The 72,089-nt window shown below is 39.5% G+C and overlaps 1 protein-coding gene and 1 pseudogene across 3 annotated transcripts; both read right to left on the bottom strand.

Annotated features, from left to right (window-relative positions):
* Positions 1-25,543: 25,543 nt before the first annotated feature.
* On the bottom strand, positions 25,544-45,947 carry LOC122916303. Of its 3 annotated transcripts, XR_006386162.1 has the most exons (6): positions 45,382-45,947; positions 44,361-44,513; positions 31,141-31,266; positions 30,103-30,255; positions 26,565-26,724; positions 25,544-25,559 (listed from the first exon to the last, which is right to left on the bottom strand). XR_006386162.1 is itself a non-coding variant. In XM_044263541.1 (5 exons), exons 1-5 carry the CDS (start codon positions 45,725-45,727, stop codon positions 26,690-26,692), a joined length of 813 nt encoding a protein of 270 aa, XP_044119476.1. In that variant the 5' UTR covers positions 45,728-45,947; the 3' UTR covers positions 25,975-26,689. The 3 variants fall into 3 exon arrangements, 2 of the variants coding, with proteins under 2 accessions (XP_044119476.1, XP_044119469.1); XM_044263541.1 differs by lacking the exon at positions 25,544-25,559 and having other exon boundaries at positions 25,975-26,724; XM_044263534.1 differs by lacking the exons at positions 25,544-25,559; positions 26,565-26,724 and adding an exon at positions 27,746-28,879.
* Positions 45,948-54,185: 8,238 nt separating this feature from the next.
* On the bottom strand, positions 54,186-54,467 carry LOC122916328 (annotated as a pseudogene).
* Between the last annotated feature and the right edge of the window lie 17,622 nt (positions 54,468-72,089).

The following is a 72,089-nucleotide window of genomic DNA, read 5'->3' as shown; positions in this document are numbered from 1 at the left end:
CTTATTTGACAGAGAGAGATCACAAGTAGGCAGAGAGGCAGGCAGAGAGAGAGAGGAGGAAGCAGGCTCCCTGCCGAGCAGAGAGCCCAATGCGGGACTCGATCCCAGGACCCTGAGATCATGACCTGAGCCGAAGGCAGCGGCTTAACCCACTGAGCCACCCAGGCGCCCCAATTTTTTTTTTTTTTTCTTCTAGAATTTACTTGATTCTTCCCCAGTGAGTTGTCCTTAAGGCTACCTATATAATGTGTTTACTTATACTGGCTTACCAGGAATGGGGGGAAGGTAAGAATTTACAACATGTTTCATGACCCAAATCTCCAAAAGTCTTTGAAATGCTGCTCCAGGGAGACATAACCATTTTTGTTTTTGTGGTAAAATGGAAGCATGTGCTGCTTTCCTTCACACAGAGCAAATGAATCCATGCTCTTTATTTTCTTTTCCTAAGATATTAAAATTGACTCTCAAAAACTCTCCACCAGTTACTTGTAACACACAAAATAATTCCACAGCTGTCTTAGGATCAACTCATAATTTCGTTCTGTTAGGATTAAGGATCTGTTATTTAGAATGTTAATTTAGAAGTATGCACAGCAAAGAACCTATGGGATTCTAACAAAAAGTCACATAAATAAATAAGGTGAAAAGCTGAAAGCAACGTAAGCGTCCACTGATGGATGAATGGAAAACAAAATGTGGTATACACAACTATGAATACTAAATTTCAAAAAGGAAGGAAATTCTGACATATGCTGTAAGATGTATGACCCTTGAAGACATTACACTAAGTGAAATAAACCAGTTTTAAGAAGACAAATACTGTTATGATTCTATTTATATGACATTTATATGTACATTTATATATATTTATATATTCCATTTATATTTACGTATTTATATATACGAGAGTAGTTGAAACCAGAGAGAGAGAGTAGGATGGTAGTTGCCAGGGCCTGGAGTTACGGAAGATGAGGAGTTATTGTTTAATGGGTAGAGTTTCAGTTTTGCAAGATGTAAGGACTTTTACGGATGGATGATAGCGATAGCAGCCTAACAATGTTAATGTACTTAATGGCACTGAAGTGTATACTTAACAGTGGTTAAGATGGCACATTTTATGTGGTATTTCACTAAATATTTTTTTTCATTCAAGGAGCACCAAAAACAAAGACATAATAATGGTATTTAGCTCATGAATGGATTTAAGACTGATCTTTGGAGTCAAATAGGGTTGAGTTTGAATCCGTTTCATTACTTACTGACTATATCCTTTGCCTCTCTAGCCTTCAGTGGCAAGGAAATGTGTGTGTGTGTGTGTGTGTGTACTCATTCATTCATTACTGGGTTGTTCTGATATATACATGAGAAAACATTTAACCATTTCTCTTGCCAGGTATATATGTACAAGGGTAAACTCATTGTAATGTGGCCTACTAGGTGACAAGGGAACAACATTCACCATATGCAGACCATTCTTGCTTTGAGTCAATTCTGATCAATCATCTCCAGCCAAGATGAATAACTGTGGCTGCAACACAGATGCTGTGCTAAAGTGTTTTTCACTTTATTTACCTCAACAATGGACTATTTACCTATCTCTATCTATCTATCTACCTATGTCTACATCTTTGAATTAAGTAAGAAACCTGTGCTTAACTCCTAAGGATGAAAAGAGAGAGTCCCATTATTCTTGAGCTAAAGCTAGATTAAAGCAATGCCAGATTTGCTCACTGATATTTAAGTTTTATAGCTATACATATATAACTATAAAAATATGTTTGTTATTAAAATCTGTTGAAGAGGGAGAAATAAAGCCTTTATTATAGTGAGTCATGGACTCTAGGACTCTTAAGAAATCTTTTCACAGGAAAGAAAATAAATATATTGTGACATTTTAGGAATACAATAAGTAAATACATGAGATTATCAGATGGACAGAATCTAACAAGGGGATTCCCCAGCAGAAAGCTCAATAAATATTTCTTTCCTTCCACCCTTTCTCTTCAGTGTACACAGTATATTAAACAGGAAGAAGAATAAAACTCAGAAAAGGAAATAAGAGTATGAAATTGATGAGGCACCTGAATAAAACCAGGGAATACAGAACATCACAGAGAGCCTAGCTAAAACTCTGTGACTCAATATGTTAAGATCAGGAGACTTGGGGTGCCTGGGTGGGTTAAGCCTCTGCCTTTGGCTCAGGTCATGATCTCAGGGTCCTGGGACGGAGCCCCGCATCAGGCTCCCCGCCCCAACCCCACCTGCCTCTCTCTGCCTACTGGTGATCTCTGCCTGTCAAATAAATAAACAAACTCTTAAGAAAAAAAAAAAAAAAAGATCAGGAGACTCCTCCCATGGTGAGATCCTTCTGAGGAAACCATTGGTTATTTGCTAATCTATGTTACATATCCAGGAGAATGTTATCTGAACTATACACTGTATCTCATCTACTTAATTCTCACAATTTGAATATTTTAGTTGCAAGACATTCTGACTAAAATATTATCAATACTATATGATATTATTGCCACATGTCTCTTCTCTGGAGCTAAAACTGCCTTGCATACAGAAATTGCCTGTCATTCTCTCCATACACTGTCAGAGAAGAGATCAACAGCCAAAGGAAGGGCCAAGAACGTGATGGGTGAGAGACTCCCAAGCTACAAAATCCAAAGAGGTGCTTCCTTTGGGAATTCTGGCAAGTCCAACTCTTCTTGACTTGTGTGTCTGAGGTGCCTCACTCTAATTCTAGCCATGAAAAAGGTGTGGAGAGAAAAGCGTGTCCATATGAGGGGACACCAAAAAGAGCAACCAAGATATGAAAATATAACACCAGACTATGGACTCTGAAAAACAATCTGAGGGGTTTGAAGTGGCGGGGGGGTGGGGGGTGGGAGGTTGGGGTACCAGGTGGTGGGTATTATAGAGGGCACGGCTTGCATGGAACACTGGGTGTGGTGAAAAAATAATGAATAATGTTTTTCTGAAAATAAATAAATTGAAAAAAAAAAAAGAAAATATAACACCATCTACTTCAACTGAGTGTTTTAACATTAACAGGCCGCCTGCCAAACATCTACTCACCCATTCAACTATAAATCAAGATGGTTTCCAGGAAATCCAACTCACCTGAGATTTTGGTCCTAGACATTTTAACCTATCTAGCCTACTGAGTTAAAGAAATTAAAACTAAGTTAGGAAGTTATAAGTGGAAATACCAACTTTCTAATCTCATGAAACTAGCTATGCACGAAACATTGCAAACACTCACTGCAAGTGTCTGAATTCTGACCCTGGGACTTTTGTTTTCATACAACTGCATGGTTTCAACTTGCGATCATATGTGACCATGTCTAATGGTGGATGACACCGAGAGCAGAGCCCACGGATAAAAGAGACCAGAATACTAATGGTGAATCTGGCAATATACTGTGTGTAACCTTTAGTAAAATCTCATATTCTCTGGGAATCAGCTTGTTCTCTAATTAAAGGGTTGAGAAAATAAATTCTGAGGTTTATTCTGACTTGAAAGTTCTTTGAAATCTTGGCCATTCCATGTGATTTCAGTCATGTGACTGACACAATCACTTTTCCTCAAATTCTTCAGGGGAATCACTAATTTTCCTGTCCTTACCCAAGATGTAACGGTTAGGGTTACCCAAAGGCCTTCCAAAGGCACGGCCATGATAATACTTCAGAGCCCTAGTAATTTAAATTCAAATATGCATCATTCCTACAATAATCTTTAGAAAAGCAAGCCATCAGCATTCTAGTATTTCATCCTGTTTTATGAAACCTGTCTCCATATGATAAAGCTTGCAAAGAAAAAGATAGTTTGCATTGATTATTAAATACTTTTCCTGCTCTTCATTTATAATATCTGACTGGAAATAACTGGAATCAACAGCAAAGACTGTTAAGTGCATAAAGCAAAGTGCTATCTCTTTCATAAGAGCTTTCCCAAACATGAAGACTGATTTTAAAAATGTGTCATTTCAGCACCATTTTAAGCTCTGTCTCTACAGCGATAATAAATTCTCCTTAAATTGGGAAGATGACTTACTACAAGTGAAAAACAAATATCTAGTTAGCCAACTTTCCACATTAGGCCACCTCGATTCTGTGGTTTTAGCTAATTCACTGACCCATTAAGAAGCATTTATTACAGCCAATAAAACAAACTGTCCTCATGTAGAAATGTCCTTAAGCTTCATGGTCTTCAGTAAAGTATCAAATTTTCAGGACATTTTAAGAGTTTTTAAGAGGGAAAAATATGGCAAAACAGAGTTAGCATATCTACCTAAAATGAACATCTGACATTAAATAATCTTGCTGGATACAGAATGCTAAGAGATAAGATTAGGTACAGATACACTAACTGTTCCAAAGTCTTATGAAGGTTCATTTGTGTCTAGATAATGGCTTGGACACTCAGCTCAATAAATGACAGGACTCCTTTATGGCCCACTGTTGTAGATAACCTAGTTTAGAGTTTTCAATAAAGTATGTAGAAGGTTCTAACACAAGGGTAGGCAAACTCTGGTCTTTAGACCAAACCCAGCCCAGTGCCTATTCTTGTAAATAAAGTTTTATTGGAACATGCCCACTTGTTTGCTGTTGCCTGTGGCTCCTTTCCTATGGCAATGGCAGGACTCAGTAGTTGCAACAGACATTACATAGCCTGAAAAGTTGAAAATATGTACTATCTGGCCCTTTACAAAAAGTTTGCCAACCTGATATAAACATTAATTCATGCTACCATAGTAGTAGTCCCTATAAATTGCACAAGAGTTATTTGAACTGTTACAGTTTTGTAAAGGTCCCCCCTAAGCCAATAGAAATATTGTATTTCTCTTCTCTCATTCACTTACTTTGCTTTTAAAATTTGAATCCTGTGCATTTCAACTACACATGTGATGACTATGAACTTAACAGAAAAAGAAAGGATTCTTTAAATAAGTAACATATATATGCTTTAATTTGTTGCTAGGTACCCAACTAAGTAAACAGTGAGAGATTTAAAAACCTAAACCTACAGCACCTTGAATTTACATTTTTAGATCACGCTTGGGTACACTTTCTCTTCAGAATGTCAATAAATCCTCTCTTTAGAAGACTACAGATAGTTAGATAGGTTTCGAAGACTTACAAACCTAACACGATGATGAAATTGTAGCATTAGAATCACATACACTGTCTCTTAATCAACAGTTTATCCCTTTAACATTCCCTGTTGATGACTTTAAATTATGTGCTTTGAATTACCTGTACATTCTCAGAGACATTTCTCTTTATCAAACTTCCCTCATGACAAAAGTCCTCCCAACCTGAGTGTCCTTGAGTGACCTGTGGGGAAATGAAGAATGCTCTTTTTAACTACACCAATGTTATTCTCTGTTAGCACACATGAAGATAAGCACTGCTTTAGTGATACTTTCTAGACTTACTCTACCCAACTAGAAAGACTGAAAATAAACTCTAAATCTAGAGGGAAAGTACCATTTCTTTTTCCTCTAGCTGGGTAAGGATAGGCTGACACAGTGAAGCATGTATGTTGGCTGGAAAATTTAAGAGTATGCCAAAAAGTTTGGCAAACAGGGGTGCCTGCATGGCTCAGTTGGTTAAGCAGCTGCCTTCAACTCAGGCCATGGTTCCAGGGTCCTGGGATCGAGCCCCACATCGGGCTTCCTGCTCAGCAGAGAGCCTGCTTCTCTCTCTCCCTCTGCCTGCTGCTCTGCTTACTTGTGCTCTCTATCTCTCTGTCAAATAAATAAATAAAATCTTTAAAAAAAAAAGTTTGGCAAACAATATAAAATGTTGGAGGTGGTATTTTAAAAAAAAAAACAAAATGAATGCAAAAATACATGGGAAACAAAATATCACAATTTTCAACAAAGGCAAGCTCACTCACGTGCCTTTTATAGAGCCATACTAGACCCTGAGCCAAAACAAAAATCAGTAATCTCAATCCCACTTTGAATTAATTTTGTTTTTTTGTGTGTGTCCTTTTAAATTTTGTACCCAGAACCACGTGACCCCCTCACCTCATTCCAGTCCCATCCCTGCTCTTTATCTGGTTAACTAGAGTTCATCAAATGGTAAGTAAGTTGAAAAGCCCCTTTGTGAGCAGCTGACTTGCAACAGAGGGAGAACACCTGGAAGTTTGCCAACAACAGCACCCAGAGTTGATACTAATAATACCAACTCAAGAAAACCTTCCCTCTGTTGTGGGTTTTTTTTTTTTTCCCTTTTCCTACTTTGGTCCTCTCTTTTTATATTCCCTTGAGCCTGTTTCCACTCAAAACACAGATATACAATGTGGTCTTGCCCCTTATATTCAAAGATAAATAGAGAGTGGACCTCTGCTTTTATATCTGGGTGCTTAGTCCTACCCTATTATTTTATTTATACACACACACACACACACACACACACACACGAAATGGATAATTGGCCTAAGGACAACAAAATCCTTAGAGACACAAAGAATTTATTATTAAACAAAGATCCCACTTCTATCCCCCTGTGGCTAACAAGCAGCAACATAATCTGAAAATACTAATCTAAACATTACATTAGTGCATTCTGCAGCACTTCCTGGGTCCTCCAGGACATAATTTGGCTAATGCGTGAATATTCTTTGCAAGCTTTACCATGAATAAATGAAAAAACAAAGGACTTGTGGCAATTTCTTTTTTAGAGAGTACATGAAGCAATGATGACCCATAGACTGGCCAGGACGGCCTTAAACTTCTCAATTTGACTAAACTTTGGATGGATTTCTTCCTGACAAGAGTCCCTGACCTCCCTTTTCTTAGATCATTTACTTTGGAAAACTGGTAATTGTAAATTCTTTCTCTACCTCTTCAGGATATAAATCTTCTCCCAGTCGCTCACCATATTTACGACCCAGAAATGTCTTTCCCAAGGACTTGGGAGCCGTCTCTTTGAAATGTGATCATCAAGGAACACAGTGCCTACTATGGACTGAATTGCATGTACCCAAATTTATATATTCAATCTCTAAGCCCTCATTTGACAGTCATGGAAACAGGGACTTTAAGAAGGTGATTAAAGTTAAATGACATCACAAGAGTGAAACCCTGATCCAACAGAACTCGTGTCCTTACAGAAGAGACAGGCATACCATTCCTTCTCTTTCTCTCTCTCTTTCTCTCGGTTTGCTTTGTGAACATACAGCAAGAAAGCTATCATCTATAAGCTAGGATGAGAGCCTTCACTAGAATGTGACCCTGCTGCCACCTTTATCTTGGGCTTCTCAGCATCCAGAAGCGAGAGAGAATAAATCTCAGTAGTTAAAGCCACCCAGCCTATGGTATTCTGTTTCGGTGGCCCAAGCAGACTAAGACGGTTCCCCTATCTCCTAGTCTCTGTGCAAGAGTAGGATCCTAACTTAAAGAAGTGCAAGGGCCTACCCACACTGATCAATTCCCCACCTAACTTCTCCACCACTGTTCCACTACCCTGTTGTTTGAACTATGGTGAAGTTACTCCCTCTACCTTATTGTACTGGTCCTGAATAAATGCTTCCTTGTCTGTTAACTCAGTTCAGTGCATTTTTCTTTGACAAGATTAACTACACACTGGTAATCCGTTTATTATCTGCAATCTGTATGCCATGTTCCTCTTCCTTTAAACCAAATGCATTATTGTTTTAAATATATATGAAATTTTGTTAGTAAATATTAAGCCAATACAATGTCTTTTGCCTGTAATTCTTTGTAGAATTTCTATGAAGAGAATTCTCTTCCAACGAATTTTCTGAATTCACCTCATGTAGACTTTCTCTTTCTTTGAACTTCTGACTGCTTTGTTCTACATGATGATTAGAGGCAAACATATTCATTTAAGTATTCACTGAAACAAAGGTTTCTGTTTCCAGCAAAATATTTTTCTTCTTCTTTTTTTTTTTTTTTAAGATTTTATTTATTTATTTGTCAGAGAGAGAGCGAGCGAGCACATGCAGACAGAGTGGCAGGAAGAGACACAGAGAGAAGCAGGCTCCCTGCTGAGCAAGGAGCCCGATGTGGGACTCCATCCCAGGACACCGGGATCATGACCTGAGCTGAAGGCAGCCACCTAACCAACTGAGCCATCCAGGCATCCCAGCAGCAAAATATTTTTCAAGTAAAAAAAGTCATTTTTCCAAAAAAAGTTTATAGTACCTGGATCCAAAGACTTAGTTTTCCTTCAATTATCTCTGTTTTAGAAATCAAATTTTCCAATTTGCCAAGAAGATTCAGTACTAGAAGAGGCAAGACAATAGATGCCTCTTCTTCTTTGGGTCCATCAGATCATAAGAAACAAAGTCACTGCAAATGACCAGCAGGTTCTCTATTGGGCTGATGAAGAGCAATAGACAAGGGGAGTAAAGGGGAGAGAGAGAAAAAATAAAGAGGAAGAAAAGAGAATAAAGAGAATGATAGAGCACTTCCCTACACGTATTACCACACGAGAGAGAGAAAACTGTGATTCTTAACTGATTCATTTGCAATTATTAAGTAAATTTACATAGCCATTGCATCTGTTTTTACACACATACAAAAATGGCTACACCTGAATATATTTTCAAGCCTATTCATTCCTCAGTCAAGCCAAAGATATACCAGTGTTAGGTAAGGGATACCAATGTATATTAGCACAAAGATAAATGACTCAAAGCAAAAGCGACTCAGCTTATTCACTCTGCACAAAAGAAAAATTAAATTCAAATTTAATGGTGGAACCAACCACTGAACAATCCTGCAAAAGTGAAAAGTGTTTGAGTTATTGCTTCTGTGACTACCCCTAACATTTTTATTAACTTCCAAATACATAATAATGACATTTCAGGAAAATTACCATACTTAGAGACAGATTTTAAGAAAGAAATTATTCCCTAAGCCCAGCTCCATGGCTATCATCATAATAAAAATTTCCTGTCCATGGTAGCATTTAGCTGGCTCAATGTTCTCACACCTTCAACTTGACAGACCCAAGGACACAGACATACACACAGTAAAACTTGAGATTCCTTGGTTGTGTTCCAATAAAAGTGTGTTTTCAGTTTATATGTTTTCTTCTATATATAAGAGGAAAAGAGTATAAAGGCACAATTTTATTTATATATCACATAGTTTTCTCCTTTAGAATTCTATCCAATTCATTCTATCTACTGAGGCCAACTTTTTCAGATGTATGGGTTAGAAAGTAAATAATACAATTTATTCAGGTGGATATTACTCCTTGGGGAAGGTCATTATTTGCTTATTCATATAAATACTACTTTATACAGAGCTTACTCAACTTGAGATTTTACGTACTCTTCCAATCTTATGTTTTGTTCAGATTAGCATTAAGCAATGACAACAGCCTCACATTTATATGCTTTCCTCTGAGAAGTTTATAAAAGCAATGGATAGTACTGTCAAACATTAAATATACAGAACTATTTTCCCTCTTTCTGTGTCACCAAGGGCAAACATCCAGGTGTCCTATTATCTGGCTTACTTACCTTCCTACTCCATGCATATCAGAAACACCTGGAAGGGCTGCTGAACATGCAGGTATCCTCCCGGCCCAACCTCCGGAAACGCAACTCAATAAAACCCAGGTAGCCTTGTTGATTCGAAACAAGCCATATTGATTAAATGGTTTGTGATAGGTCTGGAAAACTTTATAAATGGTATAAAATAACATCTTTCTAATTAGAAAAATGTAAAACAAATTCTATGAAGAAAAGCTTTCTGGATATGAACAGCACAAAGGGAATCATACCACTCATCCTTTTACTAGAGAGGTCTCTTTCTTGCACCTAAAGTCTTTCCTGGAGTCTCAACAGGCCTCTGACTTCAAAATGTGAAAACTATCTGTATGAGAAGATGAGGGGACAAAGCAAGGACTCCCTGTCTTGTGACAACTACACGGTCCCCAATAACTTATGGAAATTACACGTAGCAAGTAACAGCAGCTCCTGAGGACCATTTAGGTGTTGGGCCCTGTGCTGAGCAGTGGGATAAAAAAGTGAACAGGGTCTATGAGGAGTGTGAAATTCTGAGAAAGCCAATGTTTTATTTTGTTTGTTGTTGCTCTACTACAGATTTATTATTTTTTTAATTAACATATAACGTATTATTTGTTTCAGGGGCAAAGATCTGTGAATTAATGGTCTTTTTTTTTAAAGATTATTTTTTATTTATTATTATTTTTGACAGAGAGATTACAAATAGGCAGAGAGGCAGGCAGAGAGAGAGGAGGAAGACTGCTCCCTGCTCAGCAGAGAGCCCAATGCGGGGCTCGATCCGAGGACCTTAAGATCATGACCTGAGCCAAAGGCAGGGGCTTAACCTACTGAGCCACCCAGGTGTCCCTGTGAATCATTAGTCTTACTGAATTCATGGGGGAAGGGAGTGAAAAATGAAACAAGATGGGACAGGGGAGGGAAATAAACCATGAGAAACTCTTAATCTCAGGAAACAAACTGAGGGTTCCTGGAAGGGAGTAAGGTAGGAGGGATGGGGATGGGGTGGCTGGGTGATGGACATTAAGAAAGTCAATGTTACGATTTCTGCATTTCCACACACCGCTCCAAGCACACACTGCTCAAAAACTCCCTTTCAGGCTACCCTTTTATGCACATCATTTTTTTGGCTTTATACAGTTATTTATTTATTTATTTATTTTACTGGAGGAAGAAATAGGAAGATGGCATAAGGAATTAAAAAATTTTCCACACTCCACCTCACTCCACCAGTGAAGAGACATACCAGCATGACCCTAGGGAAGATGCTGCCTTTACTGGTGAGAACTGTTGATACAGGGAAGAACAGCCTCCCATTCATGACCAGAAAAACACTCTGTTTTTATTTTCTTCAGGAATGATCCTTCCCCACTCTGGAATTCCCCATTTTAGCATGTGAACTCTATCTGCATCTGATTTAAGCAACCCTACAAGTTAGAGAAAGAAAAACTATGGATTAATATATATGAAATTTTTTATATGAGTACCGTAAGTTGTAGTAGTCATGTCTTTTTTCTGCTTTCTAGAACCTCCTAACTTTCAATTTCTGTGAGGCCACCTGGTTAGATTTGTAATGTTAGTGGAAAATGAACTCTTCTTCAAGGAAAACAAAACAAAACAAAACAAAACAAAATAAAGTGCTCCTTCACAAGAGTGAAAGCCACAGAAAGAAACTGACTGGAAGAAAGCTGAAAGTTGCAAAACTCTAAAAGACAAAAGTGAATACAAATGAAATAGATAGCACTTACTCACATCACTTCTCCAGAACCACATGACAGAAGCAAATACTAAAGATACTGATACTTAGATGATACATCCTAGATTCCACTGGGGTGGGTTAAAAATTCCAAAATAGAAGGGGCGCCTGGGTGGCCCAGTCAGTTAAGTGTCTGCCTTCAGCTCAGGTCATGATCTCAGGGTTCTGGGATCCAGAGCTCCTTGCTCTAAAAGAAAAAAAAAAAGAAAAAGAAAAGAAAAAAAAATTCCAAAACGGAAAATCATTTTATAATTATTCAGTCTTTTCTGCATTTTATTGAAAAGTTTAATTTATACAAACACTTAGCTTGCAAAACCTTAAAGAAAAAGTAGGACTGCAGGATTCTCATTTTTATTTTGACCATAGAGTAGGAAGCATTTTTTTCTCTCACTCTGAAGAGTTGAAGGCATCATCAAGAGAACTGTTGTCATGACCAAAATGAAAATTCTTAACTTACGAATTTAAACATTTTGATGATAAATACATTTTCATAAAAAACCTTTCCAAATGTGCCAGTTTCTTATTTAATATACAGGATCTAATTAGATACCTCATAGATATTAATGAAAACGAGTAGGTTTTCTGATATTTATTAATTACTATTCTAACACTTTTAGTGACACTCCTCATGGAATTTATACAATTCATTATGCTTAAAATTAAGCATAGGGGTGCCTGACCAGATCAGTTGGTAGAGCATGTGACTCTTGCTTGTGGGGTCATGAGTCCAAGACACATGCTGGGCACAGAGCTTACTTAAAAAATAAATAAATAAAATAAATAAGTGCCTCATAATCTCACAAAACAAACTGAGGGTTGCTGGGGGGAGGGGGGTTGGGAGAAGGGGGGTGGGGTTTTGGACATTGAGGAGGGTATGTGCTTTGGTGAGTGCTGTGAAGGGTGTAAACCTGGCGATTCACAGACCTGTACCCCTGGGGATAAAAATATATGTTTATAAAAAATAAAAAACTAAAAAAATAATAAATTAAATAAAAATACGCAATAATGAAATCTCCCAAATGAGTATTATTACCTATGGAAAAGAGCTACACTCCGGTAAATTCATTTTAAGTAAAACTGAATCCCTCCCTCATATCCTCAGCCCTTAACTTTTATCCTACCATTGAAAATATCTTTCTTGGGCGCCTGGGTGGCTCAGTGGGTTAAACCGCTGCCTTCGGCTCAGGTCATGATCTCAGGGTCCTGGGATCGAGTCCCACATCAGGCTCTCTGCTCAGCAGGGAGCCTGCTTCCTCCTCCTCTCTCTCTCTCTGCCTGCCTCTCCATCTACTTGTGATTTCTCTCTGTCAAATAAATAAATAAAATCTTTAAAAAAAAAAAGAAAATAACTTTCTTCAAGATTTCTGAAAGGAAAAATATATCTATATAAATATATAGATATATAAATCTTAAGGTAAAGAAATCATTTTTGCTATATTAACAAGGGATAGAATTCTGAGAGAGCAAAAAATGCTAAAATATTATTTCTCTGTAATATATCTTCTTTGTAATTCTAATTATTGGACAAATCTAAAGAGAAAATTCTTTGATGTTTTAAGAAGGATTCTCATTTTCTCCAGCTATCATTTACAATTTCTGATAGGAACAGTTTGTTATTTGGTAAGCTCTATTTTACTATGCTTTGACGGTGTCTTAACAAAAAGAGGTGAAACTAAAGAATTAATACCAAAAAATGGAGAGTAAGGCACATCGACAAGAAAGAGTACGCTGTGTGGCTACTGCTGAGAAACCAAGCTGAATTACCAATGTAAGAGCTGAGTCAGGCTGGACAGTGTTGTGCCCTATTTACAATCAGTGTATGGGCCAATAAAACAAAAATAGAACAAAACTGTATTAAAACAAGTGAAGAAACTGACTACAACAGCAGAGCCAGAATCCTGAATGCGTCAGGATCTGGAATAGTAAGAGTTCAGACCTTGGCAGTACTGCTTAATTGAATCTCACTGTGACAGTAAGCAATTGCCATCACCATATGGCTGACGCTTGAACAGAGCAGGGATTAGGGCCGCCAATCCCCAATACAGTCAAAAAACCACATATGAATTTTGACTCCCTAAAAACATAACTACTAATAGCCTACTTTTGACTAAAAGCCTTGCCAATAACCTAGTCAATGAACACGGATTTTACATTTTATGTGTCTTATATGCTGTATTCGTAAAATAAGTAAGCTAGAGGGAAAAAAACTGTTAAAAAAATCATAAGGAAGAAAAAGAACATGTTAACAGTACTGCACATATATACACTGAAAACAGAAATTATGTAGAGGTGGGCCAACTCACTCTTCTGGGACAGGATCAGTGGCAGGGCTAGCCCCAGGATGGTGACCTTCCAGGGACTGGTAGCTTCTCTCCAGCAGCATCTATGGCCAGATTGGCCCACAGATGGCAATGAGGGCCTACAAGTGTGATCCAGCTTCCCCATCTGCCTGGAGGTGTACTACTAACCTCTGGCCATCAGCAGCGAGAGCCTGGTCTTGAGGCTGGGGTACCACTCAGAGAGGGATCTGAGGACCATGGCTGTCCTGAGACATAAAGGACTACGGGGGCAGAAGGGCCAAGGGGCTCAGGGCTACCCAGGCAGTGCCATCCCCACCCTCTAGGCACATTCCCCCACTGCAGCCCAATGGCCACCAACCTCAGGCATGCAACCAGACCACCCTGTGAGCAGAGAGGCAACCTACAGCTCTGCTTGGTCCGAGGGCCCCTGGGGGCTGCTGCTGGCCTGGCAGGTCTCCCGCAGTACTCACATACAAACTGTGTCAGTCGCCTTCCATTTGGTCCTGTGGAGCCTGTGCAGCCAATTGTAAATAAATACCTTGTGGCTTTTGCTTGCTGTTAACTCTTTAAAACGCAAAAATGGGCATAAATGAACCTGCTCACTTCAAACCTAGGTTGATCAGGGATCAGCTGTATATGCCTAAGTTTCCTCCTCAGGGAAAAAAAGGGGGGTGGATCAATGATCCCTAAGAAACTGTCTACCTCTAATGATTTCCCTTTTCATCTGACAAAAGACAACTTCAACAGAGCCAGTGAACACAAGTTTTTGCTAACTGAGGATGATTAAATTCTTTCCAGTACTGCTAACGAGAAGCAAATGTCAGAACTCAGTCCTAATACATCCAATAAAAAAGGGAGTCAGAAATATTCTCAATAAAGTGGCGACACAATATGAGCAGTTTACATATTTTTGGAGTGACTCAGAGGAACCTGTGCTAAAACACACAAACCAGGGGGCACCTGGGTGGTTCAGTGGGTTGGGCCTCTGCCTTCGGCTAGGGTCGTGATCTTAGGGTCCTGGGATCGAGCCCTGCATCGGGCTCTCTGCTTGGCGGGGAGCCGGCTTCCCCCTCTCTACCTGCCTGCTTGTGATCTCTCTCTGTCAAATAAATAAAATCTTAAACACGCACACACACACACACACACACACCCCAACGGAAGCCTATTTATATAAATATGAAGTAAAATATTTACTCTAGAATGATTTCAGAGACCAGCTGTCTAAACCTATCAACTAAATAGAATGAGAAACTGATGACTGGTAAGGTAGAGAAATGGCTGAGGGCAGAGTTAATGCCACAACTCAAACACTGGCCTTTGATGTCCTAAAGTTATACTGTTTTTCCCTCCCTCTATTGTGATAGATCACTTTCTTCTAAATAAGAAACATGGGAAATTAAGTGACCAAAATCTTCTACTGGCCTAAATATCTTAACTAAAAATTATTTAGGTATCAGGTACACTAAAATGAGTTCGTTAAAGATGCAAAATAAGACACCTTTAAATAGTGTTACCATTTTATTTTTTTAAATTGTTTTTTAAAGATTTCATTTACTTATTTGAGAGAGAGGTTCAGCCTAAAGGGCAAGCTTTTGATTTGGCACATATGAAGAGGCTACAGAGGTGCTCTCAGGGAACGTAAGCCAGGGAAAGCCGTCTTTGCCCTTTCCCGAGGACTGGCTACAGCATGGCAGTACAGCTAGGCCAACATTGAAAATAGGAGGAGAGATAAAAACCTTCCAGAACAAACAAACAAACAAAACAAAACCCAAAAGAATTTGTAAACACCAAACCAACCCTACAGGAAGTGTTGAAAGGGTTCCTCTAAGCAAAGAAAGACCCTAAAAGTAGTAGACCAGAGAAACAATATGCAGTAATAGTCACCTTAAAGACAATATAATGGCATTAAATTCATATCTTTCAATAGTTACCCTGAATGAAAATGGGCTAAATGCCCACAATCAGAAGACATATGGTATTGGGATGGACTAAAACAACAACAACAACAACAACAACAAAACAACAATAACAACAAAACACCAATATGCTGTTTACAAGAAATTCATTTTAGACCCAAAGACGCCTCCAGATTTAAAGTGAGGGAGTGGATAACAAATTACCATGCTAATGGACATCAAAAGAAAGCTGGGGTGGCAAGCCTTTTATCAGATAAATTGGATTTTAAAAGCTGAAGACTATAATAAGAGACAAGGAAGAACACTATATCATACTCAAAGTGTCAGTTGAACAAGATCATCTAGCAATTTTAAATATCTATGCCGCTAACATGGGAGCAGCCAATCATATAAACCATTAATAACAAAATCAAAGAAATACATCGACAATAATATGGTAATAGCAGGGGATTTTAACACCCCCCTCATTGAAATGGAGAGATTATCCAAGCAAAAGATCAACAAGGAAAGAAAGACCTTAAATAGCACACTGGACCAGATGGACATCACAGATATATTCAGTACATTACATCCCAAAGCAACAGAATATGCATTCTCTCTAGTGCACATGGTATATTGTCCAGGATAGATGACATCCTGGGTCACAAATCATGTCTTAAGCAGTTAGATCTTCATACTTCAGACCACAATGCTCTGAAGCAAGAACTCAATTACAAGAGGAAAATTGGAAACAACCCAAATACATGGAGGCTAAAGAGCATCCTACTAAAGAATGAATGGGTCAACCAGGAAATTAAGAAGATTTGAAAAAAACTCATCGAAACAAATGATAATGAAAACACAATGGTTCAAAATCTGTGGGACACAGCAAAGGCAGTTCTGAGAGGAAAATATATAGCAATACAAGCCTTTCTCAAGAAACAAGAATGGTCTCAAGTACACAACCTAACCTATACTTTAAGAGGCTAGAGAAAGAACAGCCAAAAAAGCCTAAACCCAGTGGGAGAAGAGAAGTAATAAATATCAAGAGCAGAGATCAATGAAATAGAAACAAACAAACAACAACAACAAAAAAAACCCAGTAGAACAAATCAACGAAACTAGGAGCTAGTTCTTTGAAAAAATTAATAAGATTGATAAACCCCTGGCCAGAATTATCAAAAAGAAAAGAGAAAGGACCCAAACAAATAAAATCATGAATGAAAGAGTAGAGATCATAACCAACACCAAGAAACACAAACAATTATAAGAACATATTATGAGCAACTCTACACCAACAAATCTGACAATCTAAAAGAAATGGATGCATCCCTGAAGACATATAAACTACCAAAATTGAACCAGAAAGAAATAGAAAACCTGAATAGATACAACAAATTAATATGAGAAGAGAGAAGAACCACATGGTCCTCTCAATTGATGCAGAAAAAGCATTTGACAAAATCCAACATCCGTTCCTCATTAAAACGCTTCAAAGTATAGGGATAGAGGGAACATTCCTGAACCTCATCAAATCTATCTATGAAAGACCCACAGCAAATATCATCCTCAATGGGAAAAAGCTTGCAGCCTTCCCGTTGAGATCAGGAACAAGACAAGGATGCCCACTTTCACCACTCTTGTTCAACATAGTATTAGAAGTCCTAGCAACAGCAATCAGACAACAGAGAGAAATAAAAAGGTATCCAAATTGGTAATGAAGAAGTCAAACTCTCTCTCTTCGCAGATGACATGATTCTTTATATGGAAAACCCAAAAGACTCCACCCCCAAACTACTAGAACTCATACAGCAATTCAGCAGCGTGGCAGGATACAAAGTCAATGTGCAGAAATCAGTGGCTTTCTTATACACTAACAATGAAAATACAGAAAGGGAAATTAGAGAATCGATTCCATTTACTATAGCACCAAGAACCATAAGATACCTGGGAATAAATCTAACTAAAGAGGTAAAGGATCTGTACTTGAGGAACTACAGAACACTCATGAAAGAAATTGAAGAAGACACAAAAAGATGGAAGACCATTCCATGCTCTTGGATCGGAAGAATAAACATTGTTAAAATGTCTATACTGCCTAGAGCAATCTATACTTTTAATGCCATTCCGATCAAAATTCCACCGGCATTCTTCAAAGAGCTGGAGCAAATAATCCTAAAATTTGTATGGAATCAGAAGAGACCCCGAATCGCTAAGGAAATGTTGAAAAACAAAAATAAAGCTGGCGGCATCACCTTACCTGATTTCAAGCTTTATTAAAAAGCTGTGATCACCAAGACAGCATGGTACTGGCATAAAAACAGACACATAGACCAGTGGAACAGAGTAGAGAGACCTGATATAGACCCTCAACTCTATGGTCAATTAATCTTCGACAAAACAGGAAAAAATATACAGTGGAAAAAAGACAGTCTCTTCAATAAATGGTGCTGGGAAAACTGGACAGCTATGTGTAGAAGAATGAAACTCGACCATTCTCTTACACCATACACAAAGATCAACTCAAAATGGATAAAAGACCTCAACGTGAGACAGGAATCTATCAGAATCTTAGAGGAGAACATAGGCAGTAATCTCTTTGATATCAGCCACAGCAACTTCTTTCAAGATACGTCTCCAAAGGCAAAGGAAACAAAAGCGAAAATAAACTTCTGGGACTTCATCAAAATCAAAAGCTTCTGCACAGCAAAGGTAACAGTCAAAAAAACAAAGAGGCAACCCACGGAATGGGAGAAGATATTTGCAAATGACAGTACAGACAAAAGGTTGATATCCAGGATCTATAATGAACTCCTCAAACTCAACCCACACGAAACAGACAAACACATCAAAAAATGGGCAGAAGATATGAACAGACACTTCTCCAATCAAGAAATACAAATGGCTATCAGACACATGAAAAAATGCTCATCATCATTAGCCCTCAGGGAGATTCAAATTAAAACCACATTGAGATATCACCTTACACCAGTTAGAATGGCCAAAATTAACAAAACAGGAAACAACATGTGTTGGAGAGGATGTGGAGAAAGGGGAACCCTCTTACACTGTTGGTGGGAATGCAAGTTGGTGCAGCCTCTTTGGAGAACAGTGTGGAGATTCCTCAAGAAATTAAAAATAGAGCTTCCCTACGACCCTGCAATTGCACTCCTGGGTATTTACCACAAAGATACAGATGTCGTGAAAAGAAGGGCCATCTGTACCCCAATGTTTATAGTAGCAATGGCCACAGTCGCCAAACTATGGAAAGAACCAAGATGCCCTTCAACGGATGAATGGATAAGGAAGATGTGGTCCATATACACTATGGAGTATTATGCCTCCATCAGAAAGGACGAATATCCAACTTTTGTAGCAACATGGACGGGACTGGAAGAGATTATGCTGAGTGAAATCAGTCAAGCAGAGAGAGTCAATTATCATATGGTTTCACTCATTTGTGGAGCATAACCAATAGCATGGAGGACAAGGGGTGTTAGAGAGGAGTAGGGAATTTGGGTAAATTGGAAGGGGAGGTGAACCATGAGAGACTATGGACTCTGAAAAACAGTCTGAGGGGTTTGAAGTGGCGGGGGGGTGGGAGGTTGGGGTACCAGGTGGTGGGTATTATAGAGGGCACAGCTTGCATGGAGCACTGGGTGTGGTGAAAAAATAATGAATACTGTTTTTCTGAAAATAAATAAATTGGGAAAAAAAAAAAAAAGTACTTAAAAAAAAAAAAAAAAAGGAAAACCTGAATAGACCCATAACCAGCAAGTAGATTGAAGCAGTCATCAAAAATCTCCCAACCCAACAAGAGCCCAGGGCCAGAAGTCTTCCCAGGGAAATCTACCAAACATTTAAAGAATGAATTCGTATTCTCCTGAAACTGTTCCAAAAAATAGAAATGGAAGGAAAACTTTCAAACTCATTTTTTGAGGCCAGCATTACCTTGATCCCAAAACCAAAGAACCCACCAAAAAGAGAATTATAGATCCATATCCTTGATAAAATGACATGAAAATTCTCACCAAAATACTAACCAATAGGATCCAACAGTACATTAAAAGGATTATTCACCACAACCAAGCAGGATTTATCCCAGAACTCAAGGTTGGTTCAACATCTGCAAATCAATCAATGTGATACAACACATTAATCAAAGAAAGAACAAGAACCATAAGATACTGTCAACAGATGCTGAAAAAGCATTTGAAAAAGTACAGCATCCTTAACTCTCCACAGTTTAGGGATAGAGGGTCCATACCTCAATATCATCAAAGCCATCTATGAACAACCCACAGCAAATATCATTCTCAATGGAAAGAAACAGAGCTTTTCCGCTAAGGTCAATAACACGGCAGGGATGTCCATTATCACCACTGCTATTCAGCATAGTACTAGAAGTCCTAGCCTCAGCATTCAGACAACAAAAAGAAATTAAGGGCATCCAAATCAGCAAAGAAGTAGTCAAACTATCACTCTTTGCAGGTGATATGATACTTTATGTGGAAATCCCAAATGACTCCACTCCAAAACTGCTAGAACTCATACAGGAATTTAGTAAAGTGTCAGGATATAGAATCAATGGACAGTAATCAGTTGCAATTCTATACAGGAACGACAAGACAGAAGAAGGAGAAATTAAGGAGTCGATCCCATTTATAATTGTACCCAAAACCATAAGATACCTAGGAACAAACCTAACCAAAAAGGTAAAGGATCTGTATGCAGAAAACTATAAAGTATTCCTGAAAGGAATTGAAGAAGACACAAAGAAATGGAAAATGGTCCACACTCATGGTCCACGCTGATGGATTGGAAGAACAATTATTGTGAAAATGTCTATGCTATCTAAAGCAATCTACACGTTTAAAGTAATCTGTATCGAAATACCATCAATTTTTTCAATTAAATGGAACATATAATCCAAAAATTTATATGGAAACAGAAAAGACCTGAAATAGCCAGAGGAATGTTGAAAAAAAAAAAGCCAAAGTTGGTGGCACCACAATTCCAGACTTTTAGCTCTATTACAAAGCTGTCATTATTAAGATAGCATGGCACTGGCACAAAAAGATATATATCAATGGAACAGAATAGAGAGCCTGGAAATGGATCCTAAACTCTATGGTCAACTAATCTTTGATAAAGCAGGAAAGAATGTTCATTGGAAAAAAGACAGTCTCTTCAACAAATGGTGTTGGGAAAATTGGGCAGCCTTTGTAGAAGAATGAAACTCTACCATTTCCTTACACCACACAGGAAAATAAACTCAAAATGGAGGAAAAGACCTCAGTGTGAGAAAGGAATCCTTCAAAATACTTGAGGAGAATAAAGGCAGCAACCTCTTTGATCTCAGCCTCAGCAACTTCTTCCTAGAAACACTGCCAAAGGCAATGCAAGCAAGGGCAAAAAGGAGCTATTGGGACTTCCTCAAGATCAAAAGCTTTTCCACAGCAAAGGAAACAGTCAAGAAAACTAAAAGACAACTGAGAGCATGGAAGAAGATGTTTGCAAACACCATATCAGAAAAAGGGCTAGTATCCAAAATCTATAAAGAACTTATCAAACTCAACACCCAAGGAACAAATAATCCAATCAAGAAACGGGCAGAGGACATGAACAGATATTTCTGCAAAGATATCCAGATGGCCAGCCAAGACACATGAAAAAGTGCTCCACATCACTTGGCATGAGGGAAATACAAATCAAAACCACAATGAGAAACCACTTCACACCAGTCAGAATGGCTAAAATTAACAAGTCAGGAAATGACAGATGGTGGTGAGGATGCAGGGAAAGGGGAAGCCTCCTAAACTCTTGTTGGGAAAACAAGCTGGTGCAACCACTCTGGAAAACAGCATGGAAGTTTCTCAAAAAGCTGAAAATAGAGATACCCTATGACCCAGCAATTGCACTGCATATTTACCCTAAAGATTCGAACGTAGTGATCCAAAGGGGCACGTGCACCTGAATGTTTATAGCAGCAATATCCACAATAGACAAATAATGGGAAAAAACCTAGATGTCCATCAACAGTGAATGGATAAAGAAATAGTGGTATATATATAGAATTGAATACTATGTAGCCATTAAAATAAATGAAATCTTGCCATCTGCAATGATACGGATGGAACTAGAGGGTATTATGCTGAGTGAAGTCAGTCAATCAGAGAAAGACAATTATCAAATGATTTCCCTGATATGAGGAATTTGAGAGCAAAGTGGGGGTCTGGGAGGTAATGAAAGGAAGAAATGAACAAGATGGGATTGGGAGGGAGACAAACTATAAGAGACTCTTAATCTCACAAAACAAACTGAGGGTTGCTGTGGGATGTGGGAAGGGAGAGGGGCATTGGGTTATGGACAATGGGGAGGGTATGTGCTATGGGGAGTGCTGGAAAGTGTGTAAGCCTCACGATTCACAGACCTGTACTCTTGGGGTTACTGATACATTATATGTTAATAAATGGGAAAAAAAGGTAATTAAAAAAAAAGCTCAAAGAAGACCGAAACATAGTAAGTATAAATGGGGACACATACAATATTCAAAGTTTGGAATGCCCAGCATATTAAAGATGTCAGTTCTTTGATCTACAGATTCAATATTAAGCCCGAGATTTTTGTATATACATGTACTGGCTTACGTTAGAATTATGTGGAAATACAAAAGGACTTAGAACGGCTAAAACAGTTTAAAAAAGAAACATCAAACTGGAAGAACCATACTGTCCATTTTTAAGACTTATTCAATATCTATAGCAATCAATACAATAGCAAATCAATATCTAGACACACAGATCAAGGGAACCTGAAATAGGGAACACAGAAAACGATCCACACGAATGTGATTAGATCATTTGGGGGCAAGATTACAAAACCAATTCTGTGTTGGAAAACATCCCTTTAAAAAAAAAAAATTAAAGATTTTATTTGAGAGAAAGCAAGCACAAGCAGGGGGAGGGGAAAGTGAGAAGCAGGCTCCCTGCTGAGCAGGGGGCAGGATTGGGGCTGGATCTGAACCTTGGCATCATGACTTGAGATGAAGGCAGGCACTTAACCAAATGAGACACCCATGTGCCCCAAGGAAAAGCTCTTTTACAGTATTGGAACAAATGGACATCAGGGACCATAAATTATCCATCTATACCTCATACCTTGTATAAGAATTAACTCAAATAGATCATCAATGTACATGAAAAATGGAAAGGCCTAAAAATTTTGGAAGAAAGCACAGAAAATCTTTGGGACTTAGATTTAGGTAACGAGTTTTCAGACATGACACCAAAAGTATTATCCATAATAGAAAATAGTTGATATATTTGGCTTCCTAAAAGTTGGAATTTTTGCTAGGCCTAAGACCCTGTTAAGAGGACAAAAAGACAAGCCACCAGAAGAGAGATATTGCAAACCACATAACCAACAGGTAACTGATACCTAAAACATCAAATCACTCTCCAAATAATAAAGCAACCTAATTTAAAAAGAAATAAAAGACCTACCACACACAGTTCACAAAAAGGAGTTTGCAAATGTCAATTACATGAAGAGAGATATTCAACATCCTTAGTCACAAGGAAACACGAATTCAAACCACCACAAATAACTATTGCATATCTCTTAAAATGGTTTAAAAATACTTATATCTATACTTATAATGTATTATACTGATACATTATACTAATAATTATAATGTATAATACATTATACTATAAAACTTTTAGGCATTACACTAGGAGGAAGTAACCTGATATCCACATAAAAAGCTTTGCACGAATGTCACAGCAGCTTTTTAGTCATGAATGGCCAAGGACTTTAGAACATGGGATGTGTCGCAATGCTCTACAGAGTTAAATGGAATGCTCCTTAGCAATAAAGTAATGAAGTATCAGTGTATTCAAACAATTTTGCTGGATCTTAAGAAAATTATGCTTAGTGGAAAATGCCAGTTTCAGTTGACACACAGGGTAATTACTTTTCCATAAATTTTTAAATGAAAACACTACAGAGATGGACAACAGAAGTGGCGGTCAGGAGTTGGGGCAAGGGACAATTGGGAGGTGGGGGTGGGAGGTGTGTCATAAAGACCAGCCTCGGAGAAGTGCTTTGTGGTGACAGAACGTTTCTGTATTGTGACTGCAGTGATATGTATACAATTCTTTACAGGGCATAAGATGGCATGGAATTATAAAGACAGACAAAAATATGAGCACACCCAAAAACAGTAACATCTGAGTAGTCTGCAATGTGCTTTGTTGTTTTGTTCCAGTCAATTTCCTTTGTTTGGTAATGAACTATAACTATGTTGAAGAAAAGGGGGTGATGGGTATACATGGGACTTCTCTGATGCGTTTTATCAAAATTAAAACCTTTTTAAAAAGCTCAGTGTATCTCAAATACTAAAAAAAAAAAAAAAATCCTACCCAGACACATCCTACTCAAACTACTGATAATCAAAGGTAAGGAAAGTAAATACCAAAAATGAATGAATCTTTTGAGTAGCTAAGAAGGTGTTTTTACTTGTGTCTTATTATCCTCCCCACTAGTATTACTTTAGTATTACAAAATCCATTTTTAAGACAGAACATTGACTCAGAAAGTCTGCATATTTGCTTAGTGGCAGTAAGAGATATAATCCAGTTTGACTGTTTTGAAGTCTGATCTTTTGCTTATACACCCAAACATTTTTCCTGCACCTCCCTAATTAATCAAGGATATAGGATACCTACTGAGTTTAAGTATATCCCTTACTGTTTCAGTATAAAGTCAGAGGAATATAATATTATTTCTTTCTAGGCCATACTGTTTCAATAGTTTCAATAAATAAAACGGAAGAAATGATCAAATTGAAGCTAATCTGCATCCAAATTAAGGGACATTAGGTTTCAAACAACAGTAAATGACTCAGGTTAATGGAAACAAAAGAATTTATTGAAGGGTTGGTGGAGATGCTTAGCATATTAAAGTACTAGCTGAAATGGCCAGGTCATCCAAAAAAGAAGAACTGAAGGAGTGCAGTGCAGCCTCACAGACTTTAATTTGGGTTGCGGACAAAAGATCACTCACCAGGAAACTGCCCAGTCTCTAGCTCCTGTTTCAATTGTCTAAGCTATCAGTACAGACTGTTCTAACACAGGTCCTACACCTAGGTAAACTATGTAAGCCAAGTGTTGAAGTAAGGACTTCACTTGGCTAGTCTGACTTCCTTGCCCATAAATTTGGCCAGAAAGTGAAGACACTATCACAGGAAGAAGGATAAAGAACTAGGCAGATGAAAGCAAAAACAATTATAATCCTTCTCTTGGCTTCAATGACACACAGCTGCACATAAACCTCTTATATGTCCATATCCATGGGGACAGCTTCACTATATCTGAGATATATACATAGAGATAAGGAAATACATGTATAGGCATAGGTATATACAGGTTTGTGTATCTATACATATATAAACTTATATAAACCTGTATATACCTATGTAAATATGTATGTCCCAAACGCCATATAGCTGTCATGAACTTCTGAAACATGCACTTCTGAAAGTGTAAAGCTAAAAATTATAAAGGATCCCATTTCAAAGTTGAACTATTTTAATTTTCCTTATATTATTTGCGAACTATAAAGAACACTTGAGGGACACCTGGGTGGCTCGGTTGGTTGGACGACTGCCTTCGGCTCAGGTCATGATCCCGGAGTCCCGGGATCGAGTCCCGCATCGGGCTCCCAGCTTCATGGGGAGTCTGGTTCTCCCTCTGACCTTCACCTCACTCATGCTCTTTCTCACTGTCTCTCTCTCTCAAATAAATAAATAAAATCTTAAAAAAAAAAAAGGATTAAAAAAAAAAAAAGAACACTTGAAAATTTCAGTTTCTAACCCTCTGATTGACGATGGCAGAATGACAAAAGAAAAATTAAAACTTTACCTTTGAGGGGCGCCTGGGTGGCTCAGTGGGTTAAGCCGCTGCCTTCGGCTCAGGTCAGGATCTCAGGGTCCTGGGATCGAGTTCCGCATCGGGATCTCTGCTCAGCAGGGAGCCTGCTTCCCTCTCTCTCTCTCTGCCTGCCTCTCTGCCTACTCGTGATCTCTGTCAAATAAAATCATTAAAAAAATTTATCTTTGAAAATGCACAAATGAAGTTAAGTTACTTGCAAATAATTGAACATGCAAATTATATTTTTCAAAACTTGGTGTCTTTTATGCTTCTAAAATTAAGCTTAAGGCTGCATTATGATTTCTGTGACACCCTTGTGTACACATACTTGATCATCCATGATGTTTTATTTACATGTTCCATCCTCCTGTGACTGTATAAGAAGTATTTGCACACTTATGTGTGCACAAGCTCACAGAAGTCAAGTGGGGGGATTTCTTTGCTTTTGTTTCATTTGTGAAATAGTTTTTCTCTCTCAATAATAAGAATGCCTATCTGTCAGCCAGATAACTGTGCAAGTGAGTATATTAGAAAAAGATAAGGAGAAAGGTGTATGTTCATATAAAGAAAAGGATGTAGAAAAATAAGGATAAGTTAACAGAGACTACAGTGGAGCAAATGTATGGGTGCAAGTGGAGGGGAGGAAGAATATGGATTACAGTCTGGACCATTGATATTTGGAGTGTTCAGGCACATATTCATAGATAGAAGATGTGGAGGAGTGAAGAGTAAGGGCCGGGCTGGAGAGTAAGACTATAAGCCAGGTCTTCAAACCTACAGTAAATCGAGGGACTTGAGAAGCTACAAGTAGAAGTCAAAGGGAGGAAAGAGATCAGAAATATCCTTTTAGATCCTCTGTCAAGCTAACAGTCTCCTCCCTTGAGTTCTGCAAAGCTGTCATCAATCTTCTTATTCCACTGGCCAAAGCTCTAGGAAGGAGACATGCCCTGATCACAGTACTAACATCTCTACCTATAAGGCCTTCTCAACAAGGCAATCTTGCAGGAATTTTCAGTGGTGCCTGCCTCCTGGCAGGGTGGGGAGGGTCAGCAGGAGTTATTCCACGGGGCTCCTGAGTGCCCAGTAATTCCCCTCATTCCTTGGACTTCTCACGGCTCTAGGCGGATACTTTGCCTAGAGCTGGGCACCGCATTTTACCAGGTCAACTGGGAGCAGCTGCAGAGTATCAGGTATATCTATCTTCAGCCAGCCATCCCTTGATGCTAGGGGACTCAAGAGAACTTCTGTGCTCCCATCAGACTGCAGGGATGTGCTGGACACATTCATTTGAAATCTTTGGGCCAATGGGTCTGTGTTGCTACAAGAAAACCAAAACAGGGAAGGAGATCCTTTCAATGAGGAAGGCAGTTTTTATTTTACTGATATACATTCATTCACTCTATGTGATTCAAAAGATTTAGGGCAATTCCCAGGTTCCATTATGACTCTTGGACCCTAGAAGAAGAGCCCTTCTTTCTAAGATAGACTCTCATTCATTGTGGTACAAAGCTGGTTTTGCTAGTCTTTGCAGTCTCATCTATGTTTAACCCCTCTACTGATCCCTTATAACAAGGCACTTGATGCTATAACAAAAATAAAGAATAAGATGCAGGAATCATGAACTTTCATAAAAGAACATGAGGATCCTCAAGAAAGCAACACATTAAAAGTTGCCAGAAACTGGGGCGCCTGGGTGGCTCAGTTGGTTAAGCATCCAACTCTTGATTTCAGCTCAGGTCATTTTCTCAGGGTCATGAGATGGAGCCCCAAGTCAGGCTCTGCACTGGGTGGGGAGCCTGTTTAAGACCTTTTCTCTCTCTCTCTTCTCTCTTCACCTATTTGCTCTTGCTCTTAAAAAAAAAAAAAAAAAGTTGCCAGAAATGGTCCAAATGGTCCTCTATCCCTCTTTTTCTCCAGTTGCTTCTGACACTTTAAAGGAAGCAGCCAGTATATATCAAGGGGGGGGGTGGGGAAGAAAAGGAATCCTCTGATTATAACTCTTCAGCAGGTCTTCTAGGTATGAAACTTAGAAAATGACATCTGAGATCTCTCATTCAGGAAAAGGGCAGGACTACATCTAGCCTGCATACCAACCCTTCCTCCAGCAGACAAAGTTTGTCTTTGCTTTGCCCTGCAGCCCTTGGAAAGGGAAACAGGCCAAGGGATGTGACTCCCATGACATTTGGTTAATCTAGGAATGGTGGGCCCAGGCTTCTCAGCCCTGCTGAACTGCTAGTCAGGTCTTAACTCCTGTCTCCTCAAAGGGCATAGAAAGGATGCAATCTCCTTAAGCTGACATCAAGCAAGCATTCTACTTCCAAGTATGTATTCCTCTGAAGGAAATTATTCAACACAGTTATCCTGGAACCTTGGGAGGCATCTCCAGCAGAAACCTGAGTCCCAAGAACACTTGAGACGTTCTCTTACTCCTAGGGCCCTCACCTCTTCTACAATCCAGCCCCTAGCAGTTTCCCCTTCCAGTCAATCTCCTTTTTTCAGGTAGAGACAATATGTGGGTGGTCATTGCTCTTTAGTTTGTATGAGACCATCTTGCTGTTCTGCATGGTGTGAACTGCCTTCTCCCTTCTTCTTGGGAGAGCAGTGGAGATAGGGGAAAGGGGTGTCTGCTCCTGGTGATGGTGTGCTGGGAGTGGTGGTGGTGGGAGATGTGCATAAATAAAGGTGGGTCCTAGGGCTGCTTAGAGAAGATGAAGGTTCCCCCTCAGTAGATCTGGCCTTCTCTACTGCTTCTCTGGAGGGGCTGGAAAGAGTTCCGTTTATTTGTATGAAGACAACTTCAAGCCAAAATTTTTCTCTTTCTGGCATCTATATGCCAGTATTCTTAGTATTCTTTGTCTGCCTACTCTTTTCCTTCTCTACCCTTTTCTTGCTCTTCAGCAAAGTCAACGTCAGATGGAAAGTATGGCAGCTGAAGCCCTCACGGACTCCATGCTTCATGTGTTCCTGGAGGACCTCCAAGCTGGGAAAGACCCAGCAGCAGGCCATGCACCTGAAACCACTATCCAGGGCCACGAGCCATTCAGGGGTCTTGACTCTGGGATATTCGTCTGCAGCAGGAGGCACTGGTGGACTGTCACCACATTCCATTTCTCCTGGCCTTCAATTTTCTGCCTGGACTCACTGCCACTAGCAGTTCCTTCATATATGCCCAAGAGGGGGTGACTGTTCCCTGGACATTTTCAGGAGAGGTCTTTTTTTCTGTTTTTGTTTTCTTGGTGGGAGGCTCCAGGCTTTCCAGTTGATCACTTTATAGACAGTCACCTCCCTTTTCATTTTGACAAGCATATAATAAATTTTCATGAATGTTTACTCTTCCATGTGTGCTGGGGACACAGAAGGCTTAGGATCATCAACCAGATGGAATAGAAAGGAGCTATATGGAAAGGGTGAGGAAGTCTCACGTTCCATGCAGTGTTCAACACCAGAAACAACCTGGTCAGTTTGAGGAACTCCTAGGAAAGAAAATTTCAAATGTAAGACATAGAATAGGTCCACAGTATCTGGAAGAGGCAAGATGCCCACGAGACTATTCCTATGCAGTCTTTTGGAGCCCAAGTATATATACATGTGATATTTCAGAATTCTCTGAGTGCTAGGCTTTGAGGTGTGTACATGATCTAACTATGTGGGAATGAGGGTGTGTTGTGCCTTGTGGAGTTGCAAGTGTGTTTTGGGACAAGGCTGGTGAGTGGTTGGTTTTTTCTTTTTTTTTTTCCTTCAGTATTTTGTTTGTTTGAGAGAGAGGAGAGGTGGAGGGAGAAGGACAAGCAGACTCTCTGCTGAGCATGGAGCCTGACACAGGGCTTGATCTCATGACCCTGAGAGCATACCTGAGCCAAAACCAAGCATTGCCTGCTCAAATGACTGAGCCACCCAGGAGCCCCGATCACTATTTCTGATGATGGTGCAAGATGATGAGAGATGAGTGTGTGCATGCATACTGCACAGTGTGACAGAGCATATGAACAAGTGCAGGACTGGTGCGGTTTCGTGTCTTGAGACTACAGGACTTAGAGTGTTACCAGAAGTGACCTGAGCTTCAAGAACACGTAGCTCTGTGCAGTGCCGATGTCTTCATGCATGAAGCAGCACGTGGATGAGAAAGGCTCTATAGGAAAGTGCATCCCTCTCAGGGTGTACCAATTTTCCGGTTTAGCTTAATGTGAGGGAGTTAAACCAGGTGATTGGTGTGAGGGGATGTAAATTCCTTATGGCATTAGTGTGTAAATGGATGAGTCTGATTGTGTGAAGGAGTGAGGGTATGAGGGCATAGCTGCGCCCTCACATACTAGAGAACAGGAAGATTGATGAAGAATGAAGGCATGTCTAAAAGCAAAGGGAAGGAGAAATGGGACCATAACTGGTAGGAAGGCAGACAGATGCAGGAGTGTGTGTGAGGAGTTCATGCTCACCTGAGGGGGAAGACTATGATGAAAGGCCCACACCAGCACAGTCTCTTCCTGACCCCCAGCTGTCCCCATACTCTCACGAGTAACTGGGTCCTAACCCTGGAGGCACATTCCCATTTGTCCCTCTGCAGAGCCGTCAGTCTTAGTGCCTCTGCCCTGAAGCCCTCTTCAGATTTTTAAGTGGAGAATAAATAAGAGGGCTTGGGCTGAGCAGCTCAGTTGTACCTCCCATCCATGCTCAGACCCCACCTGTGTATTTCCCTTACCATGCTCATTAGCACGAATCAGCTCAGATAGAGAGGAGACACAGGAGCAGTACTGTGAGGCAGAGGACTTTTCTTCTGCTGCCTCAACACCAGGAGGGACCATGGCAGAGGACTTGGGCTGAGCTGCATCCTCTTGAGTCGTCCTCTTGAATTCTGGTGAATGGAATAAAAATAAAACAACATAATTGAGATGCGGCATCTTCTGGAGTCTGTATCCTCTCAAAAGAGCCACACTGAGTGAACACTCTAAGTTAGACAACATTACCACACATGACACTTGCTCTCACAGAAATTAAGTGATTTTCTCAGTAGAAAACTCTAGTATTAAGGTGAGTTTACCTTTTAAAACTTCACTTACTCCAAAAGAGAAGTAAATAACAATGATCAAAATTGTGTTTATGGTGGATGACCATAATACTGAGTACCTTGCATGTGGGATTTCTGGAGATGTGTAAAGAACACTGAACATGTAGAAAGAACCATGTCTGTGAAACAGTATGGAGTCACTAACGTTGGGTATTTTCAGCCTGATTTTCCTCTTCAGAAACTGTCTAATTAGGGACTATGGGGTACAAGTTTTATGAAGAATTCTGCATGTGTATCTACCTACTTCTATGTTGGTGTCTATCTATACATACACATATATGTAGAGAGAGGATAGATAGATATAATGATATTATAGATATAGACAAAATAAATTTTCAGGGATTCCTGGGAATCCTGGTGCTGGAGATGTTCAAACTAAGACTTCACAAACTTGCCCCAAACTCCTCTTCCAGAATTTTATTTCTATATTTCTCTTAGAGTTTTAATCTTCCCATTCAGATCCTTTAAGAGCGTCTTCCAAAGAAGACAGGGATCCTGACATGGTACATTTTTGCCTATTAATTAAGAACAGAGACCTTGGGCAGTCCTTGAGCTAAGGGGTCGTTTATGGCCATAGCTGAGCACCGGCACTTAATTCTAATTTTTGGTTAACATGCTGCCTCACCTCCCTGCCAGATTCCCCCTCAGACCAACCTCTCCCCCACCACATACCACAGCGAATGAGCTTGTCTGCAGACACACAGGAGTATTGTGAGACTGCATCTGCTGCCATCTGGCCATGGCCTTGGGCCAACCCAGAGGGTTCAGATAAAACATCTTCAGATGTGTTTAAAACTTCTGGGAAAGAGAAGGAAAAGCAGACAGGTGACATTATTTTCTTTTTTCCTTCACTAAACATTCAAGAAATAGCATGTACAATAACCCACACGGCACATGTCCCCATGAAGATTCTAATCCAGCTTCCGTTCTAAGTTCTAAAATCTAGGTATCTAAAAACATTTTCTGGAATGAAATGTCTGGTTACCTCTGAAAGCCTTATGTTGTTTTTTGCCATGGATCAGAGGCTCAAATTCTTGCCTAGTACATGGTAATAAGGTGCCTGCACTCTGACTATTCTGTTTACCACAAGAATAAATTCGGAGCATGTCAGTAAAGGTCTTTGGTCTGCCAGCTGTGCTTTATGATATGAAAGTCCTGTTGCTTCCTGGGAGGGTTCAAATTTACAGGAAGGAACTGATCGACTTCCACTGCTGCTCCTTGGCCTCCTCCTTCAGGTACCTGGGTCGGACCTTACCTGAGAGTCTGCTGCACAGCTCTGTGGGACCAGTAGGATCCCCAAGGCTGACTCCAGGCCACACCTCCCCACATTGGGCACAGCTCCCCTCCGAGGAGCTACTGACTGCCAAATGGCTCAGCTGTCACTTGGCCCAGTTGGTGGTGTCACCCTCCTCACTTTCCCACACACTGTTCTGTTTAATTTTTGCATCTATACTCACCGTACACATAAGCCTACCTCTAAACCTTACCAATGAACAGTGAAATTCTCAGCTGTTGGTTATTTTCCTGGTAAAATATATGTATTTCTAGGATCATCTCGACCTCTGCCATGAATTTAAACATATCGCAAAAATCACCGGTTAGTTTTTCTTCCTCCTAATCTACATTTCCAAACTCAACGTTCAGGAAATAGGTCCATTTTTGTTCCTTAGAAAATAACTCAAACATACTAAGTCTCCTCCTGAGTTTAAAAACTTCAGGGAAGCTTATAACTCAACTTTACTTCACAAAATGCACCTATTTTTTCTCTTAGGTCACTGGAGAGTGTCTGATAGATCATGTTGGTTTTGGAATGAGACAATTCAGTGGGGGTGCTGTATTTTCTTGGGACTTAGTATGTGTACCATGTTTGTGAACACAGTCTGATGTGTGTATGTGTCTGTCACATGTCCTCAACAATTTTATGCAGAGAATGTAGAGGTGCCCTAGCCATTGCATGTGAAGGTAGCATGAGCATCATGGGTGACACTGCAGCTTCCTTCTAGAGACGTACAGCAGAATGTCTTCCCTGTATTACAAGTGATCTGTGTGTCATATAGTACTAAGTTTAAGTAGTTGCAGAGTATCTATTTGGTTTGTGAGTGAAGTATGGAGCTGGGTGATTTTGTGATAACTGCTGAGATCGGGAAAGCAATACACACTGACCAGGTGAACGATGGATGCGGCACTTCATGTGAGCTCCTTGACTGAGGAATTACATGGGGGGTCTAGGGGACTGGAAACGGGAGTTTTATAAAATGTTAAATAACTGTATTGGCTTCATGCATTGTTATTGTGAAATTACAAAGTCCTATAAGTGTGAGATTATTTGTGTGAGTTCAACATTAGAGTGGCTAAGGAAGGACATTAGAGAAAGGAAACTTGAGGAATGCATATGCTGCAAAATGAGATGTAAATGTTCAAGACATGAGGATCTGAGATTATGAGTGTGTCTGAGAGTGCAAGGATATGGGAGCGGAGAATGAGAAATTCAGGGATGAGTGTAAACGGATAAATATGAGAGGACACTGGGTTAAGTCCAGCAGTGGGTGTGATGGAATAAAGATTTCTGTGTTTTTATGAGGGTAGGAGGTTGCTAGAGGGAGAAACTAAGGACCCTTTCAAATCTCTGCCCCTTCTCCACCCATGAAAGGACGTATGCTAAGGAGTTCACTCTTCAGAGAAGAGCAAGCAAATACAGCCCTGTTTTGATAATCTTGCATTTTGGGTATTTGTCTTTTTTGAGACTTCCCTTGTATCGCCAGGCTGTTTTTTGTTTTCTTTTTTTTTTTTTTTTTTTAGTTTTCAAGAATGCATTTTATTATTAACATATAATGTATTATATATAACATATAATGTATTATTTGTACAGGTCTGTGAATCCTCCGGCTTACACACTTCACAGCACCCACCACAGCACATACCCTCCCCAACATTCATAACCCAGCCACCCCATCACTACCCTCCACCCCCAGCAACCCTCAGTTTGTTATTCAGATGTACTTCCTCCTAGACAAGGAAAAGACCTTGCATTTTCATTGGGATCCAATCATAGGTTTGAATCAGTTTACATCTCTCATCTATCAGTGTGTAGACAGCTAATGCTCAGCTGGACCCTCAGCCATACTTAAAATTCCCTTGGCCACCCCCGACCTCCAGTTCAGGCCTCTCTACTTAAGAGTACTCTTATTGCCTGATACGCCTGAGAAAATGGCATTGTTTCCTTCTTGCTAGGTACTAGGACCAGGCTCTGCAGCAGTGTCTTGCTCTGTTATGATTTCTATAAATTGAATTAAAGTTAAGGAAATATATCCAATATTTCATACATTCAATGCTCACATTACGTCAGACACACATGGACACTATGGTCTCTTTTCTAGCCAAAGCTCCAAAATAAAAGTCCTGGACAATATTTCATTGTCCCAAGAGTTGATGGCTAGATGGACATAATATATGTAATTTGTCTTTATGGAATCCCAAGAGTGTGTCCTGGATCTGTGCTATCACAGAGCACAGTCAATGTATTTTAATATTTGCTTACCTGACTATACATACATCACTGTGTCAGATGAGTTTTACTTTAGTTGTTACGGGCTGAATAATGCCTCACCCAAAGATGCCCGTATCCTATCACCAGAATCTGTAATGTTACCTTATAAGCACCAAGGGGCTTTGTAGATATTATTAAATTAAGGACCCTGAGATGGGGAGATTATTTCCGATTAGATGGGTGGTTCCATATGCCATATTTTAGACTTCTGACCTCTAGAACTATAGCAGAACACATTTTTGTTGTCTTAAATACACTAAGTTTGTGGTCATTTGTTAAATCATTTGATAGCTGATAATAAATATATTAATAAATATATTATATATTTATTAATATATAAATTATATAAAATGATAAATATATATAAATAATATATATATATTAAACTAAGGATCCCCACATACTCTGGATGGATGGGGAGGTTTTCCAAGTAGGTAGGCTCTATTTACCCAATTCCCTTTGTTTTCTGAGTACAGAATTTGAGCCAATGGTGCTACCCACTCTTTGTGCAAAATAAGGAGCCTGGAACACTTGAACTCCCAGTCATATTGTATGTGACTGTCATCTAGTACTTCAGTTACACCTGTTTTCTTATCATCGCTCAATTAGTGATCACTGGCTTGTGTGTAAATCATCAAAACCGATCTACATTCAGAGACTTCTCAGCTCACCTTTTGTTCCTGTGCTCCATTTCATCTTTCTGAAATGATTCAGTGTTTTCAGCCTTTTATATTTTATTTTTTCTACTTTTTATCTGAAGAATGTCTTTTTCCACCCTTATTCTTTAGGAAGTGACTGTTCTTTGCCTTCAGCACATTATTTTGTATTGTCATTAGGTTTCAACAACTGTATTCTGACAAATCACTATTCGATTGTGTGCTTCTCTCCATTTGCTTTAAGGTCTTTGTTACTGAGGTTCTGAATGGTGGTTTTAGTGTACTTAGGTGTGGATTTATTTTTGCCTTTCCTATAATGAGCTTCCAAATGTTTCCTGATTCCAAGGATTCGTATCTTCCATTCTTTTAGAAAAATTGGCAATTATCTATTTGTCTTACTTTCTTTTACTCTTCACAAACCTCAGTTTGATATGCCATACTTTCACATTATATCCTCATTTATCCTAATCCCTCTTTCATATTCTATTCATCTCTCTGATTTATATTTGTAGGTAATTCTCTAGCTCTATCCTTCCAAGTTATAAAGTTTCTTTTCACTTGTGTTGAGTGTGATGTTTAACTCATCTACTTTTTTTATACTTTTTAGAACATTATTTTTCTCTTCTAAAACTTTAGGATTTTTAATTTTTTTTCTTGGTAGTGTTTTATGACATTACATCTTTAATAACTTTAAACATTCTTATCTATCATCCCTATAGTACTGTTCAATTAAATGATCTTCTTTGATGCTAAACCTAAATGCTCACTGTGTTTGCAGAATCTGACTTAGATTGTGTGCTTTGTAGTTTTAGACGGAGGTCATGTTCAGGAAGTCATTACCATAGGACACTTAACATGGATGACTATCAATTCGGAGCTTTTACGTATTCTACAGTCAGCTATTTCTAGAGTACTACAAGCTATGGTTTAATTTTACACTTATTCTTCCCTTTTAGGTTGAACTGACACTACAGCAATTGTGAACATTGAGCCTACGAATTCCCCTTCTTCCCTCAATAAATGATATCTTCCCCCAAAATGTAGGCACACAGTTCCTCTCTACCCACTAAATGTGAAAAGTGTTTGTAATAAGTTCCTATTGAAGGTACAGAAACAGGAGACTGATATTCCCAAATCAGGGCAGAGAAAAAGATTATAACTGGGCCTCATATGTACCTTTCTCCCTCTGGCTTTGGAAAGATGTTGAGCTGGATGTCTATAGGTCTATTCAGACGCCCTCTACCCTCATCTGCCTGGACTTGAAATGCCCTTCCTTTCTCCTTACCAGAGAATGAGGAGTAATAGGAATTTTCTGACTCAGAATATTCACTTTCTGACTCATCATCTGAAGGATAGTCTTCCAATTAGTGGCCAGGTTGTGGATATTTGTGGGACTTTGATGGTCCTAAAAAATTGAACAAAAGTCATAAAAACAGCTGGTCCCATTCTGTTCTCCTCTTACACTCTTGTCCCTAATCTACTATCCCCACTCTCCCCATCCCCCATGGAAATACTTATTTTGCCCTAAACAGTTATCTTTAGTATGGGCAAAGAATTGGCCTATTGCACTATCCTGTCTTTCTGTCTGGATGCTGCTACCATGGCTCCTGATAGACATTCACTGTGGTTAGGATTTTCAGTACCATTTGCTTTTCCTTCACATCTGTTACCCTTTTACCCTCTGCGTTCTGAACTCCTAGAGATTTATAACCTCAAATGAGACAACCAATGGAGTTTTATTTTTGAAGAACATATTCCTCACTGTTATGTCAGTGTTTCTGTTGCCATGGTAAACAAGCTCACTGCTCCCTAGTTAACTGTTTAATAATACCATCATTTCCTATGGGTGTGTCTGATACGTGTACTGGGCACCTGTTGTATCATGATGGTGTGATGGATGTAAGGTGCTTTGTGTGTGAAAGTTCCTAACACGTTGGTTCAAACAGGGCCAGGGCCTAATGTGTAACTGCTTTGGTGTTTGTGAATCTGAATACGGGGTGAATTTTGTGTGACTGAGAATGGTATGCATGCTTTATGTGTTTTAGTTTTGCACATATCCACATGTGTAGATTCCACATCCTGTGACTACGGATTTGGGGGGGGTGTATAGGTTGTTACAGGATTTAGATGTACCAGAAAATTATTAGGAATACTGTCTTTGAGAGTAGAATTGGTGTGTTTCTGTAATCTCAGGGAATAATGAAAGAACATTAGAGGACGTAACAGACAAAAGGTTGATATCCAGGATCTATAATGAACTCCTCAAACTCAACCCACACGAAACAGACAAACACATCAAAAAATGGGCAGAAGATATGAACAGACACTTCTCCAATCAAGAAATACAAATGGCTATCAGACACATGAAAAAATGCTCATCATCATTAGCCCTCAGGGAGATTCAAATTAAAACCACATTGAGATATCACCTTACACCAGTTAGAATGGCCAAAATTAACAAAACAGGAAACAACATGTGTTGGAGAGGATGTGGAGAAAGGGGAACCCTCTTACACTGTTGGTGGGAATGCAAGTTGGTGCAGCCTCTTTGGAGAACAGTGTGGAGATTCCTCAAGAAATTAAAAATAGAGCTTCCCTACGACCCTGCAATTGCACTCCTGGGTATTTACCACAAAGATACAGATGTCGTGAAAAGAAGGGCCATCTGTACCCCAATGTTTATAGTAGCAATGGCCACAGTCGCCAAACTATGGAAAGAACCAAGATGCCCTTCAACGGATGAATGGATAAGGAAGATGTGGTCCATATACACTATGGAGTATTATGCCTCCATCAGAAAGGATGAATACCGAACTTTTGTAGCAACATGGACGGGACTGGAAGAGATTATGCTGAGTGAAATAAGTCAAGCAGAGAGAGTCAATTATCATATGGTTTCACTTATTTGTGGAGCATAACAAATAGCATGGAGGACAAGGGGCGTTAGAGAGGAGTAGGGAATTTGGGTAAATTGGAAGGGGAGGTGAACCATGAGAGACTATGGACTCTGAAAAACAGTCTGAGGGGTTTGAAGTGGCGGGGGGATGGGAGGTTGGGGTACCAGGTGGTGGGTATTATAGAGGGCACGGCTTGCATGGAGCACTGGGTGTGGTGAAAAAATAATGAATAATGTTTTTCTGAAAATAAATAAATTGGAAAAAAAAATAAAACTCTTATGTCACATTCAAAAAAAAAAAGTCAAAAGTTGTAAGAGAAAGAACATATGAGCTTTGAGACTGTGTAAAGATCTAAAGGAAATGGAGGTGTAGAGAAGACTGTGTAAGAAAATATATATATGTGTATATATATATATAAAATATTAAATTCACAGATTTAATGATGAAAGGAACTAGACACAAACTATACATTGTATGCTTCTGTGAAACTTAAAAACAGGGGTAACTGATCTAGAGTTTCAGAAGTCAGAGCAATCGTCACTTTTTATGGCACATGGCATAGAGAATTCAGAAGCATGGGGAAGATTGTAAGGAACTGAATGATGAGGACGAGGAGTGCAGAGGGTTTGTAAAGAGATGAATGTCAGAACACAGGCTACCAAAGCACATGGACTGGATGTCTATACTCCACCTCAAGTCCAGCTCTTGAGAATCTGACCGCTTCTGGCCTACTTAAAGCTGTTGGTACTTTCACGCCTTCCTGATAACATAAATGTTTTGGTGGTTCACACTGACATACCCTTCCATGTTTCTCTGCTAACATTCTCATACCCAGACCCTCTCCCAGCATTTCTTCAAGAAAGAGCACTGCTCTCTGCTGATCTTTTCGGGATTACTCCAGTCCCAGTAAGGACTTTTCCCTAGCAACAGATGGTTTCTGTTGATCATGGAAGAAAACCGAGTTAGAGTCCGTGATCAAAGGACCGAGACTGACACAAAATGAAAGTCAAGCAAAGCTTTATTTCTGCCAAGCATCAGAAACCAAACAGACCGGTAGGGGCCGTCTCTCATGAAAAGGCGGCCCCAAGGAGGCCGCTCTGGAAGACTATTACTCCAAGGACTAACCTAACGGCTATTCTAAGGGCCATACTAATGGCTATCCCAACGGCTATTCTAACTGCTATCCCAAGAGCTATTCTAACTCCTCCTAAGACTCCCCGCCCCACACACAGGTGGCTAATGAGATTGCAACACACCACAGTAAATATATGCACACCCCACTGACTGGATGTCTCCATCTGGCCTGACCCGTCCCTATATCTAGGGGTTGCAAGTAAGCTCCTCTGGGGGGGGCGGGGTCAATCTAAGTTTACAACCAAAGGGCTCCCTCTGGCTAACCAGGCCCCTACAGACTGGACCTGAGTTTCCGCATCAGGCAGCCTAGTATCAACTGATGGGCAGAATTTGTTCAATCATTTGAGAGCTGATAATAAATATATTAACCTTAAACTAAGGATCCCCACATACTCTGGATGGATGGGGAGGTTTTACAAATGGATAGGCTCTATTTACACAATTCCTGTGAATACTGCGCCTATGAATTCCACTTCTTCCCTCAGTAAATATCTTCCCCCAAAATGTAGGCACACAGTTCCTCTCTACCCACTAAATGTGAAAAGTGTTTGTAATGAGTTCCTATTGAGGGTACAGAAACAGGAGACTCATATTCCCAAATCAGGGCAGAGAAAAAGATTATAACTGGGCCTCATGTGTACCTTTCTCCCTCTGGCTTTGGAGAGATGCTGAGCTGGATACCTATAGGTCTATTCAGACGCCCTCTACCCTCATCTGCCTGGACTTGAAATGCCCTTCCTTTCTCCTTACGAGAGAATGAGGAATAACAAGTGAAGGATTCACTTCTTGCCTCAGGGCCTGGAGGACTGTCTTTCAAAGAGTGGCCAGGTTGTGGATCCTACGATGGTCCTAAAAAATTGAACAAAACTCATAAAAACAGTTGGTCCCATTCTGTTTCCCTCTTACACTCTTATCCCTAATCTACTATCCCCACTCTCCCCATCCCCCATGGAAATACTTATTTTGCCCTAAACAGTTATCTTTAGTATGGGCAAAGAATTGGCCTATTGCACTATCCTATCTTTCTGTGTCATTCACTGTGGTTAGGAGTTTCAGTACCATTTGCTTTCCTTCACATCTGTTACCCTTTTACCCTCTGCGTTCTGAACTCCTAGAGATTTATAACCTCAAATGAGACAACCAGTGGAGTTATTTTTGAAGAACCTATTCCTCACTGTTATGTCAGTGTTTCTGTTGCCATGGTAAACAAGCTCACTGCTCCCTAGTTAACTGTTTAATAATACCATCATTTCCTATGGGTGTGTCTGATACGTGTACTGGGCACCTGTTGTATCATGATGGTGTGATGGATGTAAGGTGCTTTGTGTGTGAAAGTTCCTAACACGTTGGTTCAAACAGGGCCAGGGCCTAATGTGTAACTGCTTTGGTGTTTGTGAATCTGAATACGGGGTGAATTTTGTGTGACTGAGAATGGTATGCATGCTTTATGTGTTTTAGTTTTGCACATATCCACATGTGTAGATTCCACATCCTGTGACTACGGATTTGGGGGGGGTGTATAGGTTGTTACAGGATTTAGATGTACCAGAAAATTATTAGGAATACTGTCTTTGAGAGTAGAATTGGTGTATTTCTGTAATCTCAGGAAATAATGAAAGAACATTAGAGGACATAAAAGTCAAAAGTTGTAAGAGAAAGAACATATGAGCTTTGAGACTGTGTAAAGATCTAAAGGAAATGGAGATGTAGAGAAGACTGTGTAAGAAAATATATGTGTGTGTATATATATATATATATATATATATATATAAAATATTAAATTCACAGATTTGATGATGAAAGGAACTAGACACAAACTATACATTGTATGCTTCTGTGAAATTTAAAAACAGTAACTGATCTAGAGTTTCAGAAGACAGAGAAATCACCACTGTTTTTATGGCAGGGGCAACCACATGGCATAGAGAATGCAGAAGCATGTGGAAGATTATAAGGAATTGAATGATGAGGATAAGGAGTGCAGAGGGCTGTAAAGGGATGAATGGGATGAAATGGGATGAAAGAGATGAATGCCAGAACACAGGCTACCAAAGTACATGGAAGGGATGGGTCTTGGACTGGATGTCTCTATACTCCACCTCAAGTCCAGCTCTTGAGAATCTGACCGCTTCTGGCCTACTTAAAGCTGTTGGTACTTTCACGCCTTCCTGATAACATAAATGCTTTGGTTTTTCATACTGACATACCCTTCCACGTTTCTCTGCTAACATTTTCATACCCAGACCCTCTCCCAGCATTTCTTCAAGAAAGAGCACTGCTCTCTGCTCATCTTTTTGGGATTACTCCAGTCCTAGTAAGGACTTTTCCCTGGAAACTGATGGTTTCTGTTGCTCACGGAAGAAAACCGTGTTAGGGTCCATGATCAAAGGACCAAGACTGACGCAAACCGAAAGTCAAGCAAAGCTTTATTTCTGCCAAGCATCAGAAACCAAACAGACCAGTAGGGGCCGTCTCTCATGAAAAGGCCACCCCCAAGGAGGCTGCTCTGGAAGACTATTACTCCAAGGACTAACCTAACGGCTATTCTAATGGCCATTCTAACGGCTATCCCAACGGCTATCCCAACGGCTATTCTAACTGCTATCCCAATGGCTATTCTAACTCCTCCTAAGACTCCCCTGCCCCACTCACAGGTGGCCAATGAGATTGCAACACACCACAGTAAATATATGCGCACCCCACTGACTGGATGTCTCCATATGGCCATTCTAACGGCTATCCCAACGGCTATTCTAACTGCTATCCCAACGGCTATTCTAACTCCTCCTAACACTCCCCCGCCCCACTCACAGGTGGCCAATGAGATTGCAACACACCACAGTAAATATATACGCACCCCACTGACTGGATGTCTCCATCTGGCCTGACCCGTCCCTATATCTAGGGGTTGCAAGTAAGCTCCTCTGGGGGGGGGCGGGGTCAATCTAAGTTTACAACCAAAGGGCTCCCTCTGGCTAACCAGGCCCCTACAGACTGGACCTGAGTTTCCGCATCAGGCAGCCTAGTATCAACTGATGGGCAGAATTTGTTCAATCATTTGAGAGCTGATAATAAATATATTAACCTTAAACTAAGGATCCCCACATACTCTGGATGGATGGGGAGGTTTTACAAATGGATAGGCTCTATTTACACAATTCCTGTGAATACTGCGCCTATGAATTCCACTTCTTCCCTCAGTAAATATCTTCCCCCAAAATGTAGGCACACAGTTCCTCTCTACCCACTAAATGTGAAAAGTGTTTGTAATGAGTTCCTATTGAGGGTACAGAAACAGGAGACTCATATTCCCAAATCAGGGCAGAGAAAAAGATTATAACTGGGCCTCATGTGTACCTTTCTCCCTCTGGCTTTGGAGAGATGCTGAGCTGGATACCTATAGGTCTATTCAGACGCCCTCTACCCTCATCTGCCTGGACTTGAAATGCCCTTCCTTTCTCCTTACGAGAGAATGAGGAATAACAAGTGAAGGATTCACTTCTTGCCTCAGGGCCTGGAGGACTGTCTTTCAAAGAGTGGCCAGGTTGTGGATCCTACGATGGTCCTAAAAAATTGAACAAAACTCATAAAAACAGTTGGTCCCATTCTGTTCCCCTCTTACACTCTTATCCCTAATCTACTATCCCCACTCTCCCCATCCCCCATGGAAATACTTATTTTGCCCTAAACAGTTATCTTTAGTATGGGCAAAGAATTGGCCTATTGCACTATCCTGTCTTTCTGTGTCATTCACTGTGGTTAGGAGTTTCAGTACCATTTGCTTTCCTTCACATCTGTTACCCTTTTACCCTCTGCGTTCTGAACTCCTAGAGATTTATAACCTCAAATGAGACAACCAGTGGAGTTATTTTTGAAGAACCTATTCCTCACTGTTATGTCAGTGTTTCTGTTGCCATGGTAAACAAGCTCACTGCTCCCTAGTTAACTGTTTAATAATACCATCATTTCCTATGGGTGTGTCTGATACGTGTACTGGGCACCTGTTGTATCATGATGGTGTGATGGATGTAAGGTGCTTTGTGTGTGGAACTGTCAGCCTCCTTCCCTTTCTCCTGCTCTTCAATTGTCTGCCTTGATGCACTGCCAATTGTTGGCTCCTTAGTAGTACAAGAGGGGGTGACTACTCCCTGGAGATCAGAAAAGGTCTTTTTTTCTCTTTTTGGTTTTTTGGTGGGAGGCTGCAGGCTTTCCTGCTCATCATCGAAGACAGCCACCCCCCTTTTTGTTCTTACATTCATATAGTAGACATTCATGAATGTTTCTTCTTCTGTGTTTGCTGAGGACACAGAAGGCTTAGGATCATCAGCCACATGGAATGGAAAGGAGCTATATAGAAAGGGTGAGGAAGTCTCACGTTTCTTGGAACAAGAAACAAGCTGGTTTGTTTGAGGAACTCCTAGGGAAGAAAATTACAAGTGTAAGACAAATAGAATAAGTCCGCGGTATCTGGAGGAGGCGAGATGCCCATGAGACTATTCCTATGTAGACATGTGGAGCCTAAGTATATACACATGTGATATTTCAGAATTCTCTGAGTGCTATACTTTGAGGTGTGTACATGGTCTAACTATGTGGGAATGAGGGTGTGGTGTGTCTTGTGGAGTTGCAAGTATGTTTTGGGACTCATCTGGTGAGTGGTTGGTTTTTTCTTTCTTCTTCTTTTTTTTTATTCAGTATTTTGTTTATTTGAGAGACAAGAGGGGTGGAGGGAGAGGGACAAGCAGACTCTCTGCTGAGCATGGAGCCTGATGCAGGGTTTGATCACATGACCCCGAGATCATGACCTGAGCCAAAACCAAGCGTTGGCTGCCCAAATGACTGAGCCACCCAGGAGACCCTGATGAGTGTTTCTGATGATGGTGCAAGGTGACGGCGGATGAGTGTGTGCATGCGTATTCCACAGTGTGGCAGAGCATATGAACAAGTGCGGGACTGGTGCCGTTCCTTGTCGTGAGACAACAGGACTTAGAGTGTTGTTACCAGAAGTGACCTGAACTCCCCGAAGATGCAGCTCTGTGAAGTGCCAATGTCTTCGTGCATGAAGGGGCACGTGGATGAGTAAGGCTCTATAGGAAAGTGCACCCCTCTCAGGGTGAACCAATTTTCCACAATTTGGCTTAGTGTGAGGTAGTTAAACCGGGTGATTGGTGTGAGGGGATGTAAATTCCGTATGGCATTAGTGTGTAAATGGGTGAGTCTGATTGTGTGAAGGAGTGAGGGTATGGGGGCATAGCTGCGCCCTCACATACAAGGGAAAGGGAAGATTGATGAAGAATGAAGGCATGTCTAAAAGCAAAGGGAAGGAGAAATGGGACCATAACTGGTAGGAAGGCAGACAGATGCAGGAGTGTGTGTGAGGAGTTCATGCTCACCTGAGGGGGAAGACTATGATGAAAGGCCCACACCAGCACAGTGCTCTTCCCGACCCCCAGCTGTCCCAGTACTCTCACGAGTAACTGGGTCCTAACCCTGGAGGCACATTCCCATTTGTCCCTCTGCAGAGCCGTCAGTCTTAGTGCCTCTGCCCTGAAGCCCTCTTCAGATTTTTAAGTGGAGACTTAAATAAGAGGGCTTGGGCTGAGCAGCTCAGTTGTACCTCCCATCCATGCTCAGACCCCACCTGTGTACTTCCCTTACCATCCTCATTAGCACGAATCAGCTCAGATAGAGTTGAGAAACAGGAGAAATACTCTGAGGCAGAGGATTGTTGTTTTGCTGCCTCACCACCAGGAGGGACCACGGCAGAGGACTTAGGATGGGCTGCATCCTGTTGGGTTGCCGTCTTGAGTACTGGTGAATGGAATAAAAAAAAAACAATATATTGAGATGCGGCATCTTCTGGAGTCTGTATCCTTTCAAAAGAGCCACACTGAATGAACACTCTAAGTTAGACAACATTACCACACATGACACTTGCTCTCACAGAAATTGATTTCCTCAGTAGAAAACTCTAATATTAAGGTGAAATTAAAACTTCACTTACTCCAAAAGAGAAGTAAATAATGATCAAAATTGTGTTTATGGTGGATGCCCATAATACTGAGTACCTTGCATGTGGGATTTCTGGAGATGGGTAAAGAACACTGAACATGTAGAAAGAACCATGTCTGTAAAACAGCATGCAGTCACTAAAGTTGGATATTTTCAGCTTGATTTTCCTCATGAGTAACTGTGTAATTAGGGAGGATGGGGTACAAGTTTTATGAAGAATTCTGCATGTGTATCTATCTACTTCTATGTTGGTGTCTATCTATACACACATATGTAGAGTGAAAGGACAGATAGATATAACGATATTATAGATAGAGACAAAATAAATTTTCAGGGCTTCCTGGGAATCATGGTGCTGGAGATGCTCAAATTAAGACTTCACAAACTTGCCCCAAACTCCTCTTCTAGAATTGTATTTCTATACTTCTCTTAGAGTTTTACTCTTCCCATTCAGATCCTTTAAGAGCGTCGTCCAAAGAAGACAGGAATCCCGAAATGGTACATTTCTGCCTATTAATAAAGAACAGAGACCCTGGGCAGTTCTTGAGCAAAGGGGTCATTTATGGCCATAGCTGAGCACTGGCACTTAATTCTAATTTTTGGTTAACATGTTGCCTTACCTCCCTGCCTGATTCCCCCTCAGACCCACCTCTCACCCACCACATACCATAGGGAATGACACTGTCTGCAGACACACAGGAGTATTCTGAGTTTGAATCTGCTGCCATCTGGCCATGGCCTTGGGCCAACCCAGAGGATCCAGGTAAAACATCTTCATCTGTGCTTAAAACTTCTGGAAAAGAGAAGGAAAAGCAGACATGTGACTTTTTTTTTTTTTTTTTGCCTTCACTAAACTTTAAAGAAATAGTATGTATAATAACCCACAGGGTACTTGTCCCCATGAAGATTATAGTCCAGCTTCTGTTCAAAGTTCTAAAATTTACGTATCTAAAAACATTTTCTGGAATGAAATGTCTGGTTACCTCTGAAAGCCTTATGTTGTTTTCTGCCATGGATCAGAGGCTCAAATTCTTGCCTAGTACATGGGAAGGCGCCTGCACTCTCACTATTCTGTTTACCACAAGAATAAATTTGGAGCATGTCAGTAAAGGTCTTTGGTCTGCCAGCTGTGCTTTATGATATGAAAGTCCTGTTGCTTCCTGGGAGGGTTCGAATTTACAGGAAGGAACTGATCGACTTCCACTGCTGCTCTTTGGCCTCCTCCTTCAGGTACCTGGGTCGGACCTTACCTGAGAGCTCTGCTGCACAGCTCTGTGGGACCAGGAGACTCCAGTAGGATCCCCAAGGCTGACTCCAGGCCACACCTCCCCACATTGGGCACAGCTCCCCTCCGAGGAGCTACTTACTGCCAAATGGCTCAGCTGTCACTTGGCCCAGTTGGTGGTGTCACCCTCCTCACATTCTCACACACTATTCTGATTAATTTTTGCATCTGTACTCACCGTACGCCTAAGCCTACCTCTAAACCTTACCAATGAAAAGCGAAATTCTAGGCTGTTGGTTATTTCCCTGTTAAAATATGTGTATTTCTAGGATCATCTCGATCTCTGCCACGAATTTAAACATATCACAAAAATCACCAGTTAGTTTCTCTTCCTCCTAATCTACATTTGTTCCTTAGAAAATAACTCAAACATATTAAGTCTCCTCCTGAGTTTAAAAACTTCAGGGAAGCTTATAACTCAATGTTTACTTGACAAAATGCACCTATATTGTCTCTTAGGTCGCTGGAGAGTGTCTGATAGGTCATGTTGGTTGAGAAATGAGATAGTTCAGTGGGGGTGCTGTATTTTCTAGGGACTTAGTATGTGTGCCATGTTTGTGAACACAGTCTGATGTGAGTATGTGTCTGTCACGTGTCCTCAACAATTTTATGCAGAGACTGTAGAGGTGACATGGCCATTGCATGTGAAGGTAGCATGAGAGTCGTGGGTGACACTGCAGCATTCTAGAGACGTACAGCAGAATGTCTTCCCTGTATTACAAGTGACCTGTGTGTCACATAGTACTAAAGTTTAAGTAGTTGCAGACTATCTATTTGGTTTGTGAGTGAAGTATGGAGCTGGGTGATTTTGTGATAACTGCTGAGATCGGGAAAGCAATACACACTGACCAGGTGAACGATGGATGCGGCACTTCATGTGAGCTCCTTGACTGAGGAATTACATGGGGGGTCTAGGGGACTGGAAACGGGAGTTTTATAAAATGTTAAATAACTGTATTGGCTTCATGCATTGTTATTGTGAAATTACAAAGTCCTATAAGTGTGAGATTATTTGTGTGAGTTCAACATTAGAGTGGCTAAGGAAGGACATTAGAGAAAGGAAACTTGAGGAATGCATATGCTGCAAAATGAGATGTAAATGTTTAAGACATGAGGATCTGAGATTATGAGTGTGTCTGAGAGTGCAAGGATATGGGAGCGGAGAATGAGAAATTCAGGGATGAGTGTAAACGGGTAAATATGAGAGGACACTGGGTTAAGTCCAGCAGTGGGTGTGATGGAATAAAGATTTCTGTGTTTTTATGAGGGTAGGAGGTTGCTAGAGGAAGAAATTAAGGACCCTTTCAAATCTCTGCCCCTTCTTCACCCATGAAAGGACATATGCTAAGGAGCTCACTCTTCAGGGAAAAAAGGGAAATCTACTGGTTTGTCCTTACATGCTCTAGCTGGTCCTTGCTGGCCCATTTCACAAAAGTTTTCAGAGGTCTGTCCACATTCTGACCAACAGACCTCATCTTCAGAACACAGCCTACCCAATAAGAATCCTTTAAATAGTGTTACCATTTTATTTTTTTAATTATTTTTTTAAAGATTTCATTTACTTATTTGAGAGAGACTACGAGAAAGAGGGAACAGACGCCAGGGGACTGGGAAAGGGAAAAGCAGGCTTCCTGCTGAACAGGGTGCCCAATGCAGCTACCGATGTCAGGACCCCGGATCATGACCTAAGCCGAAGGCAGATGCTTAATGACTGAGCCACCCAGTATCCCCAGTGTTACCATTTTAAATGAATGAACTGAACCATGTGTTTTTCTCCATTTGGTCCTGAAATTACACTAGAGATTTAAGAGTGAAAAAAAGGGATAAACAAAAAGGACAAGAATGTGAAAGATAATCACAAACTGAAATGTGAAATCCAGAAGACAGATATATTGGTAGTACATGACACAGACTTGGGAAAGACAGATTCTAAAGTCTCTACAGAAGAATTACAGGGAAAACTATGTCAAAGAATCACAGAAACACCAGGCAGTATTAGGGAACGGAGCTCTCGAAGCTGCGTTAGAGATCTCTTCCCCTATCCCAGAAGTAAGGAAACAATTTTATCCCTGTCAGGATAAAACCAGAATTTTCCTCTCTGGAAAGATTTAGCCAGGGAAAGAGGTAGTGGGAAACCTATGGCGCCCACTGAGGAGCTGGAACCATACTGAAGGAGAAAATTCTTCAAAGAAAGACAGAAGGACTGAGAAGGAGAGACAGAGAGAGAAAGGAAGGTAGAATAGATGGAAGGAATAATGGAAGGAAAGGGAAGGGGAAAAGAAGGGAAGGAAGGAAGGAAGGGAGGGAAAGAAATAGAGATTGATTATTCCTCTCAAGGGGTGAGATGTTCTATCCTCCCTCTATCTGACCTAAGAACAATGGCAGCCTCTTAGGTACTAGGTACCTTACCAGCCCCAGAGAAAAGCTCTAAGACACTAACAGTTGGATATCTGACAATAAAAAAAGTTCTAGCCCTAATATTCTACAATGAAGCCTTGTAATCCATAAGCAACCACATGCACAATAACTTCCAATCAGCTATTTTAGGGCCCCCTGTATTGTTCTGAGGAAAAAAAAAAAAAAAGGAAGTTGAAGTTTAGTGGAAAGCAATGAACAGAACAAAAGCATCAAAGTGGCATCCAAGCTTCGGAAAGAATAAGGAAAATATAACATCCATAAAACTGAGTGGTATAGAAAGGTATAAGAAACAAAACACTGGGTTATGGAAAAGAACACGTTCAAGTGAAAAATCTGATGGTGAAAAAGTACCATTTAAATGAAATCTATGGAAAATAAATTTGAGAAGACCCGGAATTCTTCTATCATTTTTGTTTGCTTAACATTATTTAAGAAACTCTTATGCTGTATCTGGTGCAGGAGATAAAGTAGTAGAAAGACAAAGTTTCTTGAAGGGTTTCTTTCTAGTGGGAAAGACATAATCAACGTAAAGAAGTCAATAGTGCCAGGCAGTGTTAATAACTAAGGAGAAAAAAAACAGGAAGGAGATTATGAGATTTTGGAAGAAGACTAAAGTTGTAGAGTGGGTAGAAAGCTTCAGCATGAATTTTGAGAAAAAGACCAGAAGCAAATAAGTGAGACAGCAAGGGGTGTTGACATGTGAGAGGAAAACATTCCAGCAAAAGAGAACAGCCAAGTCTCTCAAGAGCATGCCTGGTAGGTGCCAAGAACACCAAGGAGCAGTATCCTGGAACTGAGAAAATCAGGGGAAGGGAGGAGGAAACTATGTCAATGGAGATCAAGGAAAGCAAGACTGTGTAAGATCTTATAAATCAAGATAAAGTGGGCTTGGAGCAGAGAGATGATCCAAGACTGCCAGAAGTTAGACATAAAAAGACACATATCTCGGGGAATTGAAAACAGTATTGGGCAACACATACAAGAAACAGTCATTATGCAAACTTAATTTCAAAAGCAACCAAAAAGAAACGTAATTAAACAACAGAAGGACTACAGACAGAAGAAGCAGTCCTACATGGTAGCAAGGAAAGACCTTTACTTCATCTTCTTGCTTGGACACACCAACTGTACTGTTTACCTGTCAAATAACTCCTTCTGAAATAGACCTGAAAACCAGCTAAAAAGCTCTTCCACAACAAAGGATAAAAGGGCCACATTAAGATAGGAAGGAGAGCAAGAGATGCAGTCTCACCAAAAGTGCCACTCCCAGGGCTGTAGGGATCTCAGGAATATGGGCAGAGCTTCTCCCTGAGGAGTAAGAGGTTTGTGTCCCACATAAGGCATGCCAACTCTTGCAACCTGAACCAGAGAGATGCAAGCCCCCAAACATCTGACTTTTGAAACCAACTGTCTCACATCTCAAAGACAGAAAGGGCTGCAAGGCGCTGAGATTCTGATTTCCAAGGGCTCCAGCATCCCAGACCCCACTGCAAAACCAGCTCTTTGAAAAGTGCCTTAGACTATTCATTTGTTAATCTCTGCCTGAGAGATAGGGCCTCTTGGGATTCTGTCCAGAACACAGGCACTGGTAAGCACCATTTCTGCACTCCCTTCCACCTGACTAGTGCCAGAAGATTCGCACAGCCACAGCTGTTGCCCCACTAAAGCTGGCAGGCATGCCTCACCCCAGAGCTCTACCACTCCCTCACCAAAACCAGTGGATTTGTCTTAATAACTGTGCTCTCCTCCGGCCTCACTAAAGCTAAAATGAGTGGACCTTTCTGGGTCCTGCACTCAACCTGCCTTGCAAAAGCTGGCAGACCCACATGCTGCACAAAGGACTCCCTGGCTCTGGTGGCCAGGGGTGCTTGCCTCTCTGGGCCTCACAGGCCTAAAACAACTGAGCAGACAGTTCTTGGCAGGCTATCACCACCAGGCACTTCAAAGACAGTAGACCGAAATGTATCCTGAGCCTTCCTATGAAAAAAATCTGTTTACCTGTCTTAGAGCTTCAGCCTAAAGGGCAGGCTTTCAGGTGGGCACATAGGAAGAGGCTACAGAAGTGCTCTCAGGGAATGTAAGCCAGGGAAAGCCATCATTGCACTTTCCTAAGGACTGGTTACAGCATGGCAGTACCTCTCAGAAAAGAGTTTACACACTCATCAGCTCATCGGGAGACCCAAGTTTTGCGAATGTCAAACACCTCCTGATCTCCTGGACAGGAGGTCAGCAGGATTTACCACTCTGTTTCCAGGGGATTGCATATATTTTCATACTTTAAAAGCCGCTGGCTTCCAATCAGCCTGAAACGGGGTGCTAACTGAGATTCCTTTCATTGGAACAATGACAAGTCTGGGCAAACCTTCAACAATTGGGACCACATGGCTTCACTGCTGATTTCTAGTAAAATTCAAAATTCAAAGAAGATTCAATATCAATCCTTCCCAAACTCTTCAAAAAAAAAAAAAAAAAAAAAAAAAAAAAAAAAAAACCAAAAAAGAAAACAAAGAAACAAACAAAAAACTGAAGAACTTCCTCTTCCTTGAAGAGGAAGGAATGCTGCTAAATTCATTCTACAAGGCTACCAATACTATTACAAAACTGGACAACGACAATAAAATACAAATGAACAAAAACCAAATGAACATACAAACAAACAAAAAGCTATAGGCCAATATTCCTGATGAACATAGATTCAAAAGTCCTCAAAAAAACACTGGGAAACCAACAATATATTTAAAGGATCATATACCATGATCAAGGGGGTATTTATCCCAGGCAAGGAAGGACGGCTCAACAGCTGCAAGTCAGTCAACCTGATATAGGACATTAACAAAATAAGAGAAATAGTGAAGATGGTCTCTACAGATGCAGAAAAAGTATGTCACAAAGTCCAACACCCATTTAAGATAAAAACCCTCAACAGGGCAGGTACAGAGAGAAGGCATCTCAGCATAATAAAGGCTATGTATGAGAAGCCCACAGTAGACATACTCAATGATGAAAAGCTAAAAGCTTTTCCTCTAAGATCCAGAACCAGAAAGAGATGCTCACTCTTGCCACTTCTGTTCAGCAGTATTGGAAATCCTAGCCAGGGAAATTATGCAAGAAAAATAAATAAAAGGCATCCAAATAGGAAAGGAAGAAATCAAATTGTCACTATTTGCAGAAGACATGATTTCATTGATAGAAAACCCTATAGACTCTACCAAAAATCTGTTCTGATAAATAAAATCAGTAAAGGTGTAAAGTTACAAAATCTATACACAAAAACCAACTGCATTACTATATACTAATACTGAACTATTAGAGAGACAAATTAAGAAAACAATCTCATTTACAAATGCATCAAAAAGAATGAAATGTCAAGGAATAAATTTGTCCAAGGAGGTGAAAGACCTGTACTCTGAAAACTCCAAGATACTGATGAAACAGACAGAAGATGACACAAACAAATGGAGAGAGAAACTGTGCTCATGGATTAGAAGGATTAATATTGTTAAAATGGCCATACTACCCAGAGAAAATTTATAGACTCAGTTCAATCTCTATCAAAATTCCAATGATAATTTTCACAGAAATAGAACAAACAATCTTAAAATTTGCGTTGAACCACAAAAGACCCTGAAAAATCTTGAGGGGAAAAAAAAAAGAACAAAGCTAGAGCCACTGTGGTCCCTGATTTCAGATTATATTACAAATCTATAGTAATTAAAACAGTATGGTATTACCATAAAAACATACAAAGATTAATAGAACAGAAAAGAGAGCCCAGAAATAAACCTACCAATGTATGATCAATAAATTTAAAACAAAGGAGCCAAGAATATACAAGGGGGGAAGTGCCATCTCTTCAGTAAATATAATGCAGGGAAAATGGATAGTCACTTGCAAAAGAATAAAACTATCATTACTATCTTATGCCATACACAAAAATTAACTGGAAATGGGTTAAAATTTTGAAGGTAACCATAAAACTCTTAGAGGAAAACAGTTAATGTACTATAATCAATATAGACAGGATTCAAAGTAAATCATTTACAACTAAAAAATTGAAGGTGTACTAATATATTTAACAATTTCAAGGAAATAATTATAGAAATATAATATTACTATTTTATATCAGGTGGTAGAGAAAAGGAGAATAGAAGGAAAGAAGAAGCTCGCTCATTTTAACATTTCTCATTGTATAGAAATATTACAAATTTTGTGTGAAAAGATAGATCACTTTCATTAAAAGTGAAAAAAAGAGAGATTTAATATTACCTTCCACACCTAAATCATCCTGAATCATAAACTGAACATTGCGGGCTGGGGCAGGGGGCGGCGGGCAGGAAATGGACTACTGTGTCCTATCAAGTCTAACAAAACAACAGAGGAGGGCTTCCTAACCAATATTTCAGAGCACACTACTGTGGTGCTAGTGGTTATAACCACACTAAGATATCAACCTCATCGGCCTTGTGGATTCAAGAAGGGGCTGGACTAGCCAGATTCCCAAAGGGGATCCCAACCAACAGAAACTAGTCTCTTCTGTTTATTATAGTATGTAGTAAAATATAATCATTTTCAATATAATACAGGGTGAAGAAGGGCACTTAACACTACAGCACAGCATGCATATACAGAATTCTTACACTGTTCTTCATTTTGTCTAAGGGTTTTATTTATTTATTCATGAGACAGAGAGAGAGAGAGAGAGAGACAGAGGCAGAGGGAAAAGCAGGTTCCCAGAACAGCAGGGAGCCTGATGAGGGACATGAGCTGAAGGCAGATGCCTAACCGGCTGAGCCACCCATGGGCCCTCCACTGTCCTTTAGTTACAACTCATCTATTATTTTGTTGTCTGGTAATTTAGTTTAAGAAAACCATAGAAAAGTGCTGGAGAGAATGAAAATGATACTCACCTAGGTAAAAGGAAATTTGGGGAGGAAAAAAATTTGGTTATTTAGGTAGAATTGGTCTTTTTTTTTTAAATTTGTTAACATTTATGATTCTTACAGAGAAAATAAACAAGCTTCATACATTTAAAAAAGTATTTTTCACTTAACCTTTGCTTTAGTACTTAAAATACACATTTCAACATTTAAAAATTATTCTAATACAACAGCAGCATAAATATAACTCTGCAATTACAAAAAAAGCTAAACTGGGAACCAGTTAGGTTATTCTCATGTTTACAAGTATGATTCTGAAATAAATATTACTTCTAAACAGCTCTTTATAGCTTTTTAGGTTTGGCTTAAATAAATGTATTTTAGGTTGTGGGGAAGCTTACTATATTCCATGCACTGTTCTGAAAGGATTAAGAGCCAACCAGTCCTAAAAACTGAAGTACCCAATCAATCTGCAAAATAGGCAGAAAAAAGTTAAATGGGATTCCTACATAACATCAAAAGCATGTTTTGATACTAGAATCAAATCGGCAACTAGGAGTACTTCAGGACTGGCACAATGTCCTCTTTATAACTGATTTTATCATAAGAGTTTAAGGAGGAGCATATTTTACCACTGTCCAGTCCATTTAAAAGTGACATGTTTCTTCTTTTGTGCTAATGTGACTCCCCTGAATAACCTAGTTAGTCGACTGGTCACTAGTACTTTGGTAACCAGGCAAATCAAGCCTGTAAGAAAGGAAGCCAATTCTTAAACTACCATATTATCTGACCGATTCAAATTATTTATTTTCAACATAAACATATAAACTCAATATGAGATGTCTAAGTAAAGCAAATACCACCAACAAAACTGAGACAGCTTCTCTTACTCTAAGGTTTAGGCTTTGCCCAGAATTCCTTACACATGGAATACCCCATATCAAGAGTCATTGCTCCCACAACAAAGCCTTGGGCTGCCACAGGCATGTGGATCAAGTGAACAGGCATTTTAGTATTTCCCCTGCTCCTCAAATTATATAATCCATATGCAAAAATTGCTGCAAACCCGGCCACTGCAATGGGAACAAACGGTGCCTCTCTAGCTGTTCAGATAAGTTTAGATCCCTGATCTTCATCATATGAAGAAAGAGAAACATCTGTGCCAGTTGACATAGTAGCTGAAGAATCCTCCTACAGGGACAGGACTCAGGCTCCAACTGGTTTTCAGAAATGGTCTTAATTATACATTTTTTTCAGACCTGCTAGACTGCAAATAAGTTGACTATGATATGTTATGCAGTTATGCATGAGAAGTGATGGTAAAATTAGAAGAAAGAAGGTAGATAAATAAACTCACTGTTCCTGAGGTTTGTTCATAGATAAAAGCTAATACTTAAATTTAGTTCATGTTGCCACCTGTGAAAGCTGGTGTACAAATGGACTACTGGGGAAAAAAAAGAGTAACACTAGATATTCAACAAGATAGTCAAATTCAGGATGTTTCTTCTTCAAGGGTAGTAGATTTAGCATTCTATGTAGAATATTTACTTCCAGGACAATTAGACTCCATATCCTCTCTCTAAATGACCCAAATGTTGTCATTACCACAGCCATATCCCCAAAAGTCTTAACCCCAAAAGTCACCATCAATTCATGAGTCTCTAACTGCAGAGAAGAATGCATTCCAAAGTCCAAGGAATGATTTTTTTCAAAGTCTAAATGATACAAATGGGAGGACCTGATAGCATAAGCTGTATTTAATGGGAATCTCTGATATCTCAAACCATTGGCCAGCCACAATCTCTCTAAAAACAAAAACAAACACCAACAATGACAGGATCAGTAAAAAGCTAGAACTTGTTAAACAAGCTCAAGTTCCATGGCTCCAAGAGGTGCCAAGGTAGTTACGTGCTATTCATCAGCCCTCTTCTGTATCCTGTTCTACATTTCTTTTTCCCTGCCTCATTACTGTTACTGACCTAGGTTGTTTACCCAGTGGAATGGCCTAGATTTAATCTCTGAGAAGTATGAGCCCCTAGTTATCTTGGATTGCTGCAATTGCACATTTACCGTTTTCCCTGATTGTGGACATACCAAAGGGTATCCTAGGGATGGCCAGCCTCCAGACACACTTGATCCTTTCTGCGGTATCTAGTAACAGTCTTAGGTCCCTAGATCTTCATGCTTATCAGGGTTGATTACATCCAAGAATACAATAACTTCTTTCTCTGCTGCTCTGTAAGAAAGACTAGATTTTTCTTTTTCTTTTTTTTTTTTTTTTTTAACTCTTAGAGACATAACACTATTCAACAGCCACCAGTTCAATGCTGTATCCTCTACCAAATATACTTTCAGGCTCCCACCCAAAACAATCATCCCTCTGTTTAGTAACTTGGCTGAGAGCCAATGTTTTCTGAGGAAGCAGCTTCCAGGTGATGGGATACGATTACACGCCTGTCCTACCTGCTTATCGTAAAACTGGCCCTTGGGTCTAAGGCAGTGATATGATAGATCACATGTAAGGTAGACACATAGATGCTTTACTCTGATCTCCCTTCCAGGAGGAACTCATGGCTCACTCTGGCAGGTACAATCAACAGACAGTGCCATGTATCAGTTCTCAGCATATGCTGAGAGTGGTCAGTATTTAGCAACTGAACGGGGAAGGGGTGTAAATCCCCAGGCATTTCTACTTGGTGCAGGACCACTCTGACAAAAAATATTTGCTCCAAAGCTCCCCACTAGTAGGCAATGGCTGTAAAATAAGTTTCACAGTTCAACTTCTCTCTATACCCAACCCTGCTTTTATTCTCTTTTGATAGGTTTTAGTCACTAATTAACATCTTACATTCCTCCAGAAAATCCGATCAAGGATAATTTGTGCTGAAGAAGTAAAAAGAGGCAAGATGGCAATTTCTCATCTTGCCCACTAGTCCGTATACACAAGGAGTCCACAGAAAGCAAGTAGCAGCCACAGTTTAGAGTGCAATAGGACTTTCTATGTGCTTCCTAGAAAAAGACTGACACTTTGGCGACCTAGGATCTCTAATCAGGCACAGTATAGAATTTCAGAAAGAAGAAACAAAATGTCCCCCAGTGGGTCATCAGGAGTGATGCTAACTTTACCTCTTCCATCCCCTCTACTCTTCCCACTAGGGACAAAGTATAGCATTAAAGGTTTTGCTACAACTAATACACTGCTTAGCAGAGGTATCTACAGAGGTTCTGTAATCGTGCAGAGTATGCTCATAACTTGGCATTTTAATTGCACCTTTGGTTGGGTATTCCAATATTCTAGCATCTGTGCATCTCCTGAGCGATTCAGTAGGTGGTAAAAAGGGGAGGGATCCCAAAGTCCTACACCCGATTCCATACTTGCATTGAGAGAAAAAGGAACTCCTGATCTGTTTTGATATGTGATATCCCATGGTGGTAAACCAAACACGAAACACTCTGTTTGAAAAATGGTACTAATTGAAGCCTTGAGAGGATAAAAAGCCATTGTATATTCAGGATGTGTCTGTTCTTATTAGACTAAATATATGACCTTTCCAGAACAGAAAGGATTCAATACATCAACTTGCCGCCCAATGAACAACAGGAATTCCTGAGGAAGAGTGCCATCTGGTGACAGGAATAACTAAAAGAGCCTTGGTAAAAAGGAGTTCATGCTGTTGGGCCTATTGATAGCCTTCTCTGCCATCATGACCACTACAGAGAGTTCTGGGTTGGAAAACTTGCTCTCTTCTGGGAACTGGATTAGTGTTGGGACTTTTGATGGAAAAGCTAGCACTGAACCCTTAAGATGTCCATCTGCGGGCACAAAATGAACAATACCCCTATTGGCTACCCACTTATTCTTCTTCTAGAGGTGACATACTCTGTTAACCACCTCCATAGCACTCTGTAGCCAACCTCCCCTGGTTGCTGCTCCTCCCCTACGGCCCTTCATGATGATTCCATCCACCAGCTAATGGAGGTTAAGTGATCCTAGGCATCCTCTTCCCCACCCCTGCCCCAGGATATACCATCATTCTTATTGTATTTTTGAGCGTGTCTTTAGCCTCTTGGCCTTTTCATAAATATCATCATCTGACAGACTTCCACCTCATTCCATCCACCAAGTGTCACATAATGCTGCCAATTCTACTTCACCTAGGATGAGCCATCGGTTTTCCCAAAGATCTTTACCAGGTGTTTAGTCTGATATCCCAGGAGAGTTGTCCCAAATAAATTAAACTGTGGTGGGTCCTGACAATTCATGATGGCTATGTTTTGCAATTCTTAAAGGGTATAGTTATTTTTTTTCCTTGTTAGACCCAGAACACCCCTGGATGTCTTCGGTTATAATTTAAGCCCAGCGTAAAATCTAGTGAGCAGAAAGGGCAACAGAAACTAATCCTGAGTGCCATACATGAGTTACAGAAGAGAAGCATTTGCACCATCTTACAACAATGGGAAAAATCTCTCTCTTAACAGCGAATAATACACTATGTCTGTGGAGTCATAGAGGAATATGAGAATTCTTGATTAGGGGGGACATCAATCACTCCCATTTTTATATATTTAGGTCCCATGCTTTCCCAGCTAGGGTCCTTACCTTAGCAAGCAGATCCTGTCTTTGTTGAATTTGACCTCTTGTGGAAAGTGTCTTCTCCTATAATTAGGACCTGATTTGATTCTCAGCAATGATATTCTCTCCCAATGCAGGAGAGATGAGCTTCTTTATATGCTACCAAGGAGGAGTTCCAACTTTCTCACTCCGCTCATCAACAATTAATCTCAGTTTTTTCCAGAAAACAACAACAACTTTTCTAAAGCTTCAATGAAAGTGGATGTGTGTGCTCACCACAGGCGGCTCCTACCACACCAGGATATCCAATACCTCCTGATTGGTCAAATGTTTTAGGGTTTCATATATTTCCCTATCAGGACCTCCACTGTTAATACAGGATGCATTCAAGGCCATGCATCCCATCTACTACTAGGAGCTCTATCACTCTTAGATTCAAATCCTGGACCAAATTTTTGGCATAATCTCTCCTGCTTCAGGAAATGAGAATAGATTTAGATAAGGCCATAGATGTCTTCTAGCTTTTAGAGAATGCTCTGAACAAAGAGTTCATGCTCTGATGCTATTGTTTTCTTTTTTCAAAAAATTTTCAGCAGTTAACAAAATTCAGCAAAGAGCAGAGTCCTTACAATCACCACTGCTCCTTTATCTTTCAGTTGCTGGATATATTGATTGTATAAACCTCTACATACCCTTGCATCTAAATGTCATCTCAATTTATCACTCATGGGGCTCATGGCAAGAAAGATGCTACAGTATTCATTGGTCATTAACACTCATTCCACTTATTACCAAGAAGCATCCCCTGTTGCAATCCAACTAATGAGTAATTCAGTTCCAGACTAATACTCCACTGTTCTGCTTCTTGGGCCATTTCCATTACAACATTTCCATTTCCATTACAACCACCATGATGCTGGAGAAAACATTTAAGCAAAGATGAAGAAAGATTCAGAAACTTGACGTGGACAGCTAATACCCTGCAAATTAACTCAGAGTTACTCAGTTACTCAGAGTTGAAGTTATATATGGTGGGCATCAAAAGTGCCTCCCAGGGACGCCTGGGTGGCTCAGTTGGTTAAGCGGCTGCCTTCAGCTCAGGTCATGATCCCAGCATCCTGGGATCGAGTCCCACATCAGACTCCTTGCTCCACAGGGAGCCTGCTTCTCCCTCTGCCACTCTGTCTGCCTGTGCTCTCTCTCCCCCTCTCTCTCTCTGACAAATAATTAAATAAAAATCTTAAAAAAAAAAAAGTGCCTCCCATAATCATTTAAACATTTATTTTTATTTTTAAGTTTATTTATTTAAGTAATCTCTACAACCAATGTGGGACTTGAACTCACAATCCTGAGATCAAGAGATGCATGCTCTTCTGACTGAGCCAGCCAGGGGCCTGTTAATCATTTCTTAAAGGATAAATCCAATGAACTTCTTGAACATGCCTCACCTTTCCTGTCCCATAATTTTTCAAAAAGTACATCTAAAGATAAAATATACCTATGTGAATATATAGTTAACCCATTGTTTATACGTGGCTTCATGATCAATTCACAGCACAGGGAAATCTGTGTTATTAGAGCTAGCTCATTCAAAAACATGCAAACAAAAACAAACAAAAAAAATGCTCTATGAAATCATACCTGTTGCAGCTTCTTTTTTTAGATTTATTTATTTATTTATTTGTCAGAGAGGGGGAGAGAGAGCGAGCACAGGCAGACAGAGAGGCAGGCAGAGGCAGAGGGAGAAGCAGGCCCCTGCCGAGCAAGGAGCCCAATGTGGGACTCGATCCCAGGACGCCGGGATCATGACCTGAGCCGAAGGCAGCTGCTTAACCAACTGAGCCACCCAGGCGTCCCTGCAGCTTCTTAAAATAGTTTAACCTGATGTAATTTATATTAAAATGAGTTTTGGAAGTAGTACTTTTCATTAAAAGCCAATCTACTACCTTTTTCAAAATGTAGTTGGAAAGACAATGTATGATGAGTAACTTACATCTGAATGATTTTTGACATCCTTAATAGCAAATTAAATAAAATTGAAAACATAATCAGTGAAATCTAAATGACTGCATGTGGGGTGAATGACAGTGAATCTCAGTGATAAAGAAAAGGAAAAGTAAGTGGGTCACATCAATCTTTGCCATCGTTTCAATCTATTCTTTTCCCAAACATTTCACTCCCTTTTTCAGGATAGATAGAAAAAGTAAATCAAAGTACTCTAAGATTAGTAAGTTTTACTTTATTTTTTTTTCCCCCAATTTATTTATTTTCAGAAAAACAGTATTCATTATTTTTTTACCACACCCAGTGCTCCATGCAAGCTGTGCCCTCTATAATTCCCACCCCCTGGTACCCCAACCTCCCACCCCCCCGCCACTTCAAACCCCTCAGACTGTTTTTCAGAGTCCATAGTCTCTCATGGTTCACCTCCCCTTCCAATTTACCCAAATTCCCTACTCCTCTCTAACGCCCCTTGTCTTCCATGCTATTGGTTATGCTCCACAAATGAGTGAAACCATATGATAATTGACTCTCTCTGCTTGACTCATTTCACTCAGCATAATCTCTTCCAGTCCCGTCCATGTTGCTACAAAAGTTGGATATTCATCCTTTCTGATGGAGGCATAATACTCCATAGTGTATATGGACCACATCTTCCTTATCATTCATCCGTTGAAGGGCATCTTGGTTCTTTCCATAGCTTGGCGACTGTGGCCATTGCTACTATAAACATTGGGGTACAGATGGCCCTTCTTTTCACGACATCTGTATCTTTGGGGTAAATACCCAGGAGTGCAATTGCAGGGTCGTAGGGGAGCTCTATTTTTAATTTCTTGAGGAATCTCCACTGTTCTCCAAAGAGGCTGCACCAACTTGCATTCCCACCAACAGTGTAAGAGGGTTCCCCTTTCTCCACATCCTCTCCAACACATGTTGTTTCCTGTTTTGTTAATTTTGGCCATTCTAACTGGTGTAAGGTGATATCTCAATGTGGTTTTAATTTGAATCTCCCTGAGGGCTAATGATGATGAGCATTTTTTCATGTGTCTGATAGCCATTTGTATTTCTTGATTGGAGAAGTGTCTGTTCATATCTTCTGCCCATTTTTTGATGTGTTTGTCTGTTTCATGTGGGTTGAGTTTGAGGAGTTCATTATAGATCCTGGATATCAACCTTTTGTCTGTACTGTCATTTGCAAATATCTTCTCCCATTCCGTGGGTTGCCTCTTTGTTTTTTTGACTGTTACCTTTGCTGTGCAGAAGCTTTTGATTTTGATGAAGTCCCAGAAGTTTATTTTCGCTTTTGTTTCCTTTGCCTTTGGAGACGTATCTTGAAAGAAGTTGCTGTGGCTGATATCAAAGAGATTACTGCCTATGTTCTCCTCTAAGATTCTGATAGATTCCTGTCTCACGTTGAGGTCTTTTATCCATTTTGAGTTGATCTTTGTGTATGGTGTAAGAGAATGGTCGAGTTTCATTCTTCTACACATAGCTGTCCAGTTTTCCCAGCACCATTTATTGAAGAGACTGTCTTTTTTCCACTGTATATTTTTTCCTGTTTTGTCGAAGATTAATTGACCATAGAGTTGAGGGTCCATATCAGGGCTCTCTACTCTGTTCCACTGGTCTATGTGTCTGTTTTTATGCCAGTACCATGCTGTCTTGGTGATCACAGCTTTGTAATAAAGGTTGAAATCAGGTAAGGTGATGCCGCCAGCTTTATTTTCGTTTTTCAACATTTCCTTAGCGAGAATTTCAGACCAATATCACTGATGAATATGGATGCTAAGATTCTCAACAAGATCCTAGCCAACAGGATCCAACAACACATTAAAAATATTATCCACCATGATCAGGTGGGATTCATCCCTGGGCTACAAGGATGGTTCAACATTCGTAAATCAATCAATGTGATACAACAAATTAATATGAGGAGAGAGAAGAACCACATGGTCCTCTCAATTGATGCAGAAAAAGCATTTGACAAAATCCAACATCCGTTCCTGATTAAAACGCTTCAAAGTATAGGGATAGAGGGAACATTCCTGAACCTCATCAAATCTATCTATGAAAGACCCACAGCAAATATCATCCTCAATGGGAAAAAGCTTGCAGCCTTCCCATTGAGATCAGGAACAAGACAAGGATGCCCACTTTCACCACTCTTGTTCAACATAGTATTAGAAGTCCTAGCAACAGCAATCAGACAACAGAGAGAAATAAAAGGTATCCAAATTGGTAATGAAGAAGTCAAACTCTCTCTCTTCGCAGATGACATGATTCTTTATATGGTAAATCCAAAAGACTTCACTGCCAAACTACTAGAACTCATACAGCAATTCAGCAGCGTGGCAGGATACAAAGTCAATGTGCAGAAATCAGTGGCTTTCTTATACACTAACAATGAAAATACAGAAAGGGAAATTAGAGAATCGATTCCATTTACTTTAGCACCAAGAACCATAAGATACCTGGGAATAAACCTAACTAAAGAGGTAAAGGATCTATACTTGAGGAACTATAGAACACTCATGAAAGAAATTGAAGAAGACACAAAAAGATGGAAGACCATTCCATGCTCTTGGATTGGAAGAATAAACATTGTTAAAATGTCTATACTGCCTAGAGCAATCTATACTTTTAATGCCATTCCGATCAAAATTCCACCGGCATTCTTCAAAGAGCTGGAGCAAATATTCTAAAATTTGTATGGAATCAGAAGAGACCCCGAATCACTTTATTTTTTTAAAGATTTATTTATTTGATCGCTTCTTGGGCTTTTGGCTAAGCTCAAGTGTAAAGATTTATTTATTTGAGAGCGTGTTCACCAGAGCATGAGCAGGGGGAGGGGCAGAGGGATATGGAGAAGCAGACCTCCCGCTGAGCAGGGAACCTGAGAGAACCTGAGGTCCATTCCAGGACTCTCGGATCATGACCTCAGCTTATGGCAGATGCTTAAAGGACTGAGCCACATAGGAACCCAAGTTAGTAAATTTCAGAAGAATAACCCTATAAGCGAGATACCTTCTTGAAGGCAGACAATCTGAAATTCACATGCAAATGATAATAAATTTTTTTTTACAATGACTTTGAGAACACATATGTAGAAGTGTGTATCAATAAAGGATCAGATAACCTTTTTCAATGATAAGGATGAAGAAGAGTTATCAATATTCTCCATGCATTTATGGAGCCATAGTCATATATCCTATACTTTTATGATGAAAAATGGCATATATCTGCTTCCCAATTGATATTCCACTTAAAAGGAAAGTCCATCATTGTCAGTAATAAAAAAAAATGTCATGTAACCTGTGTTTCATAAATTAGTAAGATTGAAAAAATAAGAATTCATAACTTGTGTGTTATCTTAATAGCTGAAGAATATAAAGGAAATGGAATACAGCATAGTTAAAATATAAACCAAAAGGGAAATTCACGAAAGTTCAATAAAAATAAAAAACCAGATTCCTAAAAATATTATTTTTCATTAACACGATCTCCATAAATTTATCCCTTCACTTTTGTAATTTCTTTGCATATTATTTTCTTCTGATTTCCATAGAAACAGTACACATTATCTCATGCTAAGATAATTGTTGTCTCACATTGGCTTTGGTCACTTCTTGATTTTCCACCGATTTTCCATCTGGTCAAACCCAGTATTTTCATAAAATTTTAGAGAAGATAAAACGAAGGTTATTTTTGCACTTCTAAATGATATCTTGCATTCCCATGATTTAGTGAATTTCCAGCCAAAAGACAAGAGAAAAGGGTATTTGGGTTCAAGTGAAAAAAAAAACAATGGATTAGAGATGACTCACATTGCATTAAAAAACAACAACACCAACACATTACATTTAATGACAGTTTATGAAGAACTGAAAAAATATCTAAAAATGTTAAATATAAATATTTATAGCATAGACAACTCCCCCCAAAGCTTCAACCCTTCCATTGGCCCTCCCATCAGTAATGAATGGTTTGGGACCACTCTTCTCAACTGTGCCTCCCAAAAACACAGAGTAAGCATGATGATCAATCATTATGCGTATAAACCATGACAATAAAGGTATTACCCCTAATCTGTATTTTAAAAAACACTCAGAAATAGGTGTTAAATAACTTTCCCCAAAGTTGGGGTTTCTAATTCTAAATCTTTATGAATACCGTCTTCAATCTCACATTTTGTCCTGCTTCTCATTCATTAATCAACATCAGCTCTTTATCTCACGGGCCCATGAACCTGCCTTATACTTTCTTTGCCTTGAGTTCATCCTATACTCAGCAGTCTCTACAGGTGTTGCTACCACCCGAAAACTTCTGTAGTATAGATTTCCTTTGCCTTAAGGGGGACAGTACGTTGAGTTCGATGTACTAGCATCAATCATTTTTCTTCTTATGCTTCTTTTCCCATTCCTAAAGATAAAATCAATGTATCTTTTGAAGTAGTCCTAATACCCTGAAAAATTGTTAAGTTTACAGCAAAGAAAGAGAATTATAAGACTTTACTCTCTGAAGCATTTGATGTAATACTGAACTCTATCCAAAGCATCTCTGCCACTAATGTCAATATCTGTGCCATATTGTGTGGATTCAGAAATACAGGTAAAATGTTGGCCTGAGTTTACAGAAATTAAAAAAAGCCAATTATACTAGTTGCTGAACCAAATGCCTATCAAAATTCAACTAAAAACATGAAATCATTTTTTAAAAATTCATGCCATACCTGACTAGAAAAAATAAAAGGCTAGAGAAAATTTATGAAAGATAAATATATTAGATATATTTATATCTATATATTTATAATATATCTATATATATTTATTTATAATATGATACATTGATTGGATTGATTTTTCAATTTTAAGTTCTTACCTATAACTGACATGGAAATTATTTTCAAATTATCATTTGAAGCCTCTTGTAAATAAAAACCTTAAAAAGAACTGTGATTTCATTTTCCTTGGCTGTATCATTGTGAAACCTGCAAATATTAATGGACAACCCAGGAAAACCTCAGGCAGATCTGCCAAATAAATGCATATTTAAAGCAGGATTGTCAAAGGTAAAGCCCTGAAGGAGACCCAAGCATCAGACCTGTATGTTTCCATATTAAACAAGAATTAATGACCACGAAAGAACAAATACATCAAGGTTAATGTGCAGAGTGATAATGGGGAAACAGATTAATTTCATTCCCAGGCTTAGTCCTTTCCAATGACACCATCACTTTGTAATTTGAAAAGGGAAGAATCCAGTGGCATTTGTTTTCATGATTTAAAGTGGAGAATAGGTCATTAGAGTGCTTGCCCCACTGGAGCTTATAATGTTGTCACGGTGTATTTGCAAAACTCACATCTACATTCTTTTATTGAAAAAAAATCAGGAAGCCAACTAGATAACTGTCAAAAAAAGCAATTTCCCAGAATTTATAAAAGAGATTTATATTCACATGATCTATACAATGAGATTTTAAGTCAGAAGGTAAATTAGTGACACATGTAATAGTCAAGCCAGCCACAGGCCACACAAACATCAAACTTAATACTGGTTTGTTATTTTTCCCCCTTGGTTCTGTTCCTTCCATCATTTATGGCTTTGACAAAATTTTAGAACAGCAGGTTCTGAGGATCACTCAGTCAGAAAAAGAGGAAATAATGAAGAGGCAAGAGAAACTGAGCGTTGATAGAACAATCTTCCCAAAGTGCAAAACAGCAGGCAAGAAAAGCACAGTTTGAAGAGTTAGGCCAAGAAAAGAGTACTATGAATCAAAATAACCTCAGGAGGAGAGCAAAAATTTGGAGAAGCTTAAGATAACTGCACAGAGCCATATATTAAAATCTTCTGCATAAGAGATTTGAGAAATTACAGGACATTCTTAATAGGGAAAAAAGGATCGAAAATCAAGAAGAGAGGAATAAAGGAATGTGACAGATGTAAGTTAAATTGGTGCTGATTACTAAGATTCTGTGATTATTTTTTTTAAAAGATTTTATTGTTGGGGCGCTTGGGTGGCTCAGTGGGTTAAGCCGCTGCCTTCGGCTCAGGTCATGATCTCAGGGTCCTGGGATCGAGTCCCACGTCGGGCACTCTGCTCAGCAGGGAGCCTGTTTCCTCTTCTCTCTCTCTCTGCCTGCCTCCCTGCCTACTTGTGATCTCTCTGTCAAATAAATAAATTAATTAATTAATAGATTTTATTTGTTTATTTAACAGACAGAGATCACAAGTAGACAGAGAGGCAGGCAGAGAGAGAGGGAAGCAGGCTCCCTGCTGAGAAGAGAGCCCGATGTGGGACTCAATCCCAGGACCCTGAGATCATGACCTGAGCCGAAGGCAGCGGCTTAACCCACTAAGCCACCCAGGTGCCCTGTGATTTTTTTCTAGTGGAATTCCTTTAAATAATTATAAAATTCAATGGTATGTTGTGCTGGCAAAGGATGAAATAGCTGAGATGAAGTATCAGTGGATCGGAGGGATTATGAAATTTTCATGTTTCATGGGTCACCAGTGAGGATGCTGCAGTTATCAAGATGACAAAATATGACCTGGAAGAAATGAACATTTGAGATGGATATGGAAGCCCTTGGTAAAAAGATTAGGAAAGAATGGAATGAGTCAATTCAAGAGGAAATTTAATTTTGAAAGTTTTAGTCATGTGAAGTCTACAAATTAATAGGCAATAAGATTAGGTTAATTTCCCTACCTCTTGCTTTAGGGTGGTATTAGAGGACTCCTCAAGTAAGTTCTTACTGTATTGGTAATGGTATTAGCAGAGTTAAGGGTAGTCATGGCTGTGAAATTTAATATTATGTGAATAATGTTCCTATCTTGAAAATTTGGTGAAACACTTAAAGTTGTGTTCTCATGACACATTATGGCTATTCAATATAAAATATTCGGAGGGCATCCTAATTACGGGGATGGTAATTAAATAAATGATAAAGACCATTAATTATTGGGTTAGGGGTATCCCCCTATGTAGGTCCTCCATTGGTGACATCAGTAGGAATAAAAGGCGGTGAAGGAGAAAGAAGTGGAAGGAAGGAGTTCCACATCAGAAAGGAGTTTCTCAAGACAAAGTTGAACCTTTCTCAAAGGGCTAGATGGAAGGATATGTATGAATGGGCAAGAATAGGAAAGACATGGGTAGAGTTAAGTCTAGAAATGGAAAAAGTACACAGTGAAGGAGAGAGCCAGATAAGAAGTTTGGGGCTAAGGAGAACTAGCAGTTACCTCTTTGTAGTTCCTTCATTTTTGTTTTTGTTTTTTAAGATACTATGTATGTATTTATGTATGTATTTAAAGAGAGAACAAAAGCAGGGAAGAGGAGCAGAAGGAGAGAGAATCTCAAGCCGACTCTGTGCTGAGTGCACAGCCTGACGTGGGGCTCAATCTCATGACCCAAGATCATGACCTGAGCTGAAACCAAGAGTTGGACACTCAACTGACTGAGCCATCCTGGCATGCTGATTCATTTTTAATATAAAATTTGACAGTATTTGCTTAGAATTTATGAAAAATCAATTGGTAATGTTTGATAAAGTATTTAGATTTTGCAATATTTCAAAATACTTCCTGCAAAAGAATTTTTTTTGAAAATATAGTCTTGATTCTGTTACTGAAAATACTTGTATAAAGCCAAATCATTGAGTTTATAGAGCACATAAGTACTTTTCATCCATCTCTCTCTCTCCCACTCTCTCTCACACACACACAGAAAATTAAGTAAATGTTTCAATGCCATGGTTCTCAGGAAGAATCTTTTGTCTATAGTAATGTATGTATTTTTGAAAGTTTATTGAAAATATTTCTCTACTTAACAACTTCTAAGAAACATCACACTACATTTCTAAACATCACATTACATGTAAGCAGGATACACTGTGTTCCAGCTTTGATGATGTCCCTATCAAACCACTTTAAAAAGAGAAAGTGTGAATTTTATTTAAATAGATCAGTGCAGCTTCAATGGTGCCATGATTTTTCTTTGTGACACTTCTTGCAAATTATCACTTTTCTGAGACATGTAGATTAGTATCCAGAGTTCATTTCCTAAGAATGGTGGTTGGACGGTGAAGACAGGAAGCAGAAATAATAGTCCTGGAAATATCAATTAAACCCAGAGAAACGAACAGCAGATGCTCTATATGAAAAAGCTTCAGAGAATTCTTTCCATAGTTCTTAGTGTACTATTTCCAAAGAAAAAAGCCTTGGTTTTCCATAAAATATTACCAAAGTATAAATATCCAGATTCAGACTCTCTAGCACTGCTCAATTTCCTAAAAATCTAAAATACAAAGTATATTAATTTTTTAAAAATGTATAGAAATAAATGCCCCTAGATTCTATATATTTCTTTTTATAAATCAACAAATAGTTCTGAAAGTGGTTAATTCAGTGTAGTTTATAGAAATCATTATATAAATATGCTTCCTCTCCAGTTTTCAGTAGGACTGGGTATTCAGAAAGAAGCAGAAAAGATTTTTGTTTTACAATATTTTCGAAAAGAGTTTTCAGGTTCTACTGAGTTTTTATAACCTATTTTTTTTCTATTTAAAATTTAAAATATTTGTTGAAATTGCTCCAAGCTAACAGACATCACTTCACATGGCTTTTGGTATTTTCTAAGCAATTTATTTAAGAGAGTAAATGATGGAAAAAAAAAAAAAATAAGAGAGTAAATGATATTTATGGCTCATCCCATGAGACAAACATGATTCCATCCATGTTTTCAGTAAGAAAAAGTCAGATGAATTAGGAGATGATGCATTTTTATCCAGTCTTTTTTTTTTTTTTTTTAAATTCAGTTAGTCAGGCACCTGGGTGACTCAGTTGGTTAAGCATCTGCCTTCAGTTCAGGTCATGGTCCCAGGGCCCTGGGATCAAGTCCTGTGTCAGGCTCCCTGCTCAGAAGGGCTTCTATGTCTCCCTCTACTTCTGCTCATGCTCTGTTCTTCCCACATACACACTCTCTCTCTCTCTCAAATAAAATATTTAAAAAAAATAAATTCAGTTACCCAACATATCCTACTTCATATTTCAGATGTCATGTTCAAAAATTCATCAGATGTATATAACACTCACTGCTGATCAAATTACATGCCCTGCTTAATGCCCATCATCCAATTACCCCTTTCCCTCACCCACCTCCACTCCAGCAATCCTCAGTTTGTTTCCTATAGTTAAAAGTCTCTCATGGTTTTTCCCCTTCTCTGATGACTTCTCTGATTCACTTTCCCCATCCCTTCCCTATGATCGTCTGCACTGTTTCTTATATTCCACAAATGAGTGAAACTAAGTGATAATCTTTCTCTGAATGACTTATTTTGCTTAGCTAATACCCTCCAGTTCCAATGACTTAGATGTAAATGGTAATTATTCACCCATTCTGATACCCTCCAGTTCCAACCACCTAGATGTAAATAGCAATTATTCACCCATTCTGATGGCGGAGTAATATTCCAATGTATAGATATATATGTATATATATGTGTGTATATATATACATACACACACATTTATATCCATTCATCTATTCATTGACACATAGGCTCTTTCTAGTTTGGCTACTGTGGGCATCACTCCCCAAAATGTTGGGGTACAGGTGCCCCATTGGATCACTGCATTTGTATCTTCGGGGTAAATACCTAGTAGGGCAATTGCTGGGTTATAGAGTAGCTCTATTTTTAACTTCTTGAGGAACCTCTATACTGTTTTCCAGAGTGGCTGCACCAGTTTGCATTCCCACCCAGTGTAAGAGGGTTCCCTTTTCTCCACATCCTCACCAACATTCGTTGTTTCCTGTCTTGTTAATTTTCACCATTCTGACTGGTGAGAGGTGGTATCTTATTGTGGTTTTGATTTGTATTTCCCAGAAGCCAAGTGATGTGGAGCATTTTTTTTTGGTGTCTGTTGGCCATCTGCATGTCTTCTTTGCAGAAATGTCTGTTCATGTCTTCTGCCCATTTCTTGACTGGATTATTTGTTTTTTGGGTGTTGCATTTGGTACATTCTTTATAGGTCTTGGATCCCAGCATTTGATCTGTTATTTGCAAATACCTTCTTCCATTCCATAAGTTGCCTTTTAGTTTTGTTGAAAGCTGCCTTTGCTGTGCAGAAGCTTTTTATTTTGATGAAGTCCCAACAGTTCATTTTTGCTTCAGCTTCCCTTTCCTTTGGAGACATTTCTAGCAAGATAGAGCTTGAGGTCCAGCATTGTGATGTCCTCATCTTTCGTTCTCCTTTTCAACATTCCTCTGGCTATTCAGGGTCATTTCTGGTTTCATACAAATTTAAGGATTATTTGTTCCTACTCTGGAAAAAAGTTGATGGTATTTTGATAGGGATTGCAATGAATATATAGACTGTTAGGTAGCACAGGCATTTTAATAATATTTGTTTTTCCAATCCATGAGCATTGAATGCTTTTCCATTTCTCTGTGTCTTCCTCAATTTCTTTCATAAGTGTAGTGTTTAGAGTACAGATCCTTTGCCCCTTTCGTCAGGTTTATTCCTAGGTATCTTATGGTTTTTGGTACAATTGTAAATGGGATTAATTCCTTCATTTCTCTTTCTTCTGTCTCAGTGTTAGTGTATGGAAATGCAACTGACTTCTGTTCATTGATTTTCTATCCTGCCACATTGCTGAATTCCTGTATAATTTCTAGAGATTTGAGGATAGAGTCTTTTGGGTTTTCTACATGGAATAGCATGTGATCTGCAAAGACAGAGAGTTTGACTTCTGTTGGCCAATATGAGTGCCTTTTATTACTTTTTGTTGTCTGATTGCTGATGCTAGGACTTCTACTACTATGTTGAGTAATAGTGGTGAGAGTAGATATAACCTGCCATATTCCTGACCTCAGGAGAAAAGCTCTCAGAATTTCCCCCCTGAGAATATTATTCACTGTGGGCTTTTCAAAGATGGCTTTTATGCTATTGAGGTATGTTCTGTTTATCCCAACACTGGAAAGTTTTAATCAAGAAAGGATGTTTTACTTTGTCAAATGCTTTTTCTGAATTAATTGAGAGGATCCTAAGGGTCCTGTCCTATTAATGAGATGTATCACACTGGTTGATTTGCAAATGTTGAACCAACCTTGCAGCACAGGAATAAATCCTACTTGGTTGTGGTGAATAATCCTTTGAATGTACTGCTGGATCCTACTGGCTAGTGACTTGGTGAGAATGTTGGCATCCATGTTCATCAGGAATATTGGCCTGTAATTCTCCTTTTTGGTGTGATATTTCTCTGGTTTGGCCCCATAGAGTTAGGAAGTTTTCCTTCCATTTCTATTTTTTAAAATAGTTTCAGAAGAACAGGTGTTAGTTTTTCTTTAAATGTTTAGTAGAATTCCCTTGGCAAGTCAACCAGCTCTGGACTTATATTTTTTGGGAAATTTTTGATTACTGCTTCAATTTCCTTGTGGGCTATCAGTCTGTTCAGGTTTTCCATTTCTGCCTGTCTCTGCTTTAATAGTTTATAAGTTTCTAGTAATGCATCCATTTCTTCCACATTGCCTAATCTGTTAACATACAGTTGCTCATAATATGTCCTTAAAATTGTTTTTATTTTCCTGGTGTTGATGGTTTAGGGTCCACAAATTCTTTTAGTTTCTGTTTGTCCTGAAAGCTCTTCATCTCTCCTGCCATTCCGAATGACAGTTTTACTGAGTAAAGTATTCTTGGCAGCATGTTTTTCTCATTTAGTACCTTGAATATATCATTCCAGCCCTTTCTGACCTGCCAGGTCTCTGTGGATAGGTCTGCTGACAGTCTATTGTTCCTACCCTTGTACCTTAAGGACCTCTTGTTCCAAACTGCCTTCAGGATTTTCTCTTTATCTCTGAAACAGTACAGTTTCACTATTATATGTCAGGGTGTTGTTCTATTCTTATTGATTATGAGGAGGGTTCTCTGTAACTTGAATGCCTGTTTCCTTCCCCAGAGTAGGAAAGCTCTCAGCTATGATTTGGTCAATTAACCTTTTCTTTCTCTTTCTTCTTCCTCTGGGACCCCAGTAATTCTAATGTTGTTTCACTTTATGGCATCACTGATTTCTTGAAGCCTCCTATCATGGTTCTCTAGTTGTTTTTCTCTCTTTTCCTCAGGTTCCTTCCTTTCCATCACCTTGTCTTCTTATATGACTGACTCTCTCTTCTACCTTGTTTACCCTAGCTGTTAGAGGATCCATTTTAGACTACACCTCAGTTAAAGCA

Source organism: Neovison vison, chromosome 1 (assembly GCF_020171115.1).
Source record: "Neovison vison isolate M4711 chromosome 1, ASM_NN_V1, whole genome shotgun sequence".
Classification (NCBI taxonomy): Eukaryota; Metazoa; Chordata; class Mammalia; order Carnivora; family Mustelidae; genus Neogale; species Neogale vison.
This window is presented reverse-complemented; position numbering and strand designations above follow the sequence as displayed.

Coding starts and splice junctions, on each gene's coding strand:
- LOC122916303 (XM_044263534.1), bottom strand. CDS start 45,727: ATGGCAGAAAACAACATAAGGCTTTCAGAGGTAACCAGACATTTCATT. Junction 44,514..45,381: donor AGACAGTGTCATTCCCTATG/GTATGTGGTGGG, acceptor TCCATTCACCAG/TACTCAAGACGGCAACCCAA. Junction 28,880..30,102: donor GATTCGTGCTAATGAGCATG/GTAAGGGAAATA, acceptor TTTCTTTCCTAG/GAGTTCCTCAAACTGACCAG.